Source organism: Trichomycterus rosablanca, chromosome 10, assembly GCF_030014385.1.
Source record: "Trichomycterus rosablanca isolate fTriRos1 chromosome 10, fTriRos1.hap1, whole genome shotgun sequence".
In the NCBI taxonomy this organism is placed as follows: domain Eukaryota; kingdom Metazoa; phylum Chordata; class Actinopteri; order Siluriformes; family Trichomycteridae; genus Trichomycterus; species Trichomycterus rosablanca.
The window spans coordinates 14359270-14418506 of NC_085997.1; the positions used below are offsets into that span (position 1 = coordinate 14359270).

The 59237-nt window shown below is 40.2% G+C and overlaps 3 protein-coding genes across 3 annotated transcripts; 1 reads left to right on the plus strand and 2 right to left on the minus strand.

Moving 5' to 3' along the window:
- Positions 1 to 1234: 1234 nt before the first annotated feature.
- On the minus strand, positions 1235 to 24786 carry wbp2 (WW domain binding protein 2). Its single transcript, XM_063002856.1, has 8 exons — positions 24578 to 24786; positions 18751 to 18859; positions 15091 to 15226; positions 13907 to 13999; positions 4233 to 4382; positions 3182 to 3301; positions 2073 to 2149; positions 1235 to 1374 (listed from the first exon to the last, which is right to left on the minus strand). The coding sequence occupies exons 1-8, from the start codon at positions 24634 to 24636 to the stop codon at positions 1327 to 1329; spliced, it is 792 nt and encodes a 263-aa protein (XP_062858926.1). The 5' UTR covers positions 24637 to 24786; the 3' UTR covers positions 1235 to 1326.
- Positions 24787 to 29060: 4274 nt separating this feature from the next.
- Positions 29061 to 35910, plus strand: bccip (BRCA2 and CDKN1A interacting protein). The gene is made up of 7 exons (XM_063003623.1): positions 29061 to 29208; positions 29420 to 29494; positions 30837 to 30917; positions 32284 to 32370; positions 32553 to 32740; positions 34277 to 34442; positions 35577 to 35910. Exons 1-7 carry the CDS (start codon positions 29080 to 29082, stop codon positions 35745 to 35747), a joined length of 897 nt encoding a protein of 298 aa, XP_062859693.1. The 5' UTR covers positions 29061 to 29079; the 3' UTR covers positions 35748 to 35910.
- Positions 35911 to 39459: 3549 nt separating this feature from the next.
- On the minus strand, positions 39460 to 58761 carry dhx32a (DEAH (Asp-Glu-Ala-His) box polypeptide 32a). Its single transcript, XM_063003624.1, has 11 exons — positions 58483 to 58761; positions 56032 to 56225; positions 53601 to 53973; positions 51749 to 51988; positions 49401 to 49494; positions 48896 to 49045; positions 44723 to 44914; positions 44358 to 44498; positions 43931 to 44121; positions 40768 to 40958; positions 39460 to 39936 (listed from the first exon to the last, which is right to left on the minus strand). The coding sequence occupies exons 1-11, from the start codon at positions 58759 to 58761 to the stop codon at positions 39744 to 39746; spliced, it is 2238 nt and encodes a 745-aa protein (XP_062859694.1). The 3' UTR covers positions 39460 to 39743.
- Positions 58762 to 59237: the final 476 nt, after the last annotated feature.

Genomic DNA, 59237 nt, shown 5'->3' on the forward strand with positions numbered 1-59237 from the left:
CTCATTACAATGGCAACTGTCAAAGGGCAGGATGGGATATATTAGGCAGCAAGTGAACAGTAAGTTCTTAAAGCAGGAATATCTGATCTGAGTAACTTGTGCTGGCAAGATGACTGTGGGTTGTTCCTGGCATACAGTAGTTAGTGACGACTCAAAGTAGAATAACAACCAGTGATCTATATCGAAGGTTAAGCCATCTGCTCCCATCCCACAAGAGTTACTGTAGCAGAAATTGCTAAATGTTTATGCTGGCAATAATAGAAAGGTGTCGGAACCAATGGCATCACAGCCTACAGTGGGCATGTGAGCTTCAGAACTGAACCGTGTTTTTTTTTTGGACAGCCGAGTGTGTGTACATTGCTTACCTGGCAGGAGAGGCGCCAGGAAAGAAAGGTATGCCATGCTGACGATGTGTGGCACAGAATTGAATTCATGTGTTTTATCACACTGTTGCCATGGCTCCATTTTTTGTTGAGGATGTGGGCTGCAGTTTTGTATCGCATTGGCCTCAACACGAACACGATCCAGTCCTGGAGTTCACCAAGCTACAAATGGAAGGGTTTGGATTTGGATTTGATGGAAGCCTAAGGGTCATTAGCTTACTATGAAGTGAGTATTACACATTTACAATCAAGCAACATAAAACTGAGAGAGGACACAAGTCAAAATATTGCAAGTTAAAGGCCTTGCTCAGGGGCCCAACAGTGGCAGCTTGGTGCTGATGAGGCCTGAACCATCTACCTTCAGATCAATAGACCAGCATCTTCACTAGTGATCCCACTGCATCACTACTAACTACATAACAAAATATCCAAACTGCAACCATATCAATCACCTCCAAGCGCTCAATTCGGAGAAATCTGCTTTGTTATTTGCCCCATGATGAATTGGAGTCCTGTCCCGGATGTGTTACTACATTGTGCCCAAGGATTCCGGGGGCAAACCAGAACCAACCAAATAAAGTGGTGATTAAACATAAAAATGATGATTATTTGTTTACAGCAGGACAATATGTTAATGTAATTGTTCATGGTAATCGCTTATACAGTATAGACGCTGTAGCTAGACATAGGTTGAAAAACCCTAGACTATTTTATAAGGTCTTTATTAGCCATCTAGCTTTTCACCTTGCTGTCCTTCTTAAAACCTGAACAGTTAGCAATACAGTGTACTGCTACCTGGTACTGGTACTGGTACTGCATGCAGCTTTACAGGAGATAGTGTTTAGTCAAGCTCATGAAATAAAATGCATTTATTGAAATAACTGTGTGAAAGTGTGTGTGACAGAGAATTAACACTAAGCTGGTTGTGTTGCTGGTGCAGAGTTTACTGGTTCTTCTTGTCCTCAGGAGGGGAGTAGGGTGGGGGCTTGTCCTATAAGAGACAAACCAACAAACAAATTATTAACTGTTTGCACATATCACAAAGTTTTTACAAATAAATGTTAGTAAAAACAAATATGGGCATTATATCGATATATTTTACTTAACTGTTTATCTAAGAATACAGCAAGGTAATTACAACTGTGCTATCACAAAACAGTGCTGTTTCTATCTACAGGGCACAAGTGACATAGTCTCCAAGTATGACAAATGAGGATACATAGCAGAAGAAATTGAGAATTTATTCATATGGGACTCCAACTAAACAGCATTAGACGTTACAATGAAAAACCCACACAAGATTTGTCATTGGTCTCCCACCTCACACCTAGGGGGCCATTAAGAGTAGCCAATCCACCCCATACGTGTTTCTTCTTGGTCTTTATCAAGCCAGAATCATTCAGTCTGTTATGGTGGCCAAGATCCACAAATAAACAGTTTAGTATAAATCTATAATCTCGAAATCAATTGAATCGGATTAACAAAAATCTTTGCACATAAAGATAATGGGCAGCCAATTGGAATAGCTTTTTTTTGTGTGAGTCTTTAATGACTGTAAATGCTTTTGTTTTGACTGGACTATCTAAATAAAACACAGGCATTGAGTCATCACATAACTATCAGTACAAAGTATAAAGTAGGCAGCTGCATATGTGATCTGGTAAATGTGTTGGATAACAGGAAACTTACATCAGGGAGGTAAACGTGGGTTGGAGCAAAAGAAGAAGTGCCTGCACTCGCTGCTGCCTCTGCTGCTTTAGCTTCCGCTGTACAAGACAAAAAATAAACATTAAAAAAAATCATTTAGTGCTTTAGACATCTTCAGCTAACAAGAATTTCTAGTACAAACACTACACACTTTGGTAAACCTATATTTCTTAAGAAAACAAAGTCATAAAACACATAGACTGTAATATTAGTCTTCATCATTCGGGGGAAGCTGAAAATAGTTCAGCAGACACTTCTAGGTTTTTGACCATCATCTGTTTGTTACAGCTCTTGCCAGAAAATCTCTACAGGTTTAAAACTTTTATTTCTTTACTTTCAACCATTTACAATTAAAAATGCTTTTATCATATTGGACCACTGTTCTGCTACATAACCCAATTACACTTCAGCTTACCGACAAATAAAAAAAGTTACTATTTTGACTGTGAACTTCAAAATAATAATAATTAAAAAAATAATATGCACAATATTAGTATATGTTAGTTTTACACATATAATAGTAGGGATGTAATAATGCACCACAAGACAGTTAAAAATCGGTGCACATGTGCCACGATTTGAATCGGTTATTCATTTAAGTTGAATCGACATTCACTTTAAACAGCAGAGGGCACTGGTGCTATATTTTTTTACACAAAAAAGGGAAATGTGCAGCATTGTTTTGCATAGTTTGCACCTATCTCAGAAATGAAAGGCCATTCATTATTAAGATAAATAAAAGATAAGCACAAATACAATATTTTATTAGATTTTATTTTAAAGAGAAATAATAAAAGGAAACTTTATTATAATTTGTCTTCAATTTTATTTTGTTTAAAAAATCAGAAAAAAAATCGTATCGTGAACCCAGTATTGTGAATCGTATCGCATTGTGGGTAGAGTGTATCGTTACATCCCTATATAATATGAATATATGTAGTATGTATTTTTATGTATGTACTACATATTTATTTAATACACCTTATATAAATATATGTAATATGTATAAAACTGATATTTAATATTTTATTTTATATATAAATATTTGTATGTAAATATATAAATATAAATAATCTAGCTCTGGTTCAGACCTGCAGGTGTGCGTGGTAAATCAAGATCTGGAGGAGCCTGGGCCACTGATGCAGAGTATGGTGGAGGGGGCATGTACGCTGCAGCACCATCAAAACCCATAGGAGGGGCGTAGAATGCACCTTAAAACAAGCCCAAAATATAATACACAAGTGTTTTAGAAAACAGAACATCAATGCAAGACAGACCATTACAGCTGTGAACGTACAAAGAAACAGTAACACAAACTCATTTAATCACACTGACTATATGCTACTACAATTACACACATTTATTCAATAATACTGATGATTGATAATACAAATTAAATCATTAAAGACATTGTTTGGATCTCTAGTGGCCTGCATAGTTCTGACCTTAAATCCAATTGAATAGAAAAATACATTTCAAGCCAGGCATTCTAGCTAACATCAGCACCTGATCTCGGAAATGCTCCTTTGACTGAATGTACACATATTGTCACAGACACATTGCACCATCACGTGAAAAGCCTTTTCGGCAGCTGTCATAACTGTGAAAAAGAGAGCCCATGGTTTTGAAACGGGAAGCCCACATATAGTGTCTATGCATTTTGAGAAAAGCATATTTTATCATTTTGGATTCACTTTTCCCAGACCATTTATTTCAGACAGTATTGGTCTATTTGTTTCCTTGAATAGATTATAACAAACAGATTAATAAACAATGTGTAATAAAAAATAGAAAGCTTTTTTAAAGGATTTCAGATGAGCAGACTGGTAACTATAACTGCTGTGAATGTGTTCTTGATTTAGCTGTCATGTTCTTCATTTTAATCTACAAAGTGCAGGTGTGTAAACATTTACATACAGACAGTGTATTACCTGGTTTGTTTATTAGGATTTTAGAGTCATGTTTTACACTTTGGTTACATTCATGACAGGAAACGGTAGTTACTCATTACACAAGGTTCATTAGTTCACAAGGTTACATCAAACACAGTCATGGACAATTTAGTGTCTCCAATTCACCTCACTTGCATGTCTTTGGACTGTGGGAGGAAACCGGAGCACCCGGAGGAAACCTGTGTATTACCTGGAGCTGGGGGTGGAGGGTAAGAATAGCCAGGTGGAGGGGGCCCAGTGGAAAACATGCCATTAGCTGGGGGAGGAGGTGAGCAGGCGTATGCTCCATTAGCCATATAAGGACAGCCGAAGTTTCCAGTCACAGGCTGCCCTCTCAAGGCTTTGAGGAAAAAAACACACATATGAGACAAAGTAAATCTAGTGACTAATGTCTTTTTGTTTATACAGTAGACCCATGTCTTACGAACGGTTTACCATACGAACATTTTGGGTTACGAACGATCTTTTTTAACTTAACGTACGAACAAATTTCAGATTGCGAACCTAAATTCGCGAAACGTGACGTCACGAACATGTTGACTCCGACCGTCTCTCTCTCTCTCTCTCTCTCTCTCTCTCTCTCTCTCTCTCTCTCTCTCTCTCTCTCTCTCTCTCTCTCTATATATATATATATATATATATATATATATATATATATATATATATATATATATATATATATATATATATATATATATATATATATATATATATATATATATATATATATATATATATATATATACAGTGTATCACAAAAGTGAGTACACCCCTCACATTTCTGCAAATATTTTATTATATCTTTTCATGGGACAACACTATAGAAATGAAACTTGGATATAACTTAGAGTAGTCAGTGTACAACTTGTATAGCAGTATAGATTTACTGTCTTCTGAAAATAACTCAACACACAGCCATTAATGTCTAAATAGCTGGCAACATAAGTGAGTACACCCCACAGTGAACATGTCCAAATTGTGCCCAAAGTGTCAATATTTTGTGTGACCACCATTATTATCCAGCACTGCCTTAACCCTCCTGGGCATGGAATTCACCAGAGCTGCACAGGTTGCTACTGGAATCCTCTTCCACCCCTCCATGATGACATCACGGAGCTGGTGGATGTTAGACACCTTGAACTCCTCCACCTTCCACTTGAGGATGCGCCACAGGTGCTCAATTGGGTTTAGTCCATCACCTTTACCTTCAGCTTCCTCAGCAAGCCAGTTGTCATCTTGGAGGTTGTGTTTGGGGTCGTTATCCTGTTGGAAAACTGCCATGAGGCCCAGTTTTCGAAGGGAGGGAATCATGCTCTGTTTCAGAATGTCACAGTACATGTTGGAATTCATGTTTCCCTCAATGAACTGCAGCTCCCCAGTGCCAGCAACACTCATGCAGCCCAAGACCATGATGCTACCACCACCATGCTTGACTGTAGGCAAGATATAGTTGTCTTGGTACTTCTCACCAGGGCGCTGCCACACATGCTGGACACCATCTGAGCCAAACAAGTTTATCTTGGTCTCGTCAGACCACAGGGCATTCCAGTAATCCATGTTCTTGGACTGCTTGTCTTCAGCAAACTGTTTGCGGGCTTTCTTGTGCGTCAGCTTCCTTCTGGGATGACGACCATGCAGACTGAGTTGATGCAGTGTGCGGCGTATGGTCTGAGCATACCTCCCACGTCTTCAACCTCTGCAGCAATGCTGGCAGCACTCATGTGTCTATTTTTTAAAGCCAACCTCTGGATATGACGCCGAACACGTGGACTCAACTTCTTTGGTCGACCCTGGTGAAGCCTGTTCCGAGTGGAACCTGTCCTGGAAAACCGCTGTATGACCTTGGCCACCATGCTGTAGCTCAGTTTCAGGGTGTTAGCAATCTTCTTATAGCCCAGGCCATCTTTGTGGAGAGCAACAATTCTATTTCTCACATCCTCAGAGAGTTCTTTGCCATGAGGTGCCATGTTGAATATCCAGTGGCCAGTATGAGAGAATTGTACCCAAAACACCAAATTTAACAGCCCTGCTCCCCATTTACACCTGGGACCTTGACACATGACACCAGGGAGGGACAACGACACATTTGGGCACAATTTGGACATGTTCACTGTGGGGTGTACTCACTTATGTTGCCAGCTATTTAGACATTAATGGCTGTGTGTTGAGTTATTTTCAGAAGACAGTAAATCTACACTGCTATACAAGCTGTACACTGACTATTCTAAGTTATATCCAAGTTTCATGTCTATAGTGTTGTCCCATGAAAAGATATAATGAAATATTTGCAGAAATGTGAGGGGTGTACTCACTTTTGTGATACACTGTATATATATATATATATACAGTGTATCACAAAAGTGAGTACACCCCTCACATTTCTGCAGATATTTAAGTATATCTTTTCATGGGACAACACTGACAAAATGACACTTTGACACAATGAAAAGTAGTCTGTGTGCAGCTTATATAACAGTGTATATTTATTCTTCCCTCAAAATAACTCAATATACAGCCATTAATGTCTAAACCACCGGCAACAAAAGTGAGTACACCCCTTAGTGAAAGTTCCTGAAGTGTCAATATTTTGTGTGGCCACCATTATTTCCCAGAACTGCCTTAACTCTCCTGGGCATGGAGTTTACCAGAGCTTCACAGGTTGCCACTGGAATGCTTTTCCACTCCTCCATGACGACATCACGGAGCTGGCGGATATTCGAGACTTTGCGCTCCTCCACCTTCCGCTTGAGGATGCCCCAAAGATGTTCTATTGGGTTTAGGTCTGGAGACATGCTTGGCCAGTCCATCACCTTTACCCTCAGCCTCTTCAATAAAGCAGTGGTCGTCTTAGAGGTGTGTTTGGGGTCATTATCATGCTGGAACACTGCCCTGCGACCCAGTTTCCGGAGGGAGGGGATCATGCTCTGCTTCAGTATTTCACAGTACATATTGGAGTTCATGTGTCCCTCAATGAAATGTAACTCCCCAACACCTGCTGCACTCATGCAGCCCCAGACCATGGCATTCCCACCACCATGCTTGACTGTAGGCATGACACACTTATCTTTGTACTCCTCACCTGATTGCCGCCACACATGCTTGAGACCATCTGAACCAAACAAATTAATCTTGGTCTCATCAGACCATAGGACATGGTTCCAGTAATCCATGTCCTTTGTTGACATGTCTTCAGCAAACTGTTTGCGGGCTTTCTTGTGTAGAGACTTCAGAAGAGGCTTCCTTCTGGGGTGACAGCCATGCAGACCAATTTGATGTAGTGTGCGGCGTATGGTCTGAGCACTGACAGGCTGACCCCCCACCTTTTCAATCTCTGCAGCAATGCTGACAGCACTCCTGCGCCTATCTTTCAAAGACAGCAGTTGGATGTGACGCTGAGCACGTGCACTCAGCTTCTTTGGACGACCAACACGAGGTCTGTTCTGAGTGGACCCTGCTTTTTTAAAACGCTGGATGATCTTGGCCACTGTGCTGCAGCTCAGTTTCAGGGTGTTGGCAATCTTCTTGTAGCCTTGGCCATCTTCATGTAGCGCAACAATTCGTCTTTTAATATCCTCAGAGAGTTCTTTGCCATGAGGTGCCATGTTGGAACTTTCAGTGTCCAGTATGAGAGAGTGTGAGAGCTGTACTACTAAATTGAACACACCTGCTCCCTATGCACACCTGAGACCTAGTAACACTAACAAATCACATGACATTTTGGAGGGAAAATGACAAGCAGTGCTCAATTTGGACATTTAGGGGTGTAGTCTCTTAGGGGTGTACTCACTTTTGTTGCCGGTGGTTTAGACATTAATGGCTGTATATTGAGTTATTTTGAGGGAAGAATAAATTTACACTGTTATATAAGCTGCACACAGACTACTTTTCATTGTGTCAAAGTGTCATTTTGTCAGTGTTGTCCCATGAAAAGATATACTTAAATATCTGCAGAAATGTGAGGGGTGTACTCACTTTTGTGATACACTGTATATATATATATATATACAGTGTATCACAAAAGTGAGTACACCCCTCACATTTCTGCAAATATTTCATTATATCTTTTCATGGGACAACACTATAGACATGAAACTTGGATATAACTTAGAATAGTCAGTGTACAGCTTGTATAGCAGTGTAGATTTACTGTCTTCTATATAATATAATGAAATATAATATAATATATTTCATATAATGAAATATAATATTTCATTATATCTTTTCATGGGACAACACTATAGACATGAAACTTGGATATAACTTAGAGTAGTCAGTGTACAGCTTGTATAGCAGTGTAGATTTACTGTCTTCTGAAAATAACTCAACACACAGCCATTAATGTCTAAATAGCTGCAACATAAGTGAGTACACCCCACAGTGAACATGTCCAAATTGTGCCCAAATGTGTCGTTGTCCCTCCCTGGTGTCATGTGTCAAGGTCCCAGGTGTAAATGGGGAGCAGGGCTGTTAAATTTGGTGTTTTGGGTTCAATTCTCTCATACTGGCCACTGGATATTCAACATGGCACCTCATGGCAAAGAACTCTCTGAGGATGTGAGAAATAGAATTGTTGCTCTCCACAAAGATGGCCTGGGCTATAAGAAGATTGCTAACACCCTGAAACTGAGCTACAGCATGGTGGCCAAGGTCATACAGCGGTTTTCCAGGACAGGTTCCACTCGGAACAGGCTTCGCCAGGGTCGACCAAAGAAGTTGAGTCCACGTGTTCGGCGTCATATCCAGAGGTTGGCTTTAAAAAATAGACACATGAGTGCTGCCAGCATTGCTGCAGAGGTTGAAGACGTGGGAGGTCAGCCTGTCAGTGCTCAGACCATACGCCGCACACTGCATCAACTCGGTCTGCATGGTCGTCATCCCAGAAGGAAGCTGACGCACAAGAAAGCCAGCAAACAGTTTGCTGAAAACAAGCAGTCCAAGAACATGGATTACGGGAATGCCCTGTGGTCTGACGAGACCAAGATAAACTTGTTTGGCTCAGATGGTGTCCAGCATGTGTGGCGGCGCCCTGGTGAGAAGTACCAAGACATCTGTATCTTGCCTACAGTCAAGCATGGTGGTGGTAGCATCATGGTCTTGGGCTGCATGAGTGTTGCTGGCACTGGGGAGCTGCGGTTCATTGAGGGAAACATGAATTCCAACATGTACTGTGACATTCTGAAACAGAGCATGATCCCCTCCCTTCGAAAACTGGGCCTCATGGCAGTTTTCCAACAGGATAACGACCCCAAACACAACCTCCAAGATGACAACTGCCTTGCTGAGGAAGCTGAAGGTAAAGGTGATGGACTAAACCCAATTGAGCACCTGTGGCGCATCCTCAAGTGGAAGGTGGAGGAGTTCAAGGTGTCTAACATCCACCAGCTCCGTGATGTCATCATGGAGGAGTGGAAGACGATTCCAGTAGCAACCTGTGCAGCTCTGGTGAATTCCATGCCCAGGAGGGTTAAGGCAGTGCTGGATAATAATGGTGGTCACACAAAATATTGACACTTTGGGCACAATTTGGACATGTTCACTGTGGGATGTACTCACTTATGTTGCCAGCCATTTAGACATTAATGGCTGTGTGTTGAGTTATTTTCAGAAGACAGTAAATCTACACTGCTATACAAGCTGTACACTGACTGCTCTAAGTTATATCCAAGTTTCATGTCTATAGTGTTGTCCCATGAAAAGATATAATGAAATATTTGCAGAAATGTGAGGGGTGTACTCACTTTTGTGATACACTGTATATACAGTGTATCACAAAAGTGAGTACACCCCTCACATTTCTGCAGATATTTAAGTATATCTTTTCATGGGACAACACTGACAAAATGACACTTTGACACAATGAAAAGTAGTCTGTGTGCAGCTTATATAACAGTGTAAATTTATTCTTCCCTCAAAATAACTCAATATACAGCCATTAATGTCTAAACCACCGGCAACAAAAGTGAGTACACCCCTAAGAGACAACACCCCTAAATGTCCAAATTGAGCACTGCTTGTCATTTTCCCTCCAAAATGTCATGTGATTTGTTAGTGTTACTAGGTCTCAGGTGTGCATAGGGAGCAGGTGTGTTCAATTTAGTAGTACAGCTCTCACACTCTCATACTGGTCACTGAAAGTTCCAACATGGCACCTCATGGCAAAGAACTCTCTGAGGATCTTAAAAGATGAATTGTTGCGCTACATGAAGATGGCCAAGGCTACAAGAAGATTGCCAACACCCTGAAACTGAGCTGCAGCACAGTGGCCAAGATCATCCAGCATTTTAAAAGAGCAGGGTCCACTCAGAACAGACCTCGCGTTGGTCGTCCAAAGAAGCTGAGTGCACGTGCTCAGCGTCACATCCAACTGCTGTCTTTGAAAGATAGGCGCAGTAGTGCTGTCAGCATTGCTGCAGAGATTGAAAAGGTGGGGGGTCAGCCTGTCAGTGCTCAGACCATACGCCGCACACTACATCAAATTGGTCTGCATGGCTGTCACCCCAGAAGGAAGCCTCTTCTGAAGTCTCTACACAAGAAAGCCCGCAAACAGTTTGCTGAAGACATGTCAACAAAGGACATGGATTACTGGAACCATGTCCTATGGTCTGATGAGACCAAGATTAATTTGTTTGGTTCAGATGGTCTCAAGCATGTGTGGCGGCAATCAGGTGAGGAGTACAAAGATAAGTGTGTCATGCCTACAGTCAAGCATGGTGGTGGGAATGCCATGGTCTGGGGCTGCATGGGTGCAGCAGGTGTTGGGGAGTTACATTTCATTGAGGGACACATGAACTCCAATATGTACTGTGAAATACTGAAGCAGAGCATGATCCCCTTCCTCCAGATACTGGGTCGCAGGGCAGTGTTCCAGCATGATAATGACCCCAAACACACCTCTAAGACGACCACTGCTTTATTGAAGAGGCTGAGGGTAAAGGTGATGGACTGGCCAAGCATGTCTCCAGACCTAAACCCAATAGAACATCTTTGGGGCATCCTCAAGCGGAAGGTGGAGGAGCGCAAAGTCTCGAATATCCGCCAGCTCCGTGATGTCGTCATGGAGGAGTGGAAAAGCATTCCAGTGGCAACCTGTGAAGCTCTGGTAAACTCCATGCCCAGGAGAGTTAAGGCAGTTCTGGGAAATAATGGTGGCCACACAAAATATTGACACTTCAGGAACTTTCACTAAGGGGTGTAATCACTTTTGTTGCCGGTGGTTTAGACATTAATGGCTGTATATTGAGTTATTTTGAGGGAAGAATAAATTTACACTGTTATATAAGCTGCACACAGACTACTTTTCATTGTGTCAAAGTGTCATTTTGTCAGTGTTGTCCCATGAAAAGATATACTTAAATATCTGCAGAAATGTGAGGGGTGTACTCACTTTTGTGATACACTGTATATATATACAGTGTATCACAAAAGTGAGTACACCCCTCACATTTCTGCAGATATTTAAGTATATCTTTTCATGGGACAACACTGACAAAATGACACTTTAACACAATGAAAAGTAGTCTGTGTGCAGCTTATATAACAGTGTAAATTTATTCTTCCCTCAAAATAACTCAATATACAGCCATTAATGTCTAAACCACCGGCAACAAAAGTTAGTACACCCCTTAGTGAAAGTTCCTGAAGTGTCCATATTTTGTGTGGCCACCATTATTTCCCAAAACTGCCTTAACTGTCCTGGGCATGGAGTTTACCAGAGCTTCACAGGTTGCCACTGGAATGCTTTTCCACTCCTCCATGACGACATCACGGAGCTGGCGGATATTCGAGACTTTGCGCTCCTCCACCTTCCGCTTGAGGATGCCCCAAAGATGTTCTATTGGGTTTAGGTCTGGAAACATGCTTGGCCAGTCCATCACCTTTACCCTCAGCCACTTCAATAAAGCAGTGGTCGTCTTAGAGGTGTGTTTGGGGTCATTATCATGCTGGAACACTGCCCTGCGACCCAGTTTCCGGAGGGAGGGGATCATGCTCTGCTTCAGTATTTCACAGTACATATTGGAGTTCATGTGTCCCTCAATGAAATGTAACTCCCCAACACCTGCTGCACTCATGCAGCCCCAGACCATGGCATTCCCACCACCATGCTTGACTGTAGGCATGACACACTTATCTTTGTACTCCTCACCTGATTGCCGCCACACATGCTTGAGACCATCTGAACCAAACAAATTAATCTTGGTCTCATCAGACCATAGGACATGGTTCCAGTAATCCATGTCCTTTGTTGACATGTCTTCAGCAAACTGTTTGCGGGCTTTCTTGTGTAGAGACTTCAGAAGAGGCTTCCTTCTGGGGTGACAGCCATGCAGACCAATTTGATGTAGTGTGCGGCGTATGGTCCGAGCACTGACAGGCTGACCCCCCACCTTTTCAATCTCTGCAGCAATGCTGACAGCACTCCTGCGCCTATCTTTCAAAGACAGCAGTATGATGTGACGCTGAGCACGTGCACTCAGCTTCTTTGGACGACCAACGCGAGGTCTGTTCTGAGTGGACCCTGCTCTTTTAAAACACTGGATGATCTTGGCCACTGTGCTGCAGCTCAGTTTCAGGGTGTTGGCAATCTTCTTGTAGCCTTGGCCATCTTCATGTAGCGCAACAATTCGTCTTTTAAGATCTTCAGAGAGTTCTTTGCCATGAGGTGCCATGTTGGAACTTTCAGTGACCAGTATGAGAGAGTGTGAGAGCTGTACTACTAAATTGAACACACCTGCTCCCTATGCACACCTGAGACCTAGTAACACTAACAAATCACATGACATTTTGGAGGGAAAATGACAAGCAGTGCTCAATTTGGACATTTAGGGGTGTAGTCTCTTAGGGGTGTACTCACTTTTGTTGCCGGTGGTTTAGACATTAATGGCTGTATATTGAGTTATTTTGAGGGAAGAATAAATTTACACTGTTATATAAGCTGCACACAGACTACTTTTCATTGTGTCAAAGTGTCATTTTGTCAGTGTTGTCCCATGAAAAGATATACTTAAATATCTGCAGAAATGTGAGGGGTGTACTCACTTTTGTGATACACTGTATATATATATATACAGTGAGCGAACATTCAGACAGCAGACAGTGTTTTCCAGTGTTTTCTTTATATTTTGTAAAATTCAATATTAAAATGTCCTCAGAGAAGGTGAAAAGAAAGCGCAGTGGTGTTTGTTGTATAATTACTCCTGCCAGTAGCTGTCACTGTGTTTCAGACAGAGGGGACAGTGAGTGAGAGAGAAGAAGGAAATCGCTGAGTAAAGTATTCTTTCTTTCATGCAATTACACTTACAAAATACAACAATACTGAAATAAAGAAGGAAATAATAAAGAAATATGAGAGTTATTGTTGTTTCTGGTAGATACATTTTATTAAAAAAAGAAGGAAATGTATTATGGTGTATGGTACAGCACACGTACTGTACTGAAATGTGATGTGTGTGTTTTTATGTACAGTACTATTGTGTATTGTTGTTTATTATTGTTTATTACAGGAATGTCTATTCTATAATTTAAGATTTAAGGGAAGATATACTTGTATTTATATAAAAAAAGACAGTTTAAGACATTAGAAAGGTTAGGTAAGGGGGTTGTTTGAGAGGTCTGGCACGGATTAATTCTATTTACATTATTTCTTATGGGAAAAACAGGTTTAACTAATGAACATTTTGACTTAAGAACAGCCCCTCGGAACCAATTACATTCGTAAGGCAATTGTCCACTGTACTGCAATTACATTTACAGAAAGAATCACTGCAACTAAGTGGACTGTTTTAACATGTCAATAGAATAACTGGTTCAGAATAACATCAGACATCATATTTGTTTGAAGAATGTAAGAGCAGAGGTTTCATTTACCCTGAGATGCCACCTGCAACATATACTGCCCAAACTCAATAGCTCCACCAGCAATGAAGATCAGCTTGAAGGATGCAGAACCATCCCAGCCACCTAGAACACAACAGAACATTTAATTACTATTATGCAGCATTATGTCCTGCAAGCCAGGTGTGCAACTAACTATATGCTGGCATATGACTTCTAGGAGAGCTTTAGAAATTGGTGCACACAAAAAGGCTTTGTGAGGTCAGATACTGATGTTAGAGAAAACGCCCTTAATTGCTTTCAGTCAGCATTAAATTTCATCTACATGGTGTTTAATGGGGCTGAGGTCAAGGCTCTGTGCAGACGGCTAAAAACCTCTGCACCAAACTTGTCAAATCATGTCTTTATAGACCTTGCTTTAGACACAAAAGCACAGTCATGCTGGAACAGAAAAGGGGCATTGCCACTTTTCCAAAGACACAGATGTGTTCATTATAAACTGTATTTCATGTACAAAGACCAAGTTGTCTTGATAGAAAACTTTATGACAGTTGTAGCCTAGTGGTTACAGTGCTGGACTAGTAATCCAAAGGTCACTGGTTCAAGCCACACCACTGCCAGGTTGCCACTTTTGGGCCCTTGAGCAAGACCCTTAAACTTCAATTGCTCAGACAGTATACTGTCATGTACTGTAAGTCGCTTTGGATAAAAATGTCTCATAAATGCTGAAAATGTAAATGTAAATGTATGACCGTATAGGCTAAGTACAACGATGAATGGCTAGGCTAACTCTATTGGACGTGGGCAGCACGGTGGCTAAGTGGGTAGCACTGTCGCCTCACAGCAAGAAGGTCCTGGGTTCGATCCCCAGGTGGGGCGGTCCGGGTCCTTTCTGTGTGGAGTTCATATTGAATGTAAAAACAAATTGAACATGCGAACCAACTCCCCGAATGTAACTTGTTCATATGTACAGGACTAAGTGTACTCAGAGAAGCTGCTAGTCTATTTGAAGCTTTTTAGTCTCCTAATCAAGTGTCAAATGACAAAATTGAATGCTTGTATTTAAAAGCTATTCCCAACACAGAAGCAGCATTAGCTAATATAATAACTAATCAAATCATTCAGTAAGAAATACCAGCATAGATCAACATGAGAATGTGTAAAACTCTGCTGACAGACCAGCAGCTTTAGATTAAAGGTTAGGTTAAAGTTCTTACCTCCAGGTTCAGCATTCACTGTACCCTTGATAAAGTTGGCGCCAAGAACCGGCTGTTTGACCTCACAGCCCTTTATCAGATAAAATGGCATCATGAACGACTGTAGAGTTTCCTTTTTCTCGCTCACAAATATCACCTGATAAAAACATGCACAATGTTTAGCCTCTGGTGCTTTTAGCACACTGCTTGTCTTAAATCACTGTAGTGGTAATGAATTAAAACACTAGCTAATACATTCTTTCCCCTCTTTTTTTCACCAATTTTTATCCCCTAATCTAGTCGTGTCCAATTACCCTGACTGCGTCCTCTATACTGATTCGACCCTTCACCGCTGATGAGGACGCCTCTCAACTGACATCCGCCCCCTCCAGTACGCACAGTCAGTACAGACTGCATTTTTCACCTGAATGAGTCGAGTTCATACACTTGACGGGCACTGTGTACGGAGGGCCACACCCCCATCAGCATTATTCCTCAGCCCTGTGCAGGCGCCATCAGTCAGCCAGCAGGGGCCGCAGTCGCACCAGTTATGAGAACCTATGATCCGACTTTCTTACCCTCTAACCCTGAACAACAGCCAATCGTTGTTCATGCAGCCGCCCAGCCCAGTCGGAAAGGCAGAGCTGAGATTCGATACGATGTATTCGAAACCCCAACTCTGGTGAGCTAGCGTACTTTACCGCTGCGCCACCTGAGCGGCAGCTAAGAAATATTAATAGACATAATCTGTTGTGCTAAATTATTTCTAAAGCAACCATGATTTTTTAATTTAGGATTGCAAATATTATAATTATTATAATAACAACTGGACTCCACAACTCACGTCCCTTTTGAACAAGAAGAAAAAGGAATATGCAAAAGTTAATCTGGATAGGCCTACAGAGTTCTGGGACACAGTTTTATGGTGAAATAAATCAAAACTGGAACTTGCATCGGTGGTTCCCAAAATCGCTTTTTCCAGGTTTATATAGACACCGATCAGTCATAATATTAAAACCACCTCCTTGTTTCTACACTCACTGTGCATTTTATCAGCTCCACTTACCATATAGGAGCACTTTGTAGTTCTACAATTACTGACTGTAGTCCATCTGTTTCTCTGCATGCTTTGTTAGCCCCCTTTTATGCTGTTCTTCAATGGTCAGGACCCCCACAGGACCATCACAGAGTAGGTATTATTTGGGTGGTGGATCATTCTCAGCACTGCAGTGACACTGACATGGTGGTGGTGTGTTAGTGTGTGTTGTGCTGGTATGAGTGGATCAGACTCAGCAGCGCTGCTGGAGTTTTTAAATGCCGTGTCCACTCATTGTCCACTATATTAGACACTGCTACCTAGTTGGTCCACCTTGTAGATGTAAAGTCAGAGACGATCGCTCATCTATTGCTGCTGTTTGAGTTGGTCATCTTCTAGACCTTCATCAGTGGTCACAGGATGCTGCCCATGCGGCGCTGTTGGCTGGATATATTTTTGGTTGGTGGACTATTCTCAGTCCAGCAGTGACAGTGAGGTGTTTAAAAACTCCATCAGCATTGCTGTGTCTTATCCACTCATACCAGCATAAGACACACTAACACACCACCACCATGTCAGTGTCACTGCAGTGCTGAGAATGACCCACCATCTAAATACCTTCTCTGCAGTGGTCCTGTGAGAGTCCTGACCATTGAAGAACAGCATGAAAGGGGGCTAACAAAGCATGCAGAGAAACAGATGGACTACAGTCACAACCTTTGGACAAGGACAAAAAGCAATTATAGCAATATATAATATACAGTGTATCACAAAAGTGAGTACACCCCTCACATTTCTGCAGATATTTAAGTATATCTTTTCATGGGACAACACTGACAAAATGACACTTTGACACAATGAAAAGTAGTCTGTGTGCAGCTTATATAACAGTGTAAATTTATTCTTCCCTCAAAATAACTCAATATACAGCCATTAATGTCTAAACCACCGGCAACAAAAGTCAGTACACCCCTAAGAGACTACACCCCTAAATGTCCAAATTGAGCACTGCTTGTAATTTTCCCTCCAAAATGTCATGTGACTCGTTAGTGTTACTAGGTCTCAGGTGTGCATAGGGAGCAGGTGTGTTCAATTTAATAGTACAGCTCTCACACTCTCTCATACTGGTCACTGAAAGTTCCAACATGGCACCTCATGGCAAAGAACTCTCTGAGGATCTTAAAAGACGAATTGTTGCGCTACATGAAGATGGCCAAGGCTACAAGAAGATTGCCAACACCCTGAAACTGAGCTGCAGCACAGTGGCCAAGATCATCCAGCGTTTTAAAAGAGCAGGGTCCACTCAGAACAGACCTCGCGTTGGTCGTCCAAAGAAGCTGAGTGCACGTGCTCAGCGTCACATCCAACTGCTGTCTTTGAAAGATAGGCGCAGGAGTGCTGTCAGCATTGCTGCAGAGATTGAAAAGGTGGGGGGTCAGCCTGTCAGTGCTCAGACCATACGCCGCACACTACATCAAATTGGTCTGCATGGCTGTCACCCCAGAAGGAAGCCTCTTCTGAAGTCTCTACACAAGAAAGCCCGCAAACAGTTTGCTGAAGACATGTCAACAAAGGACATGGATTACTGGAACCATGTCCTATGGTCTGATGAGACCAAGATTAATTTGTTTGGTTCAGATGGTCTCAAGCATGTGTGGCGGCAATCAGGTGAGGAGTACAAAGATAAGTGTGTCATGCCTACAGTCAAGCATGGTGGTGGGAATGCCATGGTCTGGGGCTGCATGAGTGCAGCAGGTGTTGGGGAGTTACATTTCATTGAGGGACACATGAACTCCAATATGTACTGTGAAATACTGAAGCAGAGCATGATCCCCTCCCTACGGAAACTGGGTCGCAGGGCAGTGTTCCAGCATGATAATGACCCCAAACACACCTCTAAGACGACCACTGCTTTATTGAAGAGGCTGAGGGTAAAGGTGATGGACTGGCCAAGCATGTCTCCAGACCTAAACCCAATAGAACATCTTTGGGGCATCCTCAAGCGGAAGGTGGAGGAGCGCAAAGTCTCGAATATCCGCCAGCTCCGTGATGTCGTCATGGAGGAGTGGAAAAGCATTCCAGTGGCAACCTGTGAAGCTCTGGTAAACTCCATGCCCAGGAGAGTTAAGGCAGTTCTGGGAAATAATGGTGGCCACACAAAATATTGACACTTCAGGAACTTTCACTAAGGGGTGTACTCACTTTTGTTGCCGGTGGTTTAGACATTAATGGCTGTATATTGAGTTATTTTGAGGGAAGAATAAATTTACACTGTTATATAAGCTGCACACAGACTACTTTTCATTGTGTCAAAGTGTCATTTTGTCAGTGTTGTCCCATGAAAAGATATACTTAAATATCTGCAGAAATGTGAGGGGTGTACTCACTTTTGTGATACACTGTATATACCTATAAAAAGAACTTAATAAATATTTATGCTGTTACCAAAACAGGTCTGCACAAATGAATGTTAATAATGTAGTGTAAGGATAAAATTTAGAAATAACACAGCTGCACTCAGCACCCATAACTCTGGCAACATAATATGACCTACATGTATTTAATCCCTGCTAATCCACAGATGTGCAGTTTAGCTAAGGACTATGCCAGACTGTAGATTGAACAAGTTCTTTTGTGATACCCACCCTGTATGGTGTGAGATAGACGCTGCCCTTACGGCTCTTCCTAAATAGATCGGGTAAGCGGTCTGCATCACTAAATGCCAGTTCCACATTGTCATAGGTCATCAGCACACTAGAAAGAAATGTTCAAGGTAACATCAACACAGCACATACCAGCATTTTAAAATTATAGTTGAAAATTAAACTAAGGTTCTTTTTTAATAATCATTCTGTGTATTCCTACAAATCACATGATGATACAGGAAAACCAAAATAAAAGCAAGAATATTAATGTACACTTTATATACATACACTTTCTTCATCTGGGTTAAGGATATTACATCATATTGAAGCCTGATTTGCTAAGATCCTACATAAATTTGGGACATGTACTAACTTAAACAAACAAACTTAAAACACAAAACAACGTATTAACATATAGCGCACCATCAAGGTAATGTATTGATTAAAAACTGTAATGTTGTGAACATATAATTCATGTTGAACATAAACACCCTGAACAAAACCAGCATCCTTAATATACAGTGTATCACAAAAGTAAGTACACCCCTCACATTTCTGCAAATATTTCATTATATCTTTTCATGGGACAACACTATAGACATGAAACTTGGATATAATTTAGAGTAGTCAGTGTACAGCTTGTATAGCAGTGTAGATTTACTGTCTTCTGAAAATAACTCAACACACAGCCATTAATGTCTAAATAGCTGGCAACATAAGTGAGTACACCCCACAGTGAACATGTCCAAATTGTGCCCAAATGTGTCGTTGTCCCTCCCTGGTGTCATGTGTCAAGGTCCCAGGTGTAAATGGGGAGCAGGGCTGTTAAATTTGGTGTTTTGGGTACAATTATCTCATACTGGCCACTGGATATTCAACATGGCACCTCATGGCAAAGAACTCTCTGAGGATGTGAGAAATAGAATTGTTGCTCTCCACAAAGATGGCCTGGGCTATAAGAAGATTGCTAACACCCTGAAACTGAGCTACAGCATGGTGGCCAAGGTCATACAGCGGTTTTCCAGGACAGGTTCCACTCGGAACAGGCTTCGCCAGGGTCGACCAAAGAAGTTGAGTCCACGTGTTCGGCGTCATATCCAGAGGTTGGCTTTAAAAAAATAGACACATGAGTGCTGCCAGCATTGCTGCAGAGGTTGAAGACGTGGGAGGTCAGCCTGTCAGTGCTCAGACCATACGCCGCACACTGCATCAACTCGGTCTGCATGGTCGTCATCCCAGAAGGAAGCTGACGCACAAGAAAGCCCGCAAACAGTTTGCTGAAGAAAAGCAGTCCAAGAACATGGATTACTGGAATGCCCTGTGGTCTGACGAGACCAAGATAAACTTGTTTGGCTCAGATGGTGTCCAGCATGTGTGGCGGCGCCCTGGTGAGAAGTACCAAGACAACTGCATCTTGCCTACAGTCAAGCATGGTGGTGGTAGCATCATGGTCTTGGGCTGCATGAGTGTTGCTGGCACTGCGGAGCTGCAGTTCATTGAGGGAAACATGAATTCCAACATGTACTGTGACTTTCTGAAACAGAGCATGATCCCCTCCCTTCGAAAACTGGGCCTCATGGCAGTTTTCCAACAGGATAACGACCCCAAACACAACCTCCAAGATGACAACTGCCATGCTGAGGAAGCTGAAGGTAAAGGTGATGGACTAAACCCAATTGAGCACCTGTGGCGCATCCTCAAGTGGAAGGTGGAGGAGTTCAAGGTGTCTAACATCCACCAGCTCCGTGATGTCATCATGGAGGAGTGGAAGAGGATTCCAGTAGCAACCTGTGCAGCTCTGGTGAATTCCATGCCGAGGAGGGTTAAGGCAGTGCTGGATAATAATGGTGGTCACACAAAATATTGACACTTTGGGCACAATTTGGACATGTTCACTGTGGGGTGTACTCACTTATGTTGCCAGCCATTTAGACATTAATGGCTGTGTGTTGAGTTATTTTCAGAAGACAGTAAATCTACACTGCTATACAAGTTGTACACTGACTACTCTAAGTTATATCCAAGTTTTATTTCTATAGTGTTGTCCCATGAAAAGATATAATGAAATATTTGCAGAAATGTGAGGGGTGTACTCACTCTTGTGATACACTGTAGATTTGAAACAGTCAGTAGCCATCAGTTCATTACAAGCACTAACTAAAGTTGATAGAATATTTAAATTATACTGTTTTAAAACATTTAGCAATAACCAGGTGAATTAATAACAGGTGAGGGAATTCACCACCTCCAAACGTCATGAGAGAAATGTCAGGTGTCCATATACAGTTTATTTCAACCTTCAAGTACAAGGGCCTTATTAATTGATACAGATATGTTTGTCTGGTCATTTTAAAAACGCTATTCTCCATAAAGCTTAAATTAGTAAAAATCAGAGTTAGTAAATCAGATTGCATATTTTGTGAGTATCATCAAGTCTGCTTAAATCATTCATACAAGTTAAACCAAAGTTTTCTCACATTTCTAAGCATAAAAATTAACTAAGCATATAATTTACATACATTATTTTTATTTGTAGTTTTACATTGAGATGTGTACTGGAATTAGATTATCTGTAATTTATAATTTCAGTGCAGTGCAGTTCTCACATTTTAAGTTCATTATTTCAACAATGTGCGATATTTCTTGTGTCTTGTTTAATAATGTGCAATACCTCTGCAATGTACAGTGCCTTGCAAAAGTATTCAGCCCCCTTGAACTTTTCAACCTTTTGCCACATTTCAGGCTTCAAACATAACGATATGAAATTGTAATTTTTTGTGAAGAATCAACAACAAGTGGGACACAATCGTGAAGTGGAACGAAATTTATTGGATATTTTAAACTTTTTTTAGAAATAAAAAACTGAAAAGTGGGGCGTGCAATATTATTCAGCCCCCTTGCGTTAATACTTTGTAGCGCCACCTTTTGCTGCGATTACAGCTGCAAGTCGCTTGGGGTATGTCTCTATCAGTTTTGCACATCGAGAGACAGAAATTTTTGCCCATTCTTCCTTGCAAAACAGCTCGAGCTCAGTGAGGTTGGATGGAGAGCGTTTGTGAACAGCAGTTTTCAGCTCTTTCCACAGATTCTCGATGGGATTCAGGTCTGGACTTTGACTTGGCCATTCTAACACCTGGATACGTTTATTTGTGAACCATTCCATTGTAGATTTTGCTTTATGTTTTGGATCATTGTCTTGTTGGAAGATAAATCTCCGTCCCAGTCTCAGGTCTTTTGCAGACTGCAACAGGTTTTCTTCCAGAATGGTCCTGTATTTGGCTCCATCCATCTTCCCATCAATTTTAACCATCTTCCCTGTCCCTGCTGAAGAAAAGCAGGCCCAAACCATGATGCTGCCACCACCATGTTTGACAGTGGGGATGGTGTGTTCAGGGTGATGAGCTGTGTTGCTTTTACGCCAAACATAACGTTTTGCATTGTGGCCAAAAAGTTCGATTTTGGTTTCATCTGACCAGAGCACCTTCTTCCACATGTTTGGTGTGTCTCCCAGGTGACTTTTTATGGATATCTTTGAGAAATGGCTTTCTTCTTGCCACTCTTCCATAAAGGCCAGATTTGTGCAGTGTACGACTGATTGTGTCCTATGGACAGAGTCTCCCACCTCAGCTGTAGATCTCTGCAGTTCATTCAGAGTGATCATGGGCCTCTTGGCTGCATCTCTGATCAGTCTTCTCCTTGTTTGAGCTGAAAGTTTAGAGGGACGGCCGGGTCTTGGTAGATTTGCAGTGGTCTGATACTCCTTCCATTTCAATATGATCGCTTGCACAGTGCTCCTTGAGATGTTTAAAGCTTGGGAAATCTTTCTGTATCCAAATCCGGCTTTAAACTTCTCCACAACAGTATCTCGGACCTGCCTGGTGTGTTTCTTGGTCTTCATGATGCTCTCTGCGCTTTAAACAGAACTCTGAGACTGTCACAGAGCAGGTGCATTTATACGGAGACTTGATTACACACAGGTGGATTCTATTTATCACCATCAGTCATTTAGGTCAACATTGGATCATTCAGAGATCCTCACTGAACTTCTGGAGTGAGTTTGCTGCACTGAAAGTAAAGGGGCTGAATAATATTGCACGCCCCACTTTTTAGTTTTTTTATTTCTAAAAAAAGTTTAAAATATCCAATAAATTTCGTTCCACTTCACGATTGTGTCGCACTTGTTGTTGATTCTTCACAAAAAATTACAATTTCATATCGTTATGTTTGAAGCCTGAAATGTGGCAAAAGGTTGAAAAGTTCAAGGGGGCTGAATACTTTTGCAAGGCACTGTATTTTGGTGATCTTAACTGGTTTTAGTGTGCACTGGGTAGGAATAGTACTCTTGATAATTAATAGCAATTTTATTGTATCTTTGTATAATGCTGACATTAAAGGCATCACATCCCATCCCATCCAACATCCCATCCTGTGAGAATGTCACAGTACCAGACCATCAAATCCCAGCACAAATTTAGTCAGCCCTGCCCTTACTCTTATTTCAATTTAACAGTAAAAGTTTTCCTTTGAAATTCTGTTATTAGTTTTTGTTTTTTATGCATTTTCTCCCCATTTTCCACCCGATTTAGCGCACCCAATTTATCTTCCGCTGCTGAGGGATACCCAATTGCATCTGAGGAGAGCACATCGCTGTACACGCCTTTTTCCGACACATGCACAGCCCTCTTCTTCTCGTCCCTGTACCAGACGTCTCTGCATTCTGCACAGGCGTCTTTTCCACCAATCAGAGTCCTTACACAACGTATGAAGATCCCACCCACACATAGTCCGGTCCCACTCACACATAGTCCGGTCCCCACCATGCAGATACGGTGGCCAATTAGTATGTAGTATCATATTAATGCACACTCTTAAATATGCCTGCCAGATGGCACCCAGCCAACCGAGTTTCGAACGCCGAGTTTTGAACCGAGGAGTTCAGAATCTCTGCACTGGTGTGCTAGCGGAATATCCCGCTGAGCCACCTGGGTGCCTTTTGTCATTAGTTTTAAGAACTTTAAGTGCAATGTATGAGAAGTTTCAGAAATAAGATCTTTGTGAATACCACCCCAATACTGTTTTAGACGATGAGGTCTGGACTAGGTACTGGACTAGTAATCAAAAAGTCACTGGTTCAAGCCCCATCACTGCCAGGTTGTCACTGTTGGGCCCTTGAGCAAGGCCCTTAACCCTCAATTGCTTAGACAGTATGCTGTCACAGTACTGTAAGTCGCTTTGGATAAAAAGCATCTGATAAATGCTGAAGATGTTAATGTAATGTAAATGTAAGTCCTAAGGAACAGCACTGTCCATGGTGCTTGATGAGTTAAAAGGATTAGGAATTAAGAAACCTAGTAGAACTGGATTGGGATCCTCCTCAACTACGATCTGACAGAAATATTTATTATCACTATTTTGGACTTTGGCCTGACTACAGGACAGTGCCTGTGTTGCTGCCTGGCTCATATATATGCAGATACTGTAATCAGGTCAACAGGCATGAGAGACCTGTCAGCCATAATGATGCACACTACAACACGTCATTCGGCTAACTGGGTAGTTATGGGTGGACTGACGAACAGTTAACAGATGGGTGGACAGAGAGATGGACTGACGGACAAACAAACAGACAGAACTACAGTAGTAAAGAGACTGACGTGTGTTTATACATCTAAGAATAAACGCCACAATTAAGTTACATAAGGGTAAAAAAGTAAAAAGCTAGAGCATTTAGAAACAGAGTGTAGAAGAATGTTCTCGATGTTCTATCTGTTACATGGCTGTGTGGTTCTGTACGGATGATAGTGAGTTCTGGGTGATGATTATTTACCTCTCGCTGTTGTTGACGATAACTCCACCGGATTCAGAATGATTCTGATTTAAAGCCATTCTCTCTCACCTCTCTTCAGCTGTACTTCACATTCACGCCGCTGATATAAACACACCAACTCCTTTAATACGATATAAACACAAGCGGATTGTTAGAAGAACCAGAACCGATAACGGTTGTTTAGTAAAGCTGCACCTGCACTTCAGGATCACGGAACGCCCCTTCACTAACGTCATGACGTCACCACGCTCAGCAGGAAACCGTCGTAAACACTGATTCTACAATAATCAAGCACACATTGTTTGTATTAAACAAATAACACAATATATGAAAACTACCAAACCACAATACAATCAAACCAAACATTTCTTTATAATTTCGAAATATATAATACATTAAACATATACGCTAGAACATTTTACACACACACACACACACACACACACACACACACACACACACATTGTATACTATATACTGTACACTATATACTATATATATATATATATATATATATATATATATATATATATATATATATATATATATATATATATATATATATTATGGCAAGCCAAACAGGTAATATATAGCAAACACTGATATATATGGAATGAAACTCAATATATATGGAATGAAAACTGATATATATATATATAATGAAACTCAATTTATATAAAATGAAACTTGATATATATAAAATAAAACTTGATAGACATCAAATGAAAACTGATATACATCAAATGAAAACTGATATACAGTGTATCACAAAAGTGAGTACACCCCTCACATTTCTGCAGATATTTAAGTATATCTTTTCATGGGACAACACTGACAAAATGACACTTTGACACAATGAAAAGTAGTCTGTGTGCAGCTTATATAACAGTGTAAATTTATTCTTCCCTCAAAATAACTCAATATACAGCCATTAATGTCTAAACCACCGGCAACAAAAGTGAGTACACCCCTAAGTGAAAGTTCCTGAAGTGTCAATATTTTGTGTGGCCACCATTATTTCCCAGAACTGCCTTAACTCTCCTGGGCATGGAGTTTACCAGAGCTTCACAGGTTGCCACTGGAATGCTTTTCCACTCCTCCATGACGACATCACGGAGCTAGCGGATATTCGAGACTTTGCGCTCCTCCACCTTCCGCTTGAGGATGCCCCAAAGATGTTCTATTGGGTTTAGGTCTGGAGACATGCTTGGCCAGTCCATCACCTTTACCCTCAGCCTCTTCAATAAAGCAGTGGTCGTCTTAGAGGCGTGTTTGGGGTCATTATCATGCTGGAACACTGCCCTGCGACCCAGTTTCCGGAGGGAGGGGATCATGCTCTGCTTCAGTATTTCACAGTACATATTGGAGTTCATGTGTCCCTCAATGAAATGTAACTCCCCAACACCTGCTGCACCCATGCAGCCCCAGACCATGGCATTCCCACCACCATGCTTGACTGTAGGCATGACACACTTATCTTTGTACTCCTCACCTGATTGCCGCCACACATGCTTGAGACCATCTGAACCAAACAAATTAATCTTGGTCTCATCAGACCATAGGACATGGTTCCAGTAATCCATGTCCTTTGTTGACATGTCTTCAGCAAACTGTTTGCGGGCTTTCTTGTGTAGAGACTTCAGAAGAGGCTTCCTTCTGGGGTGACAGCCATGCAGACCAATTTGATGTAGTTTGCGGCGTATGGTCTGAGCACTGACAGGCTGACCCCCCACCTTTTCAATCTCTGCAGCAATGCTGACAGCACTCCTGCGCCTATCTTTCAAAGACAGCAGTTGGATGTGACGCTAAGCACGTGCACTCAGCTTCTTCGGACGACCAACGCGAGGTCTGTTCTGAGTGGACCCTGCTCTTTTAAAACGCTGGATGATCTTGGCCACTGTGCTGCAGCTCAGTTTCAGGGTGTTGGCAATCTTCTTGTAGCCTTGGCCATCTTCATGTAGTGCAACAATTCGTCTTTTAAGATCCTCAGAGAGTTCTTTGCCATGAGGTGCCATGTTGGAACTTTCAGTGACCAGTATGAGAGAGTGTGAGAGCTGTACTACTAAATTGAACACACCTGCTCCCTATGGACACCTGAGACCTAGTAACACTAACAAATCACATGACATTTTGGAGGGAAAATGACAAGCAGTGCTCAATTTGGACATTTAGGGGTGTAGTCTCTTAGGGGTGTACTCACTTTTGTTGCCGGTGGTTTAGACATTAATGGCTGTATATTGAGTTATTTTGAGGGAAGAATAAATTTACACTGTTATATAAGCTGCACACAGACTACTTTTCATTGTGTCAAAGTGTCATTTTGTCAGTGTTGTCCCATGAAAAGATATACTTAAATATCTGCAGAAATGTGAGGGGTGTACTCACTTTTGTGATACACTGTATATATATACAATATATATATATATATATATATATACAGTATTCATTCCATATATATTGAGTTTTATTTTATCAGTATTTATTCCATACATATTGAGTGTCATTATATACGTAGTTTTCATTCCATATGTATCAGTTTCATTCCAAATATATCGAGTTTCATTCCATATCACATCAATAGTGTCTCCAATAACCTTGGTCACTTGTCTACATGTGTCAAAACATCTGTGAGAAATCTTGGTGTTATCTTTGACTCTGACCTCCGATTTGATAAACAAATCAACTCTGTGGTAAGGAATAGCTTCTTCCAGCTCAGAAATATTGCGAAGATTAAGCCTTTTCTCTGCTATTCTGACCTGGAAAAAGTTATTCATGCATTCATTTCTGCAAGAATTGACTACTGTAATTCTCTGTATATTGGGATTAGTCAGTCTCTGTTGCGGCGCTTGCAGGTAGTCCAGAATGCAGCAGCAAGGTTACTGACTAATACCAAGAAAAGAAACCATATTACACCAGTCCTTGCCTCACTACATTGGCTGCCTGTTCAGCACAGGATTCATTTTAAAGTGCTTTTATTTGTTTTTAAAGCGCTTAATGGTCAAGCCCCGGCTTATCTCAGTGGTATGCTTTCTCCCGCAACCGCACAGCGATCTTTAAGATCAGCCACTCAGAACTTGTTGACTGTTCCTAGGGCTCGTTTGAAGTTTATGCTCCGAGGCTATGGAACACTCGACCTCCTAATATTCGACAAGCACCTTCGGCCGCTGTTTTTAAATCACTCCTAAAAACATACCTTTATAAGCTGGCATTTGAACAGTGATGAGCTGTGTTAATTTTAATTGTTTAGTCTATTTGTATTTGTTTTATTTTGTCTCTTACTCTGTATTTTTATTTGGTTCTTACTTTTTTAATATAATGTTGTGTTATGTATGCTTATTCGATGTACAGCACTTTGGTCAACGTAAGTTGTTTTAAGAGTGCTTTATAAATAAAATTTACTTACTTACTTACCTACTATATATATCAGTGTTTGCTACATATTTCCTGTTTTCCTCGCCATAATATATAATAATAATAATAATAATAATAATAATAATAATAATACATTTTATTTATAGGCGCCTTTCAGGACTCTCAAGGTCACCGTACATAAAATAATAAAATCAAAGCAAAAAACATATACTAACAACATAAAACAGCAATAAAAACAGGGAAGAAATGTTAAAAATATATAGTCAAGGGAGCAGGCTAAAGACTGTATGCTGTCCTAAACAGGTGAGTTTTGAGGCGTGATTTAAAAATGTCCAGAGAGTCAATATTACGATTATCTGGTGGGAGGGAGTTCCAGAGACGGGGGGCCGAGCGGCTAAAAGCTATAGACCCCATGGTAGTCAAACGGGCTGGAGGGACATGTATATATATACAGAGTGATGAAACTAGTTTTTGTTTTTTTGTATTATAATTTGCAGATGCTTTTATCCAATGTGACTTAAAATAGTTAAGGACCTTGCTCAAGGGCCCAACAGTGGCAACCTGGCAGTGGTGGGACTTAAACCAGCGACCTTTATGCTACTAGTCCATTACCTTAACTGATAACCTAATAATCAGCAGCAGTACTAAGACTGAGTAATTTTTTCAATTGTTCTTTTTCTGTAAATAAAACATTAAATTAATTAACCAATAAGTCAGGTTTTAAGGTGGAGTTTCTAAACATGGCATATTTATTATACTGTACTATAAATGTATGTATGTAATTATAAATATGAATATTTATTCACAGATTACACAATAACAATTTTCTCCTGTGATATTTTTCTTTTAAAACGAACAATGATTCACATGAGAAAATTACCATTAGTTCGTATTGTGTAATCTGTAAATAGTAACCTTTATTTTGTAAAATGTGCACCGCTCTTTTCCGATAGAACGGTTTCTTCCACCACAGCCCTGCGTTAAAGAAATGGACGCCATGTTGGCTCTAATTTCGCATGATCGCTGTATAGTTTTGATAGGACTGTCGGAGCCGTAATGAAGGTTTATGGTTGGCAGTTTCTCTACTAAATACATTTGCGTCTGCGCCCAACGTGTGCTGTAGTAGCAGCATGGCTTCCTCTGCTAAAAGACGAGCAATTGGAAGTGGAGAAAACCCTGAAGAAAGTAATGGCAGCTCGGATGAAGAATTAGAGGAGTCTGAAGAGGAGAGTGTAGATTCAGAAGAGGAAATAAATGAGGTAAGTTGGGTTTGGTATTTACGGCCCTTGTATTGCTTGGCTCACTGGAGTAGTATGTGAACATCTGCTCTGTTGATAATGTACATACTGTTTAGTATGGTAGTATGCGCTTTAAGACTTTAACAGTACTAGTTCATGTTATCAGCATATTTTATCAGCATATTTTATCAGTGTATTTTTTGATAATATGTTTAATAAAGTTTATGTTTAGGAAGTGGTGGTGGATTTTGAGGCACACACAATATCTGACAACGATTTCAACGGGATTAAGAAACTCCTGCAACAGGTAATAAACTAAGGTTGCAACATATAACTTTAATCACAATGTTTCCTGTCCATGATACTACTGTTTTAGTTTTATTAATGACGTGTAGTTCAGATTAAAGGTATACTTACTCATGAAAGGCTTATTTATGTAATGGCAGTGTTGGAATAAATAAAAGTATACCCTAGAAAATAGATTGTCAAAAATAAATTGTCAGTGATCTAAGACTCAAAAACAGGCCTGCCACAAATTAGAAACTGCTGGAACATGGGTTTAGTGTCCACAGTCAAACAAGCTTGAAGTCGACATGTAGTCAGAAACACCTCCTCTAAAATAACCAGTTTAAAATGATTCTGTTACTGATAATGGACATAAACATGGACAGAAAAGGCACGGTGGCTAAGTGGGTAGCACTGTCACCTCACAGCAAGAAGGCCCTGGGTTCAGGTCCTTTCCGTGTGGAGTTTGCATGTTCTCCCCGTGTCCGCGTGGGTTTCCACCTGGTGCTCCGGTTTCCTCCCACAGTCCAAAGACATGCAAGTGAGGTGAATTGGAGATACAAAATTGTCCAAGACTGTGTTCGATGCAACTTTGTGAACTGATGAACCTTGTGTAATAACTACCCTTCCTGTCATGAATGTAACCACAGTGTAAAACATGACGTTAAAATCGCAATAAACAAACAGATAAAGCAGAGATGTTAAATGGACATACTGACCATAAGCATGTTTAAACAGAAAGGGTGAAGAATTTAAACTCAGGATACAGTACTTTGTTCTGGGGTTGTTTTGGGGGACAGAATAATGAAGAAAAATGACTTTAGATTCTTTTAGCTCAATCTCAAGCCATCACCCAGGAGGTTAAATCTTTCACACACCTGGCTGTTTCAGCATAACAATGATAAAAACAAATGGCAAAAGTAGTTTTAAAATGGATTAGAGAGGCTGAAATGTTGCTTTTTGGAATGGCCCTTTCAATGTCCCCTTGACCTCAACTGTAACGTGTATTGGACATGTAACACATGTCTACCAGTTCCACCAAGTAAAATGGTTGAAGATCTAACTTGAGGTGCACCAGAAGCTTGTTGATCAGTAAATAAATTGACAGAAATGATCAACTGAATTAAAAAGAGTTAAGGAACATGCAAGCAAACATTAGGTGTAATATATGCACATGTTTAAAATTGAATTTAAGAATTAAGTAAATGAAAGTTATATAATTGTGTTTAAATTCTTTAGTCACAGAAAAAGAAATGGTAGAAATCATCCCAAGACTGTCACAAATCACATTTACATATGTAAACTTGTAAACTTTTAATATTGACGGTCCTGTTAAAGTTAACAGTAATGTCTGTTTTCTATAGCTTTTTCTCAAGGCACATGTTAATACCTCAGAGCTCACTGATGTCATCATCCAGCAGAACCACATAGGCAGTGTAATTAAGGTAAGACCGATATCAAATAATTTATTAATGTTACTTAATTTATATTTACAGGGTGCAAAATGAAAAAAAACCTATAAATCATAGAGAACAGAGATGGGAACAGTGGTAGCCTAGTGGGTAGAGCTTTGAGCTATCAATCAAAGGTTGAGAGTTCAAATCCCAGCTTTGCCTCTGCCACGCAGCCAGTGAGCAAGGTCCTCAACCCTCTTGGCTCCAGGGTTGCCATACAATGGCTGACCCTGCGCTCTGACCCTAGCTTCCAAACTAACTAGGATTTGCGGAAAATAATTTTCACTGTGCAGGTGTATACGTATATATGACAAATAAAGACATTCTATTATATTCTATGCTGCTACCAGACAGACCATTAAACAATTATCATCCTACCATGCACTGTGAAACATCCTAAGCAGTTCCCAGTTAACTTGGAGTGACTACTTTGTTAAAGGGGATAAATAATACTGTCATTATTAAGTTATTCTGATCACCTGATCAGTATGCTGAAAATAGCTGTTTTCCAGGAGTGCTCTTTATCTGCTGAAGTTTCTCATTTACAGTGTGCAAGGGGTCACAATAATAAATTATGTACTATGGCCTATGCAGTTACCAGATATTAGTTATTTAAGTTATTTTGTCCTAATGTGTTAGAAAGCACACTCCCGCCACTCCTCACACCAAGGGTAGATTGCTTGGAGTGTTTATTCCTTCAGTATAATTCCATAGACTTGTTCAATCTATGGTAAAATTGCTAGTGTTTATTTATGTAAATTGGATCTACCAGGGGTGTCGGTGATTAACAGGTTAAACGAACGTCATTGTTTGATTAAAGCTACAATCTTTACACGAGAGTTCAGACCATTGATACCGACCCTCAGTGTGCATGGGCCATTTTTGTGAAAAAGCTCATTCAAATAGAATGCTGCCAATCAAATTTAAAAGAAAACTGTGCATTGAAATTTAAATTAGGATTGATATATCATTTGTTAACTCATAAATAGTAAAGCTGTTTTAGATTACTAAACTTGGAAACTAATATGATAACATTAATATGTAATATACATTTTTACATACATGATATGGATATTTTGCATCATGCTTCACTATGACTGTAGAAACTCATTATAGAATAACTACAATAATGCTTTCAGGAAGAACTTCATTTTAATTAGCATGTTTTGGTGCCTTTCCATTACAGACTAATGTAAACTTTCCAACTAATGATGGTGTTTTTGGCAAACTTTACATAACATTTAAGATAAAGTATGTGGTGAAGCAGCTAAAGTTTTGAACATGACTTTGTGTAGGTTGTTCACATGCATCAGAGACTGTGGGTGTGATTTAATTAAGTAAGCATATCTGTTTGCAGCAAGCTGAGCTACCTGAAGACAGTGATGATGAGGATCCAGATGAAGTGTTTGGGTTCATCAGCATTATAAATCTGACAGAAAGAAAGGTAAAATACCAGTCATCATGTGAAACATGTATCATATTGTCTTAAAGGAAATATTATTAGACACAATTTTTTTAATTGTTGTACATTGTAAATGTTAAATATAAACAGTATTTTTTTAGTCTTACAGAGATTTTATTTTCTGTCATTTTCCTGATAACCATGTATGTGTGATTGTTGCTCAGGGTTTGGAAAGTGTGGAGCAGATTAAGGAGCTGGTTTTGGCACAGTGTGAAAAGATCTGCTCAGCTGCTGTGGTGGAGCAGTTTCAGAAAGTCCTGGATGACCCATCTCAGAGTGTCGGTCTGCTGCTTAGTGAACGATTTATTAACGTCCCCCCTCAGATTGCCCTGCCACTCTATAGACAACTACTGTGAGTATTCTTCTAGTTGGATGTAGATTTACATGCTTTGCTTACTGTAGCACAAGTGGACATCTCCATAAGTTTTGTATCATAATTTATTGTTATTACAGTTAAAAATGCCACATACTGATAAACAGACTTGAGTCTTGGTACATCAGTAATGTCAGTTCTTTGATAAGAGAATTATACGTTTAAAAATGATCCTGTTTTATTTTGTCAGAGCTGCATGATATGGAAAACTAAGTTTTTGCAAATATACACTGATCAGCTATAACATTAAAACCACCTCCTTGTTTCTACACTCACTGTTCATTTTATCAGCTTCACTTATCATATATGAGCACTTTGTAGTTCTACAATTACTGACTGTAGTCCATCTGTTTCTCTACATACCTTTTTAACCTGCTTTCATGCTGTTCTTCAATGGTCATGACCCCCACAGAGTAGGTATTATTTAGGTGGTGGATCATTCTCAGCACTGCAGTGACAGTGACATGGTGGTGGTGTGTTAGTGTGTGTTGTGCTGGTATTAGACACTCCTACCTAGTTGGTCCACCTTGTAGATGTAAAGTCAGAGACGATCGCTCATCTATTGCTGCTGTTTGAGTTGGTCATCTTCTAGACCTTCATCAGTGGTCACAGGACACTGCTTATGGGGTGCTGTTGGCTGGATATATTTTTGGTTGGTGGACTATTCTCAGTCCAGCAGTGACAGTGAGGTGTTTAAAAACTCCATCAGCGCTGCTGTGTCTTATTCACTCATACCAGCACAACACACTAACACACCACCACCATGTCACTGTTACTGCAGTGCTGAGAATGACCCACCACCCAAATAATACCTGCTCTGTAGTGGTCCTGTGGGGGTCTTGACCATTGAAGAACAGCATGAAAGGGGGCTAACAAAGCATGCAGAGAAACAAATGGACTACAGTCAGTAATTGTAGAACTACAAAGTGCTTCTATATGGTAAGTGGAGCTGATAAAATGGACAGTGTGTGTAGAAACAAGGAGGTGGTTTTAATGTTATGGCTGATCTGTGTATTGCTAGACATTGTAATGACTGTATGCCTTCTAAAAATAGCATAAGTCTTGGAGAGTTGAACTGCCAATGGACATGTCCAGCCCAGTAAAACAAATTGGCTTCATGTGTACCCACAATCAAAATAATGATCTAAAACATTTTGTTTGGATTCATGGATCTAAATGGACTTATCTGAAGTGTTTAGTTAAAAAAGGGGTGTCCAACTCAGTTTCTGGATAGTCTTTGCCCTGGAAAGATTTGTTATTGTGTTCTTTTTTTTTTCTGGCTGCTTCTGAATTTAGGGGTCACCACAGTGGATCATTCTAGTCTGCATATGTAATGCCCAAGCGGTTGATAGCACAACGGAAATTCAATGAAAATTTGTTGATAATTATCTGGTGGGTTGAATCATGTGTGTTAAGTAAGGCAGAATGGAAACCTTTCAGTATTTTACTGTGCTACCATAAACTGAGCTAAAGTCCATTATGAATATGCAATAAAATTGTAACAACTCTTGACAGGAAGGAGATGTCTGAGGCACAGAGGACCAATAAACCCAGTGGGAAATGTCACTACTGTATAATGATCAGCAAAACCTGTCAGAAAGCCAAGAAGAAGAACACGGCACGAGGGCAAGCTAAGGAAGAACCTACGTTCATCAATGCAGAGGAGGAGTTCTTTTATGAGGTACATGTGTTTTGGTTTAACAAAATCTGACAAATAACTTTACAGCGTTTACCACATCTCTCATGTAGTTAAGGAAAGACATGATCTGTGCTGTTTAATACTGGAGCTACAAGGTTACTCATGTGAAAAGTGCTGAACATACTGAAGGACTGCTATTAATAATTTAAGAATAAAATGGAATAATAGAATACAACACCATTATTTATACATATACAGATGTACAGTACAGCGAATTATTTTTTGTGTATTCCAGCTTGTTTAGAAGCTGGGGTCAGAGTGCAGGGTCAGCCATTGTATGGCGCCCCTGGAGCAGAGAGGGTTAAGGGCCTTGCTTAAGGGCCTTTAGTTGATAGCCCAAAGCTCTACCCACTAGGCTACCTCTGTCCCTACCAACAGCAGCAATTTAAATTATTATTATTATTTTATATATGTGTATTTTATGCATTTTTCTCCTATTTTCTCCCAATTTAGTGTAGTCAATTTGTCTTCCCGATTTTTGCAGTTAAGGAGTGTATATTGCTGCTCGTGCCTCCTCCAACCCGCGTGCAGTCCTTAACGGAACCCTTTTCCTCCCATGCACTATATTCCGGTCTCCCCTCCCTGCTGGCACTGCCAATTATGCCCTCTAGATGGCGCCCAGCGCTGGTGTGCTACAGGAATATCCTGAGCGGCTCAGAGGTTTAGAGGTGCCTGTGCAGTTTCAAGATATTTTTCCCCATAAGGATGTATGGGAAACCTTTTAATGTGTTTCATGGTCCTGTAGAACTGCATATATTTTAGGTAAATGTAAAATAATGAGGTTGTTTTTGACACTTATACACTGAAAATAACACAAGTATAATATAAAAACACTTACTAATCTTGGAGATGCTTGATGCTTGTTATTATATAGACTATTTGTACTAAAACAACGAGCGAGGAATTTCATTAGTGGAGAGAACTTTTGAGCAGTAATAATTAACAGAAGTGTGTTCATGTGTCGTTTTTTTAGTACATTAATCCACGTTAAGCTTTTTTTTTTTACGATATGCATTTTGAAATGAAAAAGGTGATTCTCACAAGTTCTTTCCTTAGCTAAATTAACTTTTTAGCTTTTTTTTTATCTAATGGTATGTCGTCTTGTATTAATTACAGCAAGCCGTGGTGAAGTTCCATTTCTCCGTCCAGGAAGAAGCTGATTCATGTCACTCAGGACAGTGGTCATACGATGATGTACCTTTGAAACCCTTCCGGACAGTGTCTCTGATTCCCATGGACAGAATGCCAGTTATTATGGACAAGCTGAAGGAACATCTCACAATTTAAAACACATTAATACACACATTTCTCTACAACACCAGTTTTACCTGTTTAAATCTGCATATAATACACTCTTCTACACTGAGGAACTGTTGAGCATAATTGTCAACACAGAACAGTCTTGCTCAAGTACCTCAGAATATTAAATTAAACACATGTTTACAGTCTTTGTGGGCCTCAGAGCTGCAGTTTTTTCTAGTTTTGTTATTGTTGAGCATCTAAATGTACATAGACAACATAGACTACAGGTCTTAACACAGTGGTATCCATTCTTACCAAGCAGCCACAGCAAGCTACACCTAATTTCAGTTGTTTAATATGTTGGCCTAAGCTTTACACTACTTAATAATTGTATTATACACTGATCAGCCATAACATTAAAACCACCTCCTTGTTTCTACACTCACTGTCCATTGTATCAGCTCCACTTACCATATACACTGTGTTCCAAATTATTATGCAAATAATATTTTCTCAGATTTTCCAAAAATACCAATATGAATTGCAGTCATTGTAATTTTCCTGTCATCAACTATTAGAGTACAATTGAAAGGTTTTTGAACAAACTGCCAATGATAACAGTATATTAAAAAAAAAATAAAACACTCAAAATGCACTCAAAATGCATGTTCCAAATTATTATGCACAGCAGAGTTTTCAACCTTTTCATTTTTATAAAGAACAAAAAAATGGTCATTTGTGAAATTATAAGCATTAGCAGGTTATTACAAACTGAAATCAAACAGTTTTCAAGTCAAAACTTTATTCTAGGTGATGTTACATTTGCACATAGGACCCCTTGTTCGAAAGGAGCTTCTGAACTCTCTCGTCCATTGAATTTGTCAGGTTTTGGATGGTATCTGCTTCAATTGTTTTGCATGAGGACAGAATACCCTCCCAGAGCTGTTGCTTAGATGTGAACTGCCTCCCGCCATCATAGACACTCCTTTGGATGATGCTCCAGAGGTTCTCAATGGGGTTGAGGTCAGGGGAGCATGGGGGCCACACCATAAGTTTGTCCCCTTTTATGCCCATAGCAGCCAGAGATGCAGATGTGTTCTTTGCAGCATGAGACGGTGCATTATCATGCATGAAAATGATCTTGCTGCGGAATGCACGGTTCTTCTTCTTGAACCATGGCAGGAAGTGCTGTTTGAGAAACTCCACATACATTATGGAGGTCATCTTTACCCCTTCAGGGATCCTAAAGGGGCCGACAATCTCTCCCCCCATGATTCCAGCCCAAAACATTACTCCACCTCCTCCTTGTTGGCGCCGTAGCCTTGTTTGCATGGGGCGTCCATCAACCAGCCATCCTCCACTCCATCCATCTGGACCATCGAGCGTTGCACGGCACTCATCGGTGAACAAAACAGTTTTGAAGTCAGTCTTCATGTATTGTTTGGCCCACTGGAGCCGTTTCTGCTTGTGTGCAATGGATAGAGGAGGTCGACAGGATGGCTTACGCACAGCTGCAAACCTCTGAAGGACCCTGCATCTTGTTGTTCGGGGGACGTTGGAGGCACCAGCAGTTTCAAAAACTTGTCTGCTGCTATGACAAGGCATTTTTGCAGCTGCTCTTTTAACCTGACCTAATTGCCTGTTGGAAAGAGTCCTCAATTTTCCCTTATCAGCACGCACACGTGTGTGCTCTGAATCAGCTACATACTTCTTGATTGTGCGATGATCACGATGAAGTGTCTTGGCAATGTTGATTGTAGTCATGCCTTGACCTAAACACTCCACAATTTGTTGCTTCTCAGCAGCCGACACATCCTTTTTCTTTCCCATTTTGGCTGAAAATGTAGGCTGCTTAATAATGTGGGACAGCCTTCTTAAGTAGTCTTGCCTTTAATTGGACACACCTGCCAAACTAATTAGCACAGGTGTCTGCAATTGCTTTCAGTGATATAAAGAGCCCTGACACACATCACCATCAATGAGTTTAACTGACAAACAAAAAAATTCTTACCTTATCACTCCTAAACACTTTTTGCATAATAATTTGGAACACAGTGTAGAGGCACTTTGTAGTTCTACAATTACTGACTGTAGTCCATCTGTTTCTCTACATGCTTTGTTAGCCCCATTCATGCTGTTCTTCAATAGTCAGGACTCTCCCAGGACAGATTAGGTATTATTTGGGTGGTGGATCATTCTTAGCATTGCAGCGACAGTGACAAGGTGGTGGTGTGTTAGTGTGTGTTGTGCTGGTATGAGTGGATAAGACACAGCAGCGCTGCTGGAGTTTTTAAACACCTCACTCTTTAAGTGGAGCTGATAAAATGGACAGTGAGTGTAGAAAGTTTTAATGTTATGGCTGATCAGTGTTTTGATTAAACCTTTTCCTTAAGAATTAGCCTCAACATTACAAGAATAGAGGCTTCTCTACTGGGAAGAATTCACTTTTAATACTCCCAAATTTCTCACACTAGTATTTAATTCTCATATTAGCAGCACCCCTTAATTTACTATTTACACTATATGCTGCAGCACCCTCTTTGGGTAGCACTAACCTTGGTCTATTATAGCTGGTCAGTGGATTTTTTTTTTTGCTTGATTGGTTGGATAGAGTCTGTAATAGTATACTTGAAACGCTACATGGACTGATGTACAGTAAGAACGTATTGTGCTTTCACGAGTCTGCTTACGAAATGCATTTTAGAGAAACATATACAGTACTATATTTTTATTAAAGCCCTTGTTTATTTCTTATTTATTAATTAGGATTTTAACATCATGTTTTATGCACTTTGGTTACATTCATGACAAAAACAGGATAATTACGCTTTACACATGATTAATCAGTTCACAAGTTCAATGTCCAACACAGTCATGGACAATTTTGTATCTCCAATTCACCCCACTTGCATGTTTTTGAACTGTGGGAGGAAACTGGAGCTCCTGGTGGAAACCCACGCAGACACAGGGAGAATATGCAAACGCCACACATAAAGGACCCGGACCACCCCACCTGGGGATTCTTGCTGTGAGGTGACAGTGCTACCCACTGAGCCACCGTGCCGCCCTCGCTTATTTCAACATGATGAAGCCAAGTCACATTCGGCATGTGTTATAACAGCATGTATGGATAACCTGAAAGTCCGTGTGCAATGACTGGCATGCCTACAGTTTAGACCTCTTACATTTAAAATGTATAAATGGTCATTATAAAGCACAAAATATGACAAATCTCTGGTTGCATAATGGAAGACAATACAGGTCGAAGAATTTACACATCATATGTGTAGTAGTGTCTTAACTTGAGCTTTAAGTTTTGTATAAGGGCACAGAAAAGTAATCAGCTTTAATTATGATCGTTAATGATGCCATAAATGAGGAGGCCATAAATGACACTATAAAACTTTCCACATTTCAAAATCTATTATTCAAGTTGTTGTCTGCAATATTTCAACATACAAAATAAATCATTCATGAACATTTCTTTAAACAAACAAAAACATTTTGCAGTCATTGGCATTATAAAAAGATAACTAGAAACCACTGAAATCCCAAAACTAAGTGTGAAAAAAGTGTAAACTTTTGACTTAAATATAAATTTGATTAACAAAGTCAGATGAACACAACTGATTGTAAATATACATGAATCCACTTATTAAACTTCTTTTTCTTAATGATAAATGAATTAATTAATATAATCACCAGCCCCTTATATGTACTGTACTTGCTCTTTGTGAAAAAGGACATAAATCAATGCTCTAATATAAATACATTTATTTGAAGCTGCAAAACTCAAATGTTCAAGCACCTGTTTTATCATCGTTTAAAGATGCTCATTTGTGAGTCCTTACACTCATCCATAACTCATTCTGTAACAGCACTTAACTTCAGGAATGTCAAATGCATATAACAACTGGAAATGTGACAAATCATATGAGACTGAATATAGAAATAAGGAAAGACTAGATGCTACAAATAAAGCTGGTCATGTTTAGTGAGTCCACATGGTTTAGTGATCATTTGATAGCTTGTGTATCCACATTACTGTATCAAACATCTGTCGTAAGACTGCGGCTCTTCTGTTTCTTTCTGTGTCTCTGGGATGCCAGTTTCTGTTATCTGACCTGCCGTTTTTCTCCCAGACCTCTCACTGTCCAAAATGTGCTGCAGAAACTCCTTACACTCACTAGAGGGCAGGTTGTAGAAAAAATACTGTGGTGCCATTTCAACAAACCTGCACAAACAAAACAAGAAATGTACTTTCTCACCTCTGGGCATGGCAAATAAATACAAATACTATTGTGTATGATAATATACAAGGGCCACTTGCAGCTAGTAACACATGGAAGTGTGGCCTATGCTTCTGTGCCTTAGGCCTATTACTGCTATATGTGTTAATTATTTATTAGGATTTTAACGTCATATTTTACACACTGGTTACATTCATGACAGAACAGGTAGTTACTGGTTACACAAGATTCATCAGTTCAAGTCTAATGTCAAACAGTCATGTACAATTTTGTATTTCTAATTCACCTCACTTGCTTGTCTTTGGACTGTGTGAGGAAACCCATGCAGACATGGGAACATGCAAACACCACACAAAGGATCCGGACCACTCCAGCTGGGAATCATACCCAGTACACACTTGCTGTGATGTAACAGTGCTACCCACTGACCGTGCCGCCCTCATATGCATATAAATGCACGTCTGTCCATGAGAACCACTGCAGTTTTTAAAAAGGTTGAAACATCTGGTGTGGACTAATAAATGAGGAATTTACTGTAATAGGTGCTAATGCTTGTAAACCTGTATCCAGAGGTGCTTTACTTATTATATTCAGTATTATTAGTAACTAATTTGAGCAGGGAAAGTGCATGCAAGTGCATGTGGTTTAGTTCCTTTTTAGACCGGGTTGTAACTGCTGTAAAATAAAATGCCTCAGTGCTATAAAAGTAATGACAACACAATCTGGAAAGCCACTGATACAAAACATCTAATTAGGCACACTTTATCCCTCCCAAAAGTATCATAATAGAATTATTGAGATAAAAATGGACTTACACTTCAGGTGAGATCTCTGTGATGGTGCGGATATAGTTGCTGTTGGAGAGAGTGTACTCGTGGAACAGCACCCACTCAGGCAGGCCGAGTTTGTGTGCTTTTGCTCCATAGGCTGATAACGGGTGAACCTGTGCCACATGCTTATTACACAGCATGAAATAGTTCCCCGAGCCGTCCACATCACGCGCAACCTGACCAATGAAACATGACATAATACAGTATAATGGTTAGTCTTAATGTGCTATTAATTACAGCATTTGGTTTTCTTTGATTACAACAGATAGATGCAACATCCAACCAGGATTCTCTTATATGTTTATAGTTGGACCACAATATTACTATGCTACTGTAAACTAGCATAGCAGATGAACAAAACTTATTATTTTACATTTAAGAGTGAACAGATTTCTGTTATAAACAAGTGCTATAGATCCAGACAGATACACCATTTAAGTACAATCTTGCAGGATGGGTCCTGAGAACTTGGGTTTGATCCTCATCTCTGGTCATTGTTTAGAGTTTGATGTTTTTTGACTTGTCTATGTACGTTTCCTGGGCTTCTCTGATTTACTCCAGCTACTTAAAACATGCCAGTGGTACAGTTGTAAAGGGATGTTGTTGTTCTTTGATTAATTGGCACCATGTCCAGGGTGTATTCCTGCCTTGTGCACAGTATTTCGGGGGGGGGGGAGAACTTGCCCCTCTCATGTTTTGAGCTTCTTAATGGCTTGTTCATTGTTTATGTAATTGTTTCCATCAATCTTCTTGCTGGTCATCCTATTCCACTTTTACCTTCAACTATATCAAGTACAGTAGTGTTCAAAAAAATAGCAGTGATTTTAAAAAAGTGAATAAAGCACAAAATCATTATAATAACTTTTATTTCCATAGATGCAAATGCACTGAAAATACTACACTTTCAATTCTAAATCAAAACATTAACAACATTTAGCCAGTTTGTGTTCATCCTTTACAGAAAGTTAAGAAAAATGAATATTAGGCTGTTCAAAAAAATAGCAGTGCAGCATTTTTCTTTAAAAACTCAAAAAATGTATGTATAAACTGAAAATGTTTGAGGTTTCACTTTACTTTAAATTACTGAACTAATATTTAGTGGCATAACAATTGTTTCTGAGATCTGTGTTGCATGGAGTCGACCAACTTCTGGCACCTCTGAACAGGTATTCCAGTCCAGAATGATTAGACTACATTCCACAGTTCTTCTGCAATTTTGGGTTTTGCCTCAAAAAAACGCGTTTCAGATATCAGCCCACAAGTTCTCTCTGGGATTGAAGTCAGGGGATTGGGCTGGTCACTCTATTACCTCAATCTTGTTTGTCTGTAACCAAGATGTTTTGGGTCACTGTCATTTTGAAACACCCATTTTAAGGGCATTTCTTCTTCGACATAGGGCAACATGATCTCCTCAAGTATTCTGATATATTTATACTGATCCATGATCCCTCGTATGAGATAAATAGACGTAACACCATGGTATGAAAAACATCCTCATATCATAGTTTTGTACCACCATGCTTTACTGTCTTCACAGTGTACTGTGGCTCGAATTCAGTGCTCGAGGGTCATCTGACATACTGTCTATGGCCACTTGACCCAAAAAGAACAATTTTGCTTTCACCAGTCCACAAAATGTTGAGCCATTTCTTCCACACTTTCTTCCGCATCTTTCAGGTTTTGGTTGTCACTTCAAGGCATTTGAGATCATTTTAGCTGAGCAGCTTATAATGTTGCACAGGTTGGTCATAGCATATTTCCTTCTGAAATACTGGGTAAAATGGGTTGTTCCAGGCATTGTTCTGATGAACAGCGTACTTTGATTAAAAAGTTGATTGTAGAGGGAAAAAACATACAGAGAAGTGCAGCAAATTATTGGCTGCTCAGCTAAAATGATCTCAAATGCCTTGAAGTGAAAACCAAAACCTGAAAGATGCGGAAGGAAGCGTGGAACTACTGTTCAAAAGGATCGAAGAATAGCCAGAATGGCAAAGGTTCAGCCAATGATCACCTCCAGAAAGATCAAGGAACATCTGAAGTTACCAGTGAGTACAGAAGATGATTAAGTGAAGCCAATTTACCAGCAAGAACTCCTTGCAAAGTCCCGTTGTTAAGAAACAGACACGTCCTGAATGGGTTCAAATTTCCCAAAGAACACATTGACTGGTCCAAAGAGAAATGACTCAACATTTTGTGGACTGGTGAAAGCAAAATTGTTCTTTTTGGGTCTAGTGGCCGTAGACAGTATGTCAGACGACCCTTGAGCACTGAATTCAAGCCCAAGTTCACTGTGAAGACAGTAAAGCATGGTGGTACAAAATGATGACATGGGGATGTTTCTCATACCATGGTGTTACGTCTGTTTATCGAATACCAGGGATCATGGATCAGTTTAAATATATCAGAACACTTGAGGAGATCATGTTGCCCTATGTTGAAAAAGAAATGTCCTTAAAATGGGTGTTTTAACATGACAATGACCCAAAACATCTTGATTACAGACAAATAAGATTGAGGTAATAGAGTGACCAGCCCAATCCCCTGACTTCAATCCCAGAGAGAACTTGTCTTCTGATGTCTGAAATGCGTTTTTTTGAGGCAAAACCCAAAAATGCAGAAGAACTGTGGAATGTACAGTAGTCTAATCATTCTGGACTGGATACCTGTTCAGAGGTGCCAGAAGTTGGTCGACTCCATGCAACACAGATCTTAGAAACAATTGTTATATTAAATATTAGTTCAGTAATTTAAAGTAAAGTGAAATCTCAAACATTTTTTCATGTTATAGATAAAATTTTTTAGTTTTTTTAAGAAAAATGCTGGCACTGCTATTTTTTTGAACAACCTAATATTCATTTTTCTTAATTTTCTGTTAAGGATGAACGCAAACTGGCTAAATTTTAATAATGTTTTGATTTAGAATTGAAAGTGTAGTATTTTCAATGCATTTGCATTCATGGAAATAAAAGTTATTATAATGATTTTGTGCTTTATTCGGTTTTTTGAAATCACTGCTATTTTTTTGAACACTACTGTAGGTTTGTAACTTTAAATATAAGCTTAATTTATATTTCACTCAAGCTTGACTATCCACTGTTAATCTAACTGTATGATAAGTATCTCTTCTTACTGCACCATGTTTTTCTACCTGCATGAAGAAGCCAGCCAGTAGTGCACGCTTGATGTTGAGCGTGTTGGTCTTTGTGCCGAAGGCCGGCTCAGACAGCGGCAGTTCCAGTTTCTTTAGTGTTTCAGTAAGCTCAGTTCTTATAGCATCTGCGGTCTGCAGAGCTGCACAGCATAAAAAGTAGTCCTGGCACCACTTCTCCTGTGTTAAACCTGCCACTGAAATCACAGCAGTCAAAAGCAGTGCAAACATTTTACAAATTAATCTATTGGAATCTTCAATAAAATGCAATCGGCTGGCATTAAATTCTAAATTTGTTTAGATTTGAGAATCAACAAATTATAGATGTGTTTTTATTGCATTTCTTAAAATGTCCCAACTTTTCTGGAAATAGGGTTTCTTAATTCACTGGGACTTTAGTATTTGGATTTGTGTAGGCACCACCTACATGAGTCTTTTTGGCAGCATTTAAAGGAATTAAAAATGTTGATCAGGGTGAAGTGATCTCCTTCTGAGTGGTGCAACTTCATGTGACACAGCATTGCTTCTGTCTCCATCCCAAGAGGTGGTTCTACAAAGCAGCTTGGAGCTGAAAGTTAAGACAGAACAATTGGATGCATTAGGTGATACCATATTCTGGTCATGACTGATGAAGGAACGACTAGATCTGTTTATGTTACCTTACATATATACATTTTTGATATTGTAGTTAAATTTGTTTTATAGATACATAAGCAAAAGGGCTATTTTCAATGTTTTAGTAAAGAAATGTAAGAAAACCAGATTTCAAAGTGCTCAGCATGCTGGCTATACCTGCTAGCATGGCTGCAATAGTGAGCATCTCACTAACACAGTCAAATTCACAAGAAGCTAGCAAAGCTTTAGCCATCTGTGGGTCTAACGGAATCTCAGACATTATGATGCCAATCTCAGACAGATTTCCATCATCATCCAGTGCTGCAAGATAATCCAGATCCTCCAAAGCCTGCATCAAACTTTCAGGATCTGTTAGAAAAACAGAATTATTTTTTAGCAGAGAGAAACACCTGCTTACACATCGCTAATTTATACAGAATCTGATTTGTCCCGATACCAGGTGTTTTCAAAATAACCAACATGAACAATTATTGTCCAGACATTATAACAGTACATCTAAACTCAATTTAAAATGTAAGACTACCCACAATATTCAAATGTGGGTCAGTTTTATACAACCCCAAATTAGAAAAAGTTGAGACAACATGGAAAATGCAAATAATAAGTACCCGTACCCTATTCTTCTGCAGCCATGCCTTTGTAATGTGTGCAGCATGTGGTTTTGCATTGTCTTGTTGAAAAATGCATGGACGTCCCTGGAAAAGATGACATCTTGAAGGCAGCATATGTTGCTCTAAGATCTCAATGTACTTTTCTGCATTAATGCTGCCATCACAGGGGTGTAAATGACCTTTGCCAAGGGCACTGACACAGCCCCATACCATGACAGACCCTGGCTTTTGGACCTTTTCGTCTTTGGTCCGGAGCACACGGCGTACATTTTTTCCAAAAAAAGACCTGGAATACTGATTGATCTGACCACAATACACATTTCTACTGTGTGATGGTCCATCCTAGATGTCTCCGAGCCCAGAGAAGTCAACGCTGCTTCTGAACATGGTTAACATAAGGCTTCTTTTTTGCACAGAAAAGTTTTAAGTGGCATTTGTGCATGTAACTCTGTATTGTAGAGCTTGACAAAGGTTTGACAAAGTAATCCCTCACCCATGTGGTTATATCTATTCAGAGTGGCATTTAACTTGTAACAACACAAAATAAATGCTTTTATTTTTGCTATTCTTTTTAATAGTTTTTATACTTAGATCACGACAGAAATGTGAAGTCCTAGATCCTAAAACTTGTAAAGTTTTCAGTTTCCTGATTGCATGTAAATCTGTCCTGCTTCTGTCTAATTTTAAGAAATTGTTCTATATTTGTTGTTCTCTCTCATAATTTAGCTAATTTTTAATGAACTGTCTTATGCTGCTCTCTTTGTTTTTATCTTAATTATTCTTGATGTTGATGTACTATTTTGATTTTGTACTATGATTTGTATGGTGTATGTACGTATTTGTTTTGATTATTTGTCTTATGTAAAGCGTCTTTGAGTATCTTGAAAAGCGCTATATAAATAAAATGTATTATTATTATTATTATTATCAGCTATTGTTTAGTGGCGGTTCTTGATGCAGCACCGTCTGAGGGATCAAAGATCACTGGTGTTCAGCTTAAGCTTGCACCCTTGGCCTTTACGCACTGAAATTCCTCCAGAATCCTTGAATGGTTTAATGATATTATGCACTGTAGAGGGAGAAATATGCAAATCCCTTCCAATCCTTCTTTGATGTTCATTGTTTTTGAACATTTCAATCATTTTCTCACACATTTGTTGATAAACTGGAGATCCTCTGATCATCTTTGCTCATCAAAGTCTCAGCCTTTCCTGGATGCTGCTTTTGTACCAAACCATGATTACAGTCACCTGTTGACATCACCTGTTTGGAATCACATCAGTATTTAGTTATTTCACCTCGTTACTAGCCTTAAAGTGCCCCCGTCCCCATAGATTATTTAGGGGTGCCATTAATTATGGCAAATGGTTTTGTTGAAACTAAACATTTCTTAATGTTATTTACTTTGATTTAAGAATATATTTTTCTCTTTTCTCAGTGTGAGATTAAGCTAATTTGCTAAAACATCAATTTCTTAACCTGTTTTAACTTATTTTTACCAGGAGTGCCAATAATTGTGGCAGGGACTATATATGTACAAGTTGCTGTTATTTTAAACAGACATAAGTTTTCTAAAACACTTTGATTTCTAATGTTCATAGTCTTTACATCAAGAGGTCTATTAAGAGTGACTGTAGTAGTCATGTGTTTTTTTCTGGATCAGTTGTGGTTAAACCCTTTCTTCCTGTCTGTTGTGTCTGGCAGATTAATATGAACAGAGTTATCTGTAGATCTATCCAGATCTTCTTTCTCTGCGCTAGAGGGTCACTAAGCTCACTGGATCACCGGTGTTTCTCACACAGGCCAGGGTCACAGTGAACAACAATGAAGTGAAGACTAGCAGTGTATAGCACTGTATACACTGCTGCCATGCATCACTAAACACTGACACCACACTGAAACAGACCTATTTAGCATAATCATCATTCATTCATTGTCATGAATCCCTGTTGGTTTAGTACCATTTGGAAACACTGGGCTCAAGCCAAAATGCAGTCTAGGCAGGGTGCCAAACCATTACAGGGCAACAGGAACCCCCACAATCACGTACTCACTCACACCCAAGGGCAAGTAGATGATAGAGAGCTGCATTTAAAATAAATCGGATACAACTAATAATCACAGGAGCACTTAAAAAAATCAAGTGCACCAACACCATAAATACAGTACACAATAAAACTATTGTTTAACAGTTAACATCAGCTCCATATTAGTGACTCAAAGTCCAGATTAACTTTTCCTCAAACTACCCCTTTAAAAATGTAATTAATGATAAAATAGTAATAAGGGCGGCACTGTGGTTTAGTGGATAGCACTGTCGCCTCACAGCAAGAAGGTCCTGGGTTCGATCCCCAGGTGGGGCGGTCCTGGTCCTTTCTGTGCAGAGTTTGCATGTTCTCCCCGTGTCTGCATGTGTTTACTCCAGGAGCTCCGGTTACCTCCCACAGTCCAAAAACATGCAGTCAGGTTATTTGGAGACACTGAATTGCCTTATAGGTGAATGGGTGTGTGTGTGTGTGTGTGTGTCTGCCCCACGATGGACTGGCACCCTGTCCAGGGTGTAACTGTGTGCCTTGCGCCCATTGAAAAGCTGGGACCCCCTGCGACCCTAATTGGATAAGTGGTTAAGAAAGTGAGTGAGTGAGTAAAATAGTAATATATTTTCTGTTTTAAATAGTTTGAAATGAGAAAACAGAATACAAAGGTTATGTTATAAATGCACTTAAATGATTTATCTATTTATTTTCACTTACTGCTTCATTCTGGTCAGGTTCACAGTGTCTGGAAACACCCAGAAACGCTGGGCACAAAGTTTAAATACAATCTGAACAGGGTGCTAATCCATCACAGGTCACAATTTTGTGCCTTACTCAGTGGAACAATTTAGCATGATTTTGTGAGGTGGAAAAAATTCAGTCATTTACTTATGGTGGAAATTTTGCACAACCAATCAATTTACTGGCATATAATTGTGAGGTGCGAGGGAACCTGAGTAAAGAGGGGAAACATACGTGAACACAAAAGAAGACATGCAAAGCCTCACCAGAGGCGACAGTCAAACCCAGGTCATAGTACCTGTACTGCTGTGCAGGATTTACTCTACCAGCTGTACAAGTGTGCCACACTCTCAGTATGAAATAGGGAAAAGTACTTTAGTTTGTGCCGAATCATATTTATGGGCTATCAACTGATGGTCATCCTATAGAGCCCCTTGCGAGGGTCTCTGCTCCAGGGGCGCTGTACAATGGCTGACCCATTGTACCCATCGTACAATTAAAAATTTAATTAGGGGACGTTGGTAGCCTACAGGGTAGAGCTTTGGGCCATCAATCGAAAGGTTGAGAGCTTGAATCCTGCCTCTGCCATGCTGCTACTATTCAGCCCTTGAGGGCCAGGGGTGCCGTGCAATGGCTGACCCTGCGCTCTGTCCCAACTTCCAAACAAGCTGGGATATGAGAAACAGAATTTCATTGTACTGTACACCTGTATATGTATACATGACAAATAAAGGCGTTCCATTCAAAATGGTGTAACATAGCACAGCCTTATAAACACACCTAAACCAGCTTGATGCTCCTTTGATGTTCTCAACTATTATTTCTCTCTACTTTCTGCACACTCAGGCAAAATTACTGAAATTACAAAATTATTATTTTTTTTAGATGCTAATGATAAAAAAAAAAAACTACAAGCACAAATGTAGATGATCAGATCTGACCTGGCCTGCTGATAAAATCAAAGTGTCTGAGTCCAGCCACTTCCATTCTCTTGAGGAAGAGTACAGATGAGGTGATGTTCGACTCCAGAATCTGAGCAGGGATCTCGGCACACAGAACCGTCTCCTCAGGGTACAGACAAAAACACCTTCCTGTTTACAGTGAAACAGAGAGAGACAATCACATAAACCACAGAGTACTAAATTATAATTTACATGGTCTGTTTAAGAAAATAGTCATTTCTGATTGGTTGGAAGGGGTTGGCTAATTACATATAACCAAGCTATTAAGCAAAATGAAAAGTTACATGCTAATATTGTTAACAATTTAAAAACATAATGCTACCCTAAAATGTTCCCAGCATCTGTTAGTCTCATGAAGGTAATTTCATGATGATGCTTTGCATAAGCCTCTAATAAGTATAAGTCCATGTTTTGGTGAGTCAGAGCTGGTGGTCCTAATATTTTGGCTCATCAGTATATTAGACATGCTTTAAATTGAGATTACCTGCTAAGCCTGCCAGCTGTTTACGGATTTCTGCCCGACATCTACTGATGGGTCTGATCACCTCAGCGCTGGCTCTCACACGTGGGATATACACCTACAGAATACAGAAGTAACATGATAAAATTAGCTTAAAAAAACGGAGTGTCTATTTGCACCCGGGTACACATAGCATTCCCCACACAGTACAGCTATTCGTACCCCAAAAAGAAAAAGAGCAAACAAACTCAATTGCGCATGTCTACCAACAATATATAAACACTATACATGGACATGCTAAAGGTCAAGGGATAGCAGTAAATTGATCCTGAAGTGGCGTTACCTGGGGATGGCTTGGAAATGCCCATATCTGTATAAGTTGTGAGGTATTATCTTGTGAGTAAGGCTGACCACTGGCCAGTGTGCTCATGGCAAGGCGATGCGAATTAATGGAGTTTGAGTGAGGCAGTATTGTGGGTACCAGACGGGTGGGACATTTAACATTCCTTAATCCAGTGTCACATGTACTGGGAATATGTCATAGAGGGACCAGATATCCTGCACCTACAAATACCACTGACCTGTGGGTGGCTATCCAGATGGCACGGGTCAACACCCCTCCAGATATTTCCGTCCACTTGTGGAACCAATGCCTGCTGCACTTAGCCAGGCTAAAGGGGTACCTAACATGATACTAGTTCCTGTACCAAGACTTTTGGCATGTCAGTATATATTGCTATTTTACACCTGGGTGTAGATAATGTTTAATGTAAATAATACAATCTGAAAATATTATACAATCTGAAAATAATATAAATAATAGTGAAATTATTTGTAATCTTGTGATATTTACACCTGGGTGTAAATAGTATAAATTGCTGTTTACACCAGGGTGCAAATTGTACACTTTGCTGCTTACACCAGGGTGCAAATAGCATCTGCCTTAAAAAAAATGTCATTATCACCAGAATTATGTAGTCATGCACTTTTGTTTTATCTAAACATGACAGACAATTATATTTATATTATATTTACTGATTCCTAAACCGGGACAGTGGTAGCCTAGTGGGTAGAGCTTTGGGCTAGCAATCGTAAGACTGTGGGTTTTGAATCCCGGCTCTGCCATGCAGCCATACAATGACTGACCCTGCACTCCATCCTGCTTCCACACAAGCCGAGATATGCAGAAAATTAAATTCATTGTACTGTGCATATACAGTATATATACACTGATCAGCCATAACATTAAAACCACCTCCTTGTTTCTACACTCACTGTCCATTATATCAGCTGCACTTACCATATAGAAGCACTTTGAAGTTCTACAATTACTGACTGTAGTCCGTGTATTTCTCTACATACTTTTAGTCTTCTTTCACCCTGTTCTTCAACGGTCAGGACCCCCACAGGACCACCACAGAGCAGGTATTATTTAGGTGGTGGATCGTTCTCAGCACTGCAGTGACACTGACATGGTGGTGGTGTGTTAGTGTGTGTTGGCCAGTGATAGCTCAGTGGTTAAGGTACTGGACTAGTAAACAGAAGGTTGCCGGTTCAAGCCCCGCCACCACCAAGTTGCCACTGTTGGGTCCCTGAGCAAGGCCCTTAACCCTCAATTGCTCATTGTGTTCCGCTCACTGTGTAAGTCGCTTTGGATAAAAGCGTCTGCTAAATGCTGAAAATGTAAATGTGTTGTGCTGGTTTGAGTGGATCAGACACAGCAGTGCTGCTGGAGTTTTTAAATACCGTGTCCACTCACTGTCCACTCTATTAGACACTCCTACCTAGTTGGTCCACCTTGTAGATGTAAAGTCAGAGACGATCTCTCATCGATTGCTGATGTTAGAGTTGGTCATCTTCTAGAGCTTCATCAGTGGTCACAGGACGCTGCCCACAGGGCGCTTTTTGGTTGGTAGACTATTCACAGTCCAGCAGTTACAGTGAGGTGTTTAAAAACTGCATCAGCGCTGCTGTGTCTTATCCACTCATACCAGCACAACACACACTGACACACCACCACCATGTCAGTGTCACTGCAGTGCTGAGAATGATCCACCACCCAAATAATACCTGCTCTGTGAGGGTCCTGACCATTGAAGAACAGGGTGAAAGTGGCTAACAAAGCATGCAGAGAAACAGATGGACTGCAGTCAGTAATTGTAGAACTACAAAGTGCTTCTGTATGGTAAGTGGAGCTGATAAAATGGACAGTGAGTGTAGAAACAAGGAGGGGGTTTTAATGTTATGGCTGATCAGTGTATATACTGCCATGCCTAATACAATCAATTACATATACAGTAGTAATGCCATCTAGTCTGTGTATCAGAATTTACTGACTGATAGTAACTTAATTTGAAGACATAATTACTTACAAATCTCTTCTCCACTCCAGTGTCAATCACAAACTTGACATTGTCCACTGACCAAAACATGTCTTCTGATTGACTGCAGGACAGAAAAACCTTCCGCTCTTTCTTTTGTGATTGATGGTCTGTAATTGGTAGGCAGATCCCAGCATGGCACGGGCACATGATTACTGGGACCAACTCTCCGTAAGTTCCATTTAACCTGAGAGCTTCTTTAGCCAAAACACTGCAGGCACAGCCCACCTCCTAACACACACACACACAACACAGACACAAAACACACCCCATAACACAAGCTGTTGTATGTATTGTTCTACACTCAAAAGTGTGTTCATGTCCGGTCTTTCACAGTGGAGTGGTTTCATAAAAATCTCTCTAATTACTGATGTTTATAACCTCCAGAGTACCATAAGAACACTGGCTAGGTGTGAAAACCAGGATTTACTAATATTGAGTTGCCTTTATGATGTCATTTGTGTTCACATACATTAAACAAGTCCCTACACTTTACTAATGTGGTTGCCAAATGATCAAAAATTAAATAACTCATCAGCAGATTGAAAATTAACTATAGAACAGTGCAAAAATAAACAGATAGTATCTACTGTTCTAATTTATCAGCCATTTTATTTTATGCACGCTCAATTTTGGTACTGTAATGTTCATCCAACCAGACTGTATGACTGTATGACCTTTACAAGAAGGTCCTGGGTTCAAACCCCAGGTGGGGCGGTCTGGGTCCTTTCTGTGTGGAGTTTGAATGTTCTCCCCGTGTCTGCGTGGGTTTCCTCCGGGAGCTCCGGTTTCCTCCCACAGTCCAAACACATGCAGTCAAGTTAATTGGAGACACTGAATTGCCCTATAGGTGAATGAGTGTATGTGTGTGTGTGTGTTTGTGTATGTGTCTGCCCTGCGATGGACTGGCGCCCCATCCAGGGTGTTACTGTGTGCCTTGCGCCCATTGAAAAGCCCCCCCCCCCATAATGTTGATTATTAGCTTTAGTAGGTATATATCAAATTGTAATCCAGTGCAGTTGTAGCCTAGTGGTTAAGGTACTGGAGTAGGCTTGGACCTTGCAAGGACCTGTCGTGGCCGTTTGTCAGTTTAAAGACAATGTTTCTCAGTGCAAGACTGCAAAGAATTTAGCTCTTTCACCATCTACAGTTCATAATATAATGAAAAGATTCAGGGAGTCATGGGAATTCTCGGTGTGTGAAGGCCAAAGGTAGAAACTGCTGCTGAACATGCATGACCATCAAGCCCTCAGGCTGGTTCAAGCCCCACCACTGCCAGGTTGCCACTGTTGGGCCCTTGAGCAAGGCCCTTAACCCTCAATTGCTTAGACAATATACTGTCACAGATAAAAGCGTCTGCTGTAAATGTTTGTTTGTTTGTTTGTTTATTAGGATTTTAATGTCATGTTGTACACTTTGGTTACATTCATGACAGGAACAGTAGTTACACAAGGTTCATCAGGTTCATCAGTTCCCAAGGTTATATCAGACACAGTCTTGGACAATTTAGTGTCTCCAATTCACCTCACTTGCATGTGTTTGGACTGTGGGAGGAAACCGGAGCACCCGGAGGAAAGCCACGCGGACACGGGGAGAACATGCAAACTCCACACAGAAAGGACCTGGACCGCCCCACCGGGGGATCGAACCCAGGACCTTCTTGCTGTGAGGCTACAGTGCTACCCACTTAACCACCGTGCCACCCAGCTGTAAATGTAATCCATATAAAAGTGTCTGCTAAATGCCATAAATGTAAATGTAATCCATATCATGGTTGCACATACACTGACACTTGCTTACTGTTCAATACAAGTGAAAAACAATAAACAGAATACCACGTTACCTGTTCTGAGGCTAAGAACACAGCAATATCCCCTAGCTCTCTGGTCTTGTGCACCTCCACGACGAGTCTCAGAGCTGAGTGGAAGCTCTCAGTGCTGACTTGCCTACTGTAAAGCACCTCAGGTAAGCATGGGGATGCCACATGCAGGTGAGCCGCACCACCAAAGTGAGTTAGAAGTGTTTGGGAAGCCGGTAGGACGGACAGCACCACCACCCGCAGGTCCTCACGCTGAAGAATAACCTCCCGAAGCAGAAGCATGAGGAGATCTGTGCTGACTGTGCGTTCATGAGCCTGATCAATCACCACCACCCCATAATGCTCCAATAACGGGTCAGACATCAAATCTCTGAGCAACACATCATCTGTACAGTACCTGAAAAGCATAAATTTTACCATGACCCTTTAGATTATATTTTGTAAATATAAAATAACATTAGATACTGATGCATGCAACACATACAAAAAAGTTGACTAAGACCAAACTGTACAAGTAACACTGTTCTGGAAGGTTCCACATTTAGCAGTTTAACTGGTAACAGGCAAGGTCATCAAGACTGAGTATAAAAGGTACATCCACCAAAGGTCTTTGCAAGGACTTGTCATGGCTCACCCTGAATTGTCAGTCAGTTTAAACACAAAGATTGCAATGAATTTAGCTCTTTCACCATCTACAGTTCATAATATTATGAAAAGATTCAGGCAGTCATGTAAATTCTATGTATGTAAAGGCCAAGGGTAGAAACCGCTGCTGAACATGCGTGACCATTATGCCCTCAGGCGGTATTGTTTGTCGTGCTAGGGAGTACTTTGGAAAATTATCGTCACTTAATGCAGTCCTATGCAGGGAAATGCCACAAGTTCTTTGGGCTTGTAGTCATCTGGAATGGACCAAAAGACACCAAAAGTGTTCTGTGGTCAGACAAGTCCACATTTTAGCTCAAACATCATTTTCCACGTCTCAAAGATGGAAAAGACCATCCTGTTACCAGTGCATCTGCATATAAAGTACCATTGATGCTGAGGCTCATTTTGGTATCCTCAAAAAACATATGATGCTGTCAAGACCATGTCTTTTCCCAGAAACCTTATGTCTATTTCAGCAGGACAATGGCAGGCCTCACAGAGTGCAGAGTACTGCATTTTTAGAAAATTGTATATATACAGGGGTTGGACAAAATAACTGAAACACCTGTCATTTTAGTGTGGGAGGTTTCATGGCTAAATTGGACCAGTCTGGTGGCCAATCTTCATTAATTGCACATTGCACCAGCAAGAGCAGAGTGTGAAGGTTCAATTAGCAGGGTAAGAGCAGAGTTTTGCTCAAAATATTGCAATGCACACAACATTATGGGTGACATACCAGAGTTCAAAAGAGGACAAATTGTTGGTGCACGTCTTGCTGGCGCATCTGTGACCAAGACAGCAAGTCTTTGTGATGTATCAAGAGCCACGGTATCCAGGGTAATGTCAGCATACCACCAAGAAGGACAAACCACAACCAACAGGATTAACTGTGGACGCAAGAGGAAGCTGTCTGAAAGGGATGTTCGGGTGCTAACCCGGATTGTATCCAAAAAACATAAAACCACGGCTGCCCAAATCATGGCAGAATTAAATGTGCACCTCGACTCTCCTGTTTCCACCAGAACTGTCCGTCGGGAGCTCCACAGGGTCGATATACACGGCCGGGCTGCTATAGCCAAACCTTTGGTCACTCGTGCCAATGCCAAACGTCGGTTTCAATGATGCAAGGAGCGCAAATCTTGGGCTGTGGACAATGTGAAACATGTATTGTTCTCTGATGAGTCCACCTTTACTGTTTTCCCCACATCCGGGAGAGTTACGGTGTGGAGAAGCCCCAAAGAAGCGTACCACCCAGACTGTTGCATGCCCAGAGTGAAGCATGGGGGTGGATCAGTGATGGTTTGGGCTGCCATATCATGGCATTCCCTTGGCCCAATACTTGTGCTAGATGGGCGCGTCACTGCCAAGGACTACCGAACCATTCTGGAGGACCATGTGCATCCAATGGCGGTGCCGTGTATCAGGATGACAATGCACCAATACACACAGCAAGACTGGTGAAAGATTGGTTTGATGAACATGAAAGTGAAGTTGAACATCTCCCATGGCCTGCACAGTCACCAGATCTAAATATTATTGAGCCACTTTGGGGTGTTTTGGAGAAGCGAGTCAGGAAACGTTTTCCTCCACCAGCATCACGTAGTGACCTGGCCACTATCCTGCAAGAAGAATGGCTTAAAATCCCTCTGACCACCGTGCAGGACTTGTATATGTCATTTCCAAGACGAATTGACGCTGTATTGGCCGCAAAAGGAGGCCCTACACCATACTAATAAATTATTGTGGTCTAAAACCAGGTGTTTCAGTTATTTTGTCCAACCCCTGTATGTCTGCGTGTCAGGCATACCGGAGTATAGTGTCAGTGGAGCAGCAGTTCTCTAGTGGTATGCTGTAGCCCACCTCATGCCCGATATTGACATCCATCTCATCAGCAACACGCAGTGCCAAATCTACAGCCTGCTGCCTCTGGATCTGACTGCAGACCACCCCACCATGCTGGGACTGGACCTCCAAACAGAACTCCGCACACCACTGAGGAATCTAAACATGTTTACATATACACAGTCATTTAAATACTATATTATTTGCCTAAATAATGAAGGCACTGGTGATTAGGAATGGAACGATGCACCACAAGACAGTTAAAAATCGGTGCACATGTGCCACGATTCGAATAGGTTATTGTGGTGGACATCACTACAGGGTTGCCAGGTTCGGATTTTTCCAGCCAAATTTATTTATGTGAGGATACTTTCTTTATTTGTATTCTTCATTTATTGTTCGTTTATTTATACAATGTTGGATTTGTTTTAAAATTTCATTTCAGTTTTTTTTACACATTAAGCATTATTTTGCATACTTTGTACCTACATCAGAAATAAAAGGGCATTCATTATTTAAATAAATAAAAGATAAGCACAAATACAGTATTTTATTTTATTTTTTTTAAAGAGAAATAATAAAAGGAAACTGTGTCATAATTTGTCTTCAATTTCACTTTGTTTAAAAAAAATCGGGAAAAAATCATATCGTGAACCCAGTATCGTGAATCGTATCGCATCGATGGTAGAGTGTATCGTTACATCCCTACTGGTGATGCAACAATAAATTTCGATGCAAAAATGTAAGGATGTGCATCATGGACATGCTTAATATCAGATCTGTATTCACCTTGCCTCTTAACACAACTGAAATCCAGTAAAAACAAGAATGTCACTTGATCGTTCTCTTTAACCTTTATTTAACTGACAAAATTACAAAGAAAAAACTTCCACTTTTTCCTGACCAACATTTATTTAAATTGTAAATAATATCAAATTTTCAATGTGATACCTGCTGCACATGCAAAAAGAGTTAGGACAGAGGCATTTTTACCAGTGTTTATTATTTTTAAGAAATACAATGAGAATGAGAATTATAAAATATACATATGCTGGTTAACAAAGTGAAATTATGTGGTGTTTATAAGCACAGTTCTGCTATTGTCATTAAAACAATTCAACTACAAGTTAATTGTTTTGTTTGCAGCATTTCTGCATATATGATTGAGCTGTTATGTTTGTTGGACCCACACATTGTGCCATTTTCAGCAGGAATGTGCTTGATCATGCATTCTCACTTAATCTCTGACTGACCCACATATTCAGGGAGCATATGAGTACTTGTTTGTAACAGTATAAAATTTCACCTTGCTTATACTTATCCTTTGGGGTCTGACATTATCCACATGCTTCATAATACCAATGTCTGCACAAAAACACTTGTGTATACACCCGAAACTTAGTGTTTTCTGACGGTCAGTATCAAACAACACAGGTCAAGATGAGCAAAAATAATGTAAGTATGACCAACACCTCTGCATTAGCTTGTTTAACGTCCAATTTTAAAACCATGTCCATAAATATAGGTTGGCCCCCCTTTGTGACTATTCATAGCCACTATTCCAATTTCAGAACACTGGTGTTTCACATAATTGCACATACATTACAGTCCACATAGCACTTATCCATCAAAGCCACTCATGATACCCCTAACTTTACAGGACTTCCAATGGAGCTACTTTGCCCTACTTGCATCTACAGCAATTCATGCATCAATACACACAACATTTACATTTTCAGCATTTAGCAGACGCTTTTATCCAAAGCAACTTACAGTCAAAGCAATTGAGGGTTAAGAGCCTTGCTCAAGGGCCCAACAGTAGCAACCTGGCAGTGGTGGGGTTTGAACCAGCAACCTTCTGCTTACTAGTCCAGTACCTTAACCACTAGGCTACAACTGCCCAACAAACAAAAACTGTGGAGTTTTCACTTTTACTTTAAACTATTAAAATACATTTGACAGTGGTCACTATGCTGGACTTGTGACTGGATTAAGTTTCCAATAAAATGATTTTTTATTTATTTATTAATAGCCAATAACTGCTTTATTCTGCCGAAACCCAGCGATGGATTGTCGTCCTGTACAACGTATTCTGGAAGCTAAATTGTTTGTTTGGACGGTGTATTTCATTATATTAAAACCTAAATGTATAAAGAGAAAACGATAATAAGGACATTTTTACTTTTGGCACACAAGCTGATAAAATTTGCTGTTCAGCTTTGGTTGTGATTTGCAATACATGTGCTTATTTAATACTGCAATGGCAACCCTGATTGATTGTTTAAAGTTTACACAATTTCCCACTCTGGCAACCCTACACCTGCAGCCACTGTAAAACAGAAGGCAACGTTGAAGTATGGTTTAAATGTTAGCAGTTGCTTGTATGATGATGTAAAACCTTACATTCTGAACTTACCTGTGTACTTTTTCCAGTTTTTGTTGTCCCAGAGATGACAACAAGTTGATTATTTTGTAAAACACTCATAAATTGGTCTTTAGTTTCCCAGATGGGCAGTTTCTGTCTCTCCTGTAGTAGTTTATAATACCGTGAGGAATAAGGTAATCCATCAAACCGATTCAACTCTAAATCATCTCCAAAACAGAACAAACCATCAGATTTTTCCATAAGCACAATACCGGTTTCTTTCTCCACGATTTCACCAGCATTTGATCTTCTACTGTTGCTCTCAGCCATGACTACAACAACCTCAAACTCACAAACCCTCTCTCTCCTCTGATCCTTTCATTTTCCAGTAGTAGTCCACATTTTTGGTGACACATACATGCGGGTGTAATTATGAATTTATTTGAGAAGACAATCCGAATAGTTTGTAAATGATCACAAACGCATCATTAATGAACTCAGTCCCTTCTTGTGCAGAGTTCAGCAGCTCGTTCCTCATCGCCTGTGCTGCTGTTTTGTTGTTGTGCCGTCACGTGACTAAGGGGCCCCGAGAGAGCAAACACGTGTAGCAGTGAGTGAGTGAGAGAGAATGATCACTTTGTGGGCATATTTTAGGGCAGTACATGACAAAAATGAAATGATTTCATTATTATAAAAATAAAAGATATAGAGTTTTAAAATATTTGTTCTCCAGTAATAGTTTTGCATGTCCATTTGGACACCTTTATTTTGCTTAAAAGCTTGAGAACATATTTTAGATTTGCTTC

Excerpts from the sequence above, each read along its gene's own strand:
- wbp2 (XM_063002856.1), bottom strand. The coding sequence starts at position 24,636 with ATGGCTTTAAATCAGAATCATTCTGAATCCGGTGGAGTTATCGTCAAC. Across the intron at positions 18,860-24,577 it reads ATCGTCAACAACAGCGAGAG|TGTGCTGATGACCTATGACA; the intron begins GTAAATAATCAT and ends ATTTCTTTCTAG. Across the intron at positions 2,150-3,181 it reads TTTACCACGCACACCTGCAG|CGGAAGCTAAAGCAGCAGAG; the intron begins GTCTGAACCAGA and ends TGTCTTGTACAG.
- bccip (XM_063003623.1), top strand. The coding sequence starts at position 29,080 with ATGGCTTCCTCTGCTAAAAGACGAGCAATTGGAAGTGGAGAAAACCCT. Across the intron at positions 29,495-30,836 it reads TTAAGAAACTCCTGCAACAG|CTTTTTCTCAAGGCACATGT; the intron begins GTAATAAACTAA and ends TGTTTTCTATAG. Across the intron at positions 32,741-34,276 it reads CCACTCTATAGACAACTACT|GAAGGAGATGTCTGAGGCAC; the intron begins GTGAGTATTCTT and ends AACTCTTGACAG.
- dhx32a (XM_063003624.1), bottom strand. The coding sequence starts at position 58,761 with ATGGCTGAGAGCAACAGTAGAAGATCAAATGCTGGTGAAATCGTGGAG. Across the intron at positions 51,989-53,600 it reads TGTTCTTAGCCTCAGAACAG|GAGGTGGGCTGTGCCTGCAG; the intron begins GTAACGTGGTAT and ends TGTGTGTGTTAG. Across the intron at positions 44,122-44,357 it reads ATGCTGCCAAAAAGACTCAT|GTTTAACACAGGAGAAGTGG; the intron begins GTAGGTGGTGCC and ends TTTCAGTGGCAG.